Source organism: Calonectris borealis, chromosome 15, assembly GCF_964195595.1.
Source record: "Calonectris borealis chromosome 15, bCalBor7.hap1.2, whole genome shotgun sequence".
In the NCBI taxonomy this organism is placed as follows: domain Eukaryota; kingdom Metazoa; phylum Chordata; class Aves; order Procellariiformes; family Procellariidae; genus Calonectris; species Calonectris borealis.
In genome coordinates, this window is record NC_134326.1 from 16,494,429 (window position 1) to 16,555,376 (window position 60,948).

General features: G+C 50.3%; 1 protein-coding gene across 1 annotated transcript; it reads left to right on the plus strand.

The window, feature by feature from the left end:
* The first annotated feature begins 28,269 nt into the window (after positions 1 to 28,269).
* On the plus strand, positions 28,270 to 60,696 carry ADRB2 (adrenoceptor beta 2). The gene is made up of 2 exons (XM_075164410.1): positions 28,270 to 29,443; positions 59,646 to 60,696. Exons 1-2 carry the CDS (start codon positions 28,270 to 28,272, stop codon positions 59,678 to 59,680), a joined length of 1,209 nt encoding a protein of 402 aa, XP_075020511.1. The 3' UTR covers positions 59,681 to 60,696.
* The last annotated feature ends 252 nt before the right edge of the window (positions 60,697 to 60,948 follow it).

A 60,948-nucleotide genomic window follows, 5' to 3' on the forward strand; every position in this document is an offset into this window, starting at 1 on the left:
AAAAGAGGGCTACAGCTCTCAGGAAAACAGTTTGAGGAGAGTGGTCATCCCTGCCTGGCTCCGTGCGGTGCCACTGTTAGGTGAAGGGATGGTGTGGAGAAGCACTGGGAGCTGGTTGTTAAAGGAGAACGTTCATCACACAGTTTCCTCCACGTATGCGTCAAAAGGGCCGAAATCAGGAAAAAAAACAGAGGAAACGTAATGATGCTTGTGGTACCTGAATGCTTGATATCAAGAGGTAAAAAACACCTGTTAGATCTTCCCTTCCATCCCCTAACAAACACAGGACTACTCTGCAAGTCTTAGCTGGTTTCTAAAGATTGCCAGTAGTTTCCACTGGTATCCTTTTGGGAGACTGCTCCTCAGTCTAGCAGACCACACTGGCAAGAAACTTCTCCAAAAATTCAGCCCATCCTGGTCCTTGCTCTCCTTGCTGTACAGCCAATGTGTCACACATCACAGTTTCTGAAAGATTTCTTGTATTATTTTGGACTCTTGGTGCGGGAAGGAGAAGATGGACTGTTTCCCTGAATGGAAATTCCCTCCCAGCCCGCTGAATACAGCTGTCTATGGGATGTTTAAATTCCTATGGTGGCTTCGGAGCAGTGGTAAAGGTTGACTGATAAATGTCTGAGAGGCACATACAGAGGTGTCACTGTTTGTAGGACTGGTTTACAAACCACCGTGAATTTCCCAATGCTGCCAAAGTGGAGATACAAATCAGCGGTGACAAGAGAGCCTCTCTTGGGGAGGTGTATGTGAGCACAGGCACACACAGGGTGCTTTGACAATTAGCCGGGGATAATTCCCACCACGCTCTGGTGAACTTTGCTCTGTTCACCACATATCATAGAAAGAGGCAATTAATGTTACTTAACATTTGGCTGTTTTTCCCAGATTAGATGTTGTTGACTCATTTGGTAGCTGCATAACGTCTTTGGAAAGGTTAAAGGTTTCCAATCAGCTGGGGCAGAAACAAAAAAAGATCACTAATCCAATGGTGGACGTGGACCCTCTTCTGACCTTCAACTGTAGTTCCTGCCAGGTCCTTCAAACTGCTTTTCTGTTATTATTCACATTTTTAATGCAGAGTAACTTCCTTATAACCTCAGAGTTTAAATTTGTTGTTTCTGATGTCACTGATTTATGGCATAACATTGTAAAATTTAAATCGAGTTTTCAATAGAAAAGGCATAACTTGGGGATATAAATGAGTCACAAATCTCCTAAGTTACAAATGAGAAATGTTACACTGATGAAGCAAGAGACCTTGACTGAGACTGGGGGGATGTGACAATGACATCTCTTTTTGCACGCTACTAACTCAGTACCACAGGTAAGACAGCTACAAAGACTTCAGGTGAAAGTAATTTACATTGGTAGACAACAGAGCATTTAGAAAAAAAGGGAAAACGGCCTTTCTACAGACCCTTTGTACTTCTAAATCCCAAGTTATTTCAGAATGCGCTGTGTTGAGACCAGCCATGCGGAGACCGCGCGGGGCTATATTAGATACCTCTCACTCAGCAACAGCAACCGCACAACGCTGCACACCACTGCCACCCGCTTCGCTGAGAAAGGTTTCTGTGTTTCTTGGATCACCCATTCAAAAATGAGCCTCTGCCTGTGGCAAATTGCTAGTGAATGGCACGAGACAGATGTCTGTTCAACATCTTGTGCCCTGGATGCTAAAAATATTCTTGACACTCAACGCCAGCGCTCAGCACTTGACCCACCTCTGCCCGTGTCTCTGTGCCACGTCACCCCCCGGTCTGGGCAAGGTTTTTCACTCCAGTGGATGAGGGCTACGCTGAGCTCACCAAAGAGGTGATTCCTTAGTAAATGACAGGTTGTTATGCTTAGGTGGCCTTGAACTTTCTGTCCTTTTGAAATCTGTAGTGTGTCCCGTCTTGATAGCCAAGAATAAACGTAAAGCCCTTCACAAACACACTTAGAGCAGAGCAAACAGCCCTTCAGCAGGAAGTAGGTTATCTGCCCAACTGATCTCTCAACAGGCTCTTCTGCCTAAACCAGTCAATTCTTCGGGCTTCCCTTTGGGCGCAGCGGCAGTGATTTGGCCAAGGATAGTCCACCTCTACTATCACAGAAACGGTGCTTCCAACCAGGGCTCCCAGGTGATGAATCGTGGCCTGCTCCTTCCTCTTGTCCTAAATTCAGCTATATGGAGGTATAATTGCATCCGTTGGTTCATTAGCGTAAGGGAATCTGGAGACAAGAGCGGCATTCCCTGCAGCAGTCCTCTGGAGGATGAAGACCTCCCTGACCATGGCCAAGGCTGCGGGACAGTGCCGGCTTGCCCCTCTCTGTCCTTCGTACACCATTGACATGGGACTCGTGTGAAGCTGTTGCTTCAGTTACCACCTTGACTGGAGCTTGGTGTGGACACTTCATTTGCGGCGAGAGAAGCTGTTCAGCAGAGGGACAGCCCAAGATTGCTGCAGGTGCTGGCACTCGTGTCTCCCTGCACAGAGCTGGTCTCTGCAAGGACCCGTCTTTGGCGTTGCCTCCGAAATCCTCCTATCTCTGAAACACCACAGTTATTTCAGTTCCTTCTCCCCTCCTTTCTCCCCCAGCCGCAACCTTCCTGGTATTGTATCTGTGACTGGAAGCACTGTTCCTGGAAAGGTCTCGCTGGAGTCATTGAGGGACTGATTTTCAGGTCTCATGTGGGCACCAGTACCAGAGAAACTGCTGGCTGGACTATCTGTCCAGCTGCTCTCTTACCATAATTGTATGTATCTGTTCAAAAATCACATGACCCTATCTGCTGGCACTCAGTCATGAAAAGAAAAATAAATGCTAAATCTGCGGTCTACTATTTTTGCCTTCAAATGCTTTTACGTTTTATTCAATCTCTGTGTCCCGCGTCCCCAGCAAGATGACAGTTCTTCACTTTCACAGCTGAGACTCAGTGCCATGTGTGCATGATCCTCAGGAAAGCACGGAGAGGGATCCCTAGGAGCCTTGCCCAGGGCAGCCCATGGTTGTGCGGTCGTTAGCCACCAGCTCGGCGCGATGCCGAGCTTGGAGCAGGACCAGGCTGCGTCCGAGCATGCTGCTGCTGAGCTACCCAGAGCGCAAGACACGGTGTTCGTGCCAGCTGAGGGAGGACGGATGATTACTGATAGAGCAGAGAGTTTACCAGGATAAACGTGCCCCCATTTCTCAGTGTTGAGAACAAACTCAGCTTGGCAGCATGAATCTGTGCCGGTTCAGGGATCTACAGCGTGAGGCTGTAGGGTCTCAAACCTGATCGAGCACCCTACAACTGCATTTAGCTCTTGAATCTGTGGTCTCATGTTAGCACAGCTTAGCCATATCTAAAAGTTACCTTTGGGCTCTCACTGATCTCTCTGACAGTGTCTTGCGAAGCAGTCAGTCACGATGTCTCAGCTAAGCCGTGATTGCATGAACAGCGGCAGCAAGAACAGCTTAGGGTATCCCTGTTCCTGCCTCTACGGCTCGCAGAGACAAGGGTCAAAGTACCGGATGGGCTGGAGGTGGCCTCTGAACTCCTGAGTGTTTCAGCCTCCCCAACCTTGCAGTGAAGTTTAGCTTAAGATTGCAGCCTATGTTGAGCTACGGTCTATTCCTCAGTTTTCATCTGGTTTCTCTCAGGAAAAGATAAAAGTGGTGGTAGCAGCACCCCCGCTATAGTTTTCTGAGCTCCAGCAGTCCAGCCTGGGAACTACATGAATCTTTAGCTGCTTTGCCTCTGTTCGTTCCTCGAAAAATGAATTAAAGTCACAGTGATGAACCTACTTTACCAGTGCTGGACTCTGGCCGGAGCTTGAATATGTGGCTGCTCAGTTATTTTTGGCTTGGAATCCCCTATCATCTTCTATCATGGTTCCCCGGCCAAAACACTGCATTTCAACAGCAAGATAAACACAAACATGAACTGGAAAAGGTCTACCTAATCTTGTCATCATCTGTTAACTGTGCGATGTGAATGGCTTGACATATGATACTTCTGCGCAATATTTTATCCAAAGTGTGGATTCCTGTGCTTCCAGATGCTGTTTATCAACTTCCTCGAGGAGTCCCTTGTGAGTACAGGGACACACTCTGCTTGAGCCACACCAGGATATGTCTGAAATACTTCAGTTGTCTGTAGTAGCATAACCGGATTTTTATCAATGTAACTGAGACGAGATTCTGTCCAAGATGTTCTAATAAAAACAAGAGTCTGCCCTGGGAACAAAGTGCATGTGATAGGTTTTTTCCAGCTCACTCAGCACTGAAGAGCTGAAAACAAGATGGTGCTGCTTACAGACTCATGGAGGTGCTGACATTCCTCATGCCTTTCACATTACAGCTACAGGGCTGCATGAGGCTCCCGATGTCTTCAGGGATGGAGGTTTTGCATGGAGTTGAACTTTGGTACTGATGGACTCTGTAACCGCCTGATGAAATACGCAGCAGGGCAGGAGGTCAGTGAATAGAAGGGAAACGTGGGTTTGTTGTATGTACTGACACTCGCGGCGCTGCAATAACTAAGTGCCTGCACAGTCACATGCTGCAACTTCTAGCCTGTTCTAGTCTTGGCAATGCCAGTTATATTTCCTTTTATGCCCCTGGGTCAAGAGTGGGCTAGTTATGCAAAGGGGGTATATCAGCTATACTGTGCTTTATGGCTGATGGTGAATACATCACTTGTTAGCTATTCATGTTCTGATAAAGTCCTCTGTCATGGCTTCCCAATTTTTTGTAATCACATGAGCAGCAATAACCAGTTGAGCAAAAATGAATCTTCATTAAATACACATATAGAAAACATGTGGCAGGAGCATGGTCAGTTTTTTTCTACCAGCAGCAGACCTGAACGATGCAAAACCAAAGTCAGTTGAAATGCAGAGCAAAACACACAAAGGCATGGAGCTCATGACACAGGTTATCAAGCAAGCATCTCCCTGATCCCCAGCACATATGGGGAGAGACCAAATGGCAGGGATCTGATTCCCCCTCTGATGGGCTGTCCAGAGAGGTCTGTCTTTGTTTCCTTTGAGAACAGCTAATTCTTCTCTGCAATGATCCTACGTTATAAATGAAGTTTGGGGATCTTATTATTTCTGTTGTGTCCTCTCTGCTCATGTCTGTGATTCGGATGCAACCTCTGGCTCAGGAAGACCTTCAGCTGCTGATTGCCAGAACTGGGAGTGCCTCTCAGGGAAGGGTTCGTGCAAGTTTTGTTCTGCTTTTTATCTCTCCCTGATCATCCCCAGTTGGTCACAGCTGGAGGCAGAATACTGGTCAAGCTGGACTTTTGCTCTGAGCAGTTCAGCTTTTCTTGTGTTTTCCTAAGAGTTGTTTAATTTCCCACAGGAAAAAAAATGTGTTTTAGTAAGAACATGCGGAGACTATTTGACAAGGCAGAGCCTCAGTTTTTTTCTTTTGGGATAGGCAATGTGTTGATGACAAGGGGAGACCGTGCAGCTGGGGGGTGAGGAAGCAGAGGGGATCTCAAGGGTGAAAGGTCCATTCCTGAAAGGTGTAAGGAACTTCTCAAAGGTCTGATGGCTTGCCCAACTATAGCTGTTTTATCAGCTAATGCTGAGCTTCAGCAAAGTTTGTCTCTTGAATTCCTGCTCTCAGAACTGGCAAGTTTCGCCTTAGGGATAGAGGAGGATCAAGAAGAGCATGAAGAGGGTGAAGAAGCAACAGCTTGTTTGCAGAGGGCCTGTGAGCCAGCCACCTCCCACTGCTGGGTGCCCACAGGGCAGGGCGGACAAAAACCTCTGGGATTTGCCATCCAGTGTGTCAACGATCAAGGATTCACTTCTGCTGGTGTCAAACCTGCTCAGTGGGAATTATGTCCCCATATTATGGTGGCTTCCATGACAACCTCTCTCACTTAGCATGTTGTCTTTAGCCTGCCATTTGCCGTGTCGGCAAGTGTCCGGTTAGGAATGAGGTGGGAGGCACACTGAGAGCCCGCCTGTACAAATCCCTTGGGAGGCCTCCAGATAAAGGGAAGCCAACTGAGCTCAGAGGGAAGCAAAAAATAATCCATTGCAATTACTGAGCTCCAGGCATGACCTCTATCCTGCTTTACATATCTGTGGGAAGTTGGTGGTCTGCCCTTGGTATCTTCTGCTGTGGGAAGACTATGGGGTCACAGCTGAATGGGACATCCCAAGGGGCAATTTAGTGAAAGCTTGCTCCACAGCCTGAAATGGCCTACCCGTCCTTGTCCTCTGTGACTGCCCTGCCACTGCCCACTGTTCCTCTTCTTCTTGGAAAGCAAACACCTCGTTGTGGGAGCAGGGCAGGGGAGATGACAGCTTTATTGCTTGAGACTCTTAAGTACTGCATCCTGCTTCACGTAGTAAAAACTGGTTTGCCCTTTTCCAGAGCTGCTTCATACGCTTTTGGGTTCACAGCAGTTCAGCCTCATCAGGTCAAAGGCGGCTGAGTGCTTACGTGCAAAATTGTTTCATAGTGGGAACACAAGCAGAAATTCAAGGGGATGGACTGACAGCCAGTCGAGATCAATATGAACTGTGCTGCCAGAGTGGGGAAAAATGCAAGGAGGGAATTAACATCACATGGGAGGTGATGGATGGAGAGGCTGGAAGGCTCATGAGCTGGGAGAAATGGTGTTACAGTGGGGGGGAAGAGAGTAGCGGGACCACTTGTACTCCAGACCTCCAGTTTACAGGTGTGTTGCAATACTGGTGATGCTGATCTTGTGGATAGTGGCTGACGTGGGAAAACACCCAGCAAATTATCAGAACTTGCAGGCTTGGGCTGAACTGGGGTGAGAATACAGATGTTTCTGGTGTGGATATCCATGTGATATGGTCATGAATAAGGAACCTGAGTGCGTGTGGCATACACATGCTGACATTGCCTTGGTATCATTTAATGCCAACACACAGATGTGTCATATTCGGATTCTAATTAGTGAGTTCTAATTCAGATCTAAACCCAAAAACCCTGCCAAGCCAGATTTTATTTGCATGGTCTTTCTGCTCATTCTCCTTTTAATGCCAAAAACCACTGGATACTGCCCAACCCATTTGAAATAAAAAAATACAAAGATTTTTCTGTTTCATCACTGCATTATTGGGTCTCCAGGATCTACACAAGCTTCCGCTTTTAAGACGTGAAAGAATGTCTTCCTGACATTTCCAGAGTACATTATTCACTGTTGCACCAAACATACAAGTGGTAACGTGGCAATGAAGCGTTCTGGTTCTGTTCCTGACTCAAGCAATCCACTCAAAACTATTCTCCTGATCCAGTTCTCCCACCTGGACAGTGTGTTGATAAGCCAGGGGACTGTGATGATGAATTGACTCTCTTCGGAGGTTCCCCTGTGGAACCGAATCATTGCATGACAGATTCCTGAGGTCAGGAGGCTGTGAAAAAGCTTGTAATCTCATAAATCATGGCCAATGTCTCTGACAAATGGCCAGATCCTGCTGTCCTGCTCTGACAGCAGGAAGTGAAAACAAATGCAAAGGCAAATGCCTGGAAGAGCGTGTTACCCTGGGTATGGTGGAGTGCTCTTCCTCTTTTCCTGCTGGGACTGGAACGGTGCTGAGCTGACAGGACTTCGCTGCCTGGTTCAGCAGCTTCGAAGCCTGCTGGCATTTCCTTTGAGTCATCTTGGTGAAGAAGCTGATAAGGCTGGGCCAAGACTCAGTGCAATGCTGGTGCCTCTCTGCATCTGCCTGGGAGTGCCGACCTCTCCAGGGCACTGCCGCTAGGAGCCCATCTGGGCACGAGTCAGGGCTGGAGCTTCGGCTCTCGTTCCTGCTCTGCACAAACATGCTTCTATGCGTATTGGCTCTTTTTGGGAAAAGCTCTGTAGAAAAGGTCATGCCAACAGGAACCAGTCAAAGAACAGACCTCATACAGTGGATGGGGGTGAGGATGTTCCAAGCCCCATATCCCAAAGCTTTCCAAACTTCCTCAAATCCCTCCATGATGTTTCATGCTTCAAGACCAGATCTGATGCACATTTCTGATCCTCTGAAACTGTGGGAGCCCAAGCATGCTCTGAGCATGCCCCCGGGGGTCCTGTCAGAGGAACCCTGAGTGCCACACATGCAGCTTTTCCAGGAGCACAGGCACCAGGAGCACAGGCACCCTGCAGCAATCCAGCAGCAGTGGATCATGGCGCCAGGACCTCTACCAACCAAAGAGCAAGCTGCAGTCATATAGGTGTACGTGAATGGAAGCTTTCTTTCAGGGATGGGCAAAATTTGGAAGTACATCCTAGTCTTGGAGTCAGTCTTGGATTTTTAACCCAAACTCCAGGGAAACACTCAGAGCCAGGACAACCTTCTGCGATTGTTTTGGTGCCTGGTTTGGGAGATGAATTTCTCATTCCCAGTCCTGGGCCTGCCTGTGGCATGGTGTCCTCACCGACAGACACATTTGAGCTGAACTTATCGAGCGTTCAGGAGCAGCTAAAATGGGATTTATTGGGTTTTTCTCAGAGAACAGACCAGACCAAGAAGCAGCCTGACCCATCACTGCCTCCTCTCAGCTGCTTACAAAAGTGCTGTTTCCAAAGGCCAAGGTGCCCACGGGCTCTGACTGACCACCTGCGCAATAAAAAGTCAGAATAACCTTGGCTGGGCTCTGCAGTGCACTGCAATTCCTTGCCAATGCAAAGAAACTCTTTGAAAATTAAGAGATTGTAATTTGCTCTCTTTTTCCTTTTTTTTAACTCTCAAAATTAATCATCCTTGCCAAGCTTTAGCTATAAACCAGTTTTATTTCAAACCTGCCCAGCAGCTCTCAAATCCTGAGTATTGCAGCCGACTCTCTTGCTGAGCTGTTGGTGCGTGGCACTGCTGGAGTTTGCAAAGCTGCCATCCCCTGGGGGGGTGCTGGGACCATCGCAGGGTGGGGAAGACTGCTAAACACTGATTCCTCAGTAGTCTTGGCTTTGCCACTGGCTTCAGCGCCAGCAGTGTAAGACCAAAGCTGCTTGGAAAATCCCACTCCCAAAGTGAAAAGTGGTAAGCAGCATGTGAAGGTCTGCTACCCGGCTGATTCACCTTTAAGGACTTTTTAAGACAATTTAGGGGTCCCTGTCTGAACAAGCCAATGTACGTGTGCAAAACACCCTGGTAAAGCTTTTGAGTTGTATGCCTGTGCCTAAATCGTGCCCTGATTTTCGTGGAATTTCATCGTTTTTACAGCAAGAAACATGATTTGTGCTGTGATAAATGTAGCAGGGCTGGAGCTATGACTTTGCTTTTTAGCAAAGGGTTGGTTAAAAGAGATACAGGGAAGCTGGAAGAGCGACAGCTTCCAGGGGGCTCATGTAAAAAGCTGGATGGGGTCATTTCCACCAGTCACTTCCAACTTTTCCTGTGATTCCCTGAAGTTCTTCCAAGACAAACAAAACCCTGTTTGCCGAGGCTTTCCCAATCCTCCCTCTGACACGATAACTCTCTTTAGTGGAGACAAATTCCCCAAAGCTGTTTGCAGCAACTGCTGCCTAATAACTATCATGCTGCCGGTTCCTTACAGATTACTTCAAGATGCTGAGAGATCCTGCCTGTCTAATCCAATTGGCTTCACTTTGGATGCCTACAAGAGATGAAGCTGAACAAAATAAATGTAAACCAAAGCAAATGTCTGATGCACGCTGCTTGTCATGTAAAGGTCAACTGCTGTCAGACCGCTGCTGAATTATAGCGTTTTCTTTCTTCTCCAGTCTGGGAAACAAATTGAAACAACAGGGCAGACCTGCAGTTTGAAGAGATGCAGATTCGATGGGTGCCCTGGGCCATGTGGCTGGGGCAGCCCACCACCGCCTCGGCAGTGGGAGAAAACCTTCTTTAAGGGCACACACAAAGCATCTGGGAAACGGGAGTTGGAGGCTCTGCTCTGCTCCTCATTTCCTGCGTGTCCCTGAGCCACTCACTTAACCTTTCCATATTTCATCTTCTCTTGGATTAAAAAAAGAATATTGATACTGTTTCTCTGCTTCTGCGGGGAGCAGTGAGGACAAGGACCTTAAGAGGTGGCTCGTATGCCCGCAGAGCCTTTTAAGTCCTGTAGATAGACATCAATTCAAATTCACATGTCAAACATTTTACACGGTGCCAAGCAAAGAGATAGAGCTTTGCGTTTGCTATGGAGAGGTCACCACAAAACTATGTATCGTTCTGAATTGTGCCAGAAATTCTCTTTAGCTTTAGTTCCACAGTGAGGGGCTCTGTTTACGTCAGCATGTACAAACTTTAAAGAATCTTCAGACTTTCTGCACCAGGCTGGGAAGCTTGCAACAAAATCCTGGGATGAGGCTAATATTGTCCAGTGTCCTGGCCAAATGTACTGTACAAACCCCAGAGTTTTCTGCACGTTCAAACCATATCCAGCCTAGTTTAAAATGTTCAAAATGTAGGAGACATGGAAACAGACACTATACTAGGGATGATCTCCTACAACATCAGTGGAACATCCATTCTGCACGAGGAGGAGTTCATCACGTATTCCCAGATGTCACCACCAAATAACAGAGGAGAAAACCTGCAGAAGCTCCTTGTTTGTCTCTGGGGTTTCAGTCTTAATAACCGTCTTGCAGCTGCTGTCACAACCACTGATCACTGTTCTCGCTTTTCCTTAGTCTGGAAGAGGAAAAGCAGAACTATGATATATAAAGGTCCTTGACACTGAACTGACACTTTAATTTATTTCCTTAAAATCTGAATAGTTACAAAGTCTTATCTTGTGATTCTTCTAATTTGTCTTCAGTTGAAAAAAAAAAAAAAAAAGAAAAATCCAGAAGGCACCTCTCAGCAGAAAGAATATTCTCTGGAGGCACTTGAAGAAGGATGTCAAGGAGGCATTCATAGAGCTGAACAAACCTTTACCTCCACAGACAGTATGAAAACTTATTTCATGTGCACTGCGTACCTGAAACAGGAGGAAACAATCTTGTTTCTGTGCTTTGTTCACAAAGTTGTTTTCATCTCCTTTAATATGGGCTTTGGATAGAGGACATCAGCACTAATAATCTTCATTTACATGTCAGTCAGATAGAGTCTTATCATAACCAGGCATCAGTAATGCCTTCTTAATCTTGCCTTTACATGGAAAACAAACCTATTCTTGCCATATAGAATAGACCTTATCTTAGTGCTCCAGTTTTAACCTTTCTCTGGTTTGTGCCTAAAGTAAGAAGTAGCTAATTTTTATGGATTTACCTTTCAGATTATGAGATATTTCTCCTGGCACTTAGAAACCGATTCAGTTTTGCTTTTCTTGCCGCAAATGAGAAGTGATATCATTCCCACCGTAACGGAGTTTTTTCTTTTATGTTAAGTGCTTTGTCTTCTTCAGGAATAGTAGGGATGTGTCTGAAAGGTCCTTTCCTCACATTTTGCAATACACAGCTGTCCTAATTACCTGAAACCACAGAGCCCAGTTAGCATTTCCACGTGTTACTCCAAGTTCTAAGAAATGTTCTAAGATTTAAAATGCAAGGAGCAATTTCTCAGTGCACTACACAGCCACAAGCTCATTTCAATGCTTGCAAATACAAAGTTTCACTGGATGCAGAATATAGATTTCACGTTGTTTTCTTATTAAAACAGTTTTGGACTGTGGACCTTAATACCGTATATGGTCAGATATGAAGACAATTCACTACTAGGAGCACTGCCAGCTAGTGTCTTAATAGTTTCTCTGCTGCAGTGTATTCTGTCCCTTGAAGATGGAGCACAGGATGGAAATCCAAAAGGATGAGTTGAATTTCAGTCCCTCTACCCTGAGGATCTCAGGAGTTTCAAATCCAGCTCTGAATTATACTGAGTGTAGAGCCAAGTTGAGCTCTGTTGTGATGTGGGATTTTATGAATATCCCTAGAAGACTAACTAGAAAGACATCTTTTCATACTGTATGACAAGAAGCTGTAACAGGATCCAACATGGATAAGCTTTACTGAGGCGGAGAGAACACAAGGTTCATCCGTATGAAATACCAAGAACATGAACTGTGGAACAGGCAAACAGAAGCTTGAATGGCTTATAAATTTAGCCCAGTGTTGGCTGGGCGCTAACAAATTAATTTAATTATTAGACAACCCTGGCTTGTCAACATTGCAAAAATTCCCTCTAATTGCACATTGCTTCTTTCTTCTCATTCCACCTTTTCCTCTGCCTGCATTTGCTTTGGCTTCAAGCACTGAAGAAGAATCAGATAAGCTGAGGTGAGGGCACCAGCAAAGGGACCTGATTGTTCCCAGCACGGAGGTCCTGCTGCCGCTACAACTGCCCACTGCAACTTGGACATGCCCAAATACGTGGGACTGCAGTTTGCATCATTTATGTGGTAGCTCTGCACCAAGCAGCCTCTTCCAGAGAAGTTTATGTCAGTCACAGAGCATTAGGGAGAGAAGCCGTAGGCAAACAAACATCGTTTTTAAAACAAGTCATCAAGCACAACTATATTTTTCACACTGTGGCATCCAGATTATGCACAGGCACGTGCACACCCCTCCAGCATGTCCAGAGCCTGCCTGGTAAACACCAGTGTGTGATTTGTGAGCTCCCAAAGTTTTGGCTTGCATCCATGCTGTGCTATATGTATCCTCCATGGCGACATGTGTCTTCCGTACACTGGGTCCCTGCTCTGGCTCGTGTACATTTAGAGATGGAGACAAATGATGGAGCCTGTGACAGTGTGGAGGAAAATAAATGAACCTTCAATCTGAGAGGAAGAAACTCCCCCCCAAAAAATAAAGAAAGAGGTGCTCCTATCTTGGAATTAGGTGAAAACATTTCTTCAGCAGCTATTTAGTTTCTTTCCTTTCTTTGTCTACTCCACTAGCATGTTTTAAAGTTAATTACAATATTCAATAGCCTGTTGACAGCATGTCAGCAAGACTCTAAAAGGGACTCAGTAGAGGGTCTCTAGTCCATACTAAGGCCAATTTTACAAGCACTTCCCTTCTCTCCAGAGATAAAAAAGATCTTTCCGCCCTATGCTGCTCCTAGAGACAGTGCATTACAATTTTGCTTCACATCAGCAGTTCTGAGTCATCTCCATGCACAGAGGCTTTCCTTGTTGAATAGAGGAGGTTCATTAGCGTACACAGCAGCTACTCCAGAGCAGCCACCCAGGCTGTGGTGCTTAACACCCTCAATCATTTGATTTGCCCATTCAGATCAAATTACTGGAACTCTACATTAATAAAACTAGTACTCACCCTTGGGTGGATTCCTCATTTTCCTAAATCTTGTCTCTTTACATTCCAGATCCTGGCTGCTCTGGAAGCCATTACTTCCAATAAAGGCCCTTTAGGGCAACTGACTGCTTTATTTAGTTTCTCCTCTGCCATCCTGAACAATATGAGCAAAAGGGGGTTTAATCAATATCTCCCAGCTATGCTAAACATGGTGTAAAAACAGGTGCAGGGAGCAGCAACCAGACACTAAGGTGCTGCATGTTAATTTGGGTGCAGGCAGATAAGTATTTGCTTACATTAAGGCATTGAGACATGAAGAAGTGGTGGATGAGTGAACTGGGCGAGAGCCCCAGTTGTTGGCCTGGGGCTTTCTCCCTTCCTGCCGCCCTTTCTTTTTTATCAGGGTTTTTCCTTCGTGATCTGACAGTGAAACCTGTCTGTGTGAGTGAGTGAACAGCACCCCCACCACACGTCCCTTGCGGGGTGGTAGACAAGCAGCAGATGGAGGGAGCACAAAAGAAAACATTTCTTCCTGGGGAAAAATGCTGGGGAACAAGAATTCAGGAAATCCCTCCAGCAGTTTCATAGTAACCTTCACCAAAAACATCTGTGTTCATCTCTTCCTGGTCCAGGCAAACCCCATGCTGAAGAGACTTCTGCACAAGAACAAAACACCCATCACATTGGCATGCCTTTGCCCTTTGTCTCTGTCCTTTCCCTGCTGTACCAGACCTTAGTCCCAGCTCATGACAGCCTATTTATGAAGGACACTGACCTACTCAATTGAACCCTTGAAAAACCTACGATGCTGTTGTGCCAAACCGCAACTAAAAGCAATCTTTGAAAAACAGATTAAAAAAAACCCTCCCTAATCCTTCTGTCTTGGCAGAACTTAAAAACATGCTGTAATGCATGAGGAAGTCCTTAGACATCTCCACGCATCCTATTTTTCTCCTAGCCACCAGCATGACGTTTAGAAACGGTGCAGCGTGAGGAGCCAGCTCTGAGACCTGGGACTGTGCTTTGCCATGGCCTGCCAGGAGCCTGGGGACGGTCCCTGGGTGTCACTCCCTGCAGAGACGGTACCTTGCACAGTTGTCATCTCCGCTCTTTGGGCCATGAGCCAACAAGCACTGATCACCGTGACACTAAAAGGGCTTTAACTCCTCCCCTGGCTTTACAAACTGCTGTGCCAGGTGAAAGTGAGCTTGAGAGAGGTATCCAAAGCCGAGGTTTCCTTGGGTGTTATCAGATCTTCTGCTGTGCAGAGATAAAGGACGCTGCCAGTGTGCCCTTCTCCCTGTGACTGGTCTTAGTGTCTTAGTGTCTCCTCTCTGTGTGTCAGATGAGTCTCGCTGAAACTAAAGACCACCCCGTCATGTGAAAGCAGTCTTTGAGAGAAACAAATCAGGCTTGTTACCTTCCACTGTCAGCCGGCAGCAATGGGCTGAGCTATTGATGATTCAGCTCTGCAGCTGCCGCTAGATCCTTTTCTTCGCTTGTTTTCCCAGGAGAGCCCCCCAGACGGAGCAGAACAAGCAATCACCCTTTGTTGAACAACTGCACAAATGGGAGCTGTCAGCAACATCTCAGACCATTGAGGAACCCTGCCTGCCAATAGCCCTTTAAGAAACCCATGATTTATAATTTGCAACAGGAGCTATGCACTCATTTTTTCCCCCTTGGGTGAAGGATCCAAAGCTAACAATGCTGTGTCCTTATCAGCAGCAACATTTGGTGGGGAGTGGTCCAAAAGTGACTGACGCAAGGCTCCATTCTCTGAAGTGCTTTGTCCTATTCCCAGATGAGGTGCGTTTGCATCCAGTTAAATCCTTTGAGCTTTATCAATGGGTGTATATATAGATGTGAGTAAGAAAACAGTGATGGACACAGTAATAAAAAAAAAAACCCTAAGGCTCCTGCATTCCTTATTCCAAATCAGTATGTTACATGGCAGATAGCTAGCCATATTTGAGCTGTGCTATTAACTATAATAACCATATAAAGCATCCACTTCCCTAGCCACCATCCTAGAAGCAGGAGTGGATACCTACTATCAATTATCCAGTAACAGCAGAGATAGGAGGCTCCAGAGATGAACAGACCCTGTATAGATGAAGAACAGATCATTTGGCTCGACTGACAACCCAGATGAGAAATCCAGTAGTGCTTCCACCAGTAGGATGGAGGGAACTATAGCAGATGCATTAAATATGTGCCATTTCTTTCCAGTATTGGGTGTGTGGGTTTCTAAGCAAGATCACAGATCCCAGTGCACCGTTGATCATGGCAGATGGCTACCAGGTATTACAGCTGCTCAGAGCAATAAGGAGTTTGGATTATTGAGCTTCTGCCTCAATCACCTGCAATGGCACCATCATCACTGAAGTCAGAGGCGTTTTTATTTTAAATGGTTGCGTGTGGCTTGTTGAGCCCGTTGCTCCTCAGACTTGCTCAGCTGCATTGCTGGCAGGCAGACACAGCCATTCGCATCCTCGCACCCTGCAGCTTGAGTCCCAGGGAGTTTTGTGACATGGCCAAATGGGACGTAGGTGGGAAGGTGCAAGATCACGGCTGCTGCTGTGGTGCGGGGCTGATAATGTGTCCCCAGGGCTGAGGGGCTGGTGCTCCCTTGCTTGATACCACTGCCAGGCATAGGCATCCTGGTCTCCAAGGCTATCCTGGGAGAAGGTGAAGATGCTCTTTCCTTCTCCAGCTTTGCTGAAAATCAGTTCAGCAGGAGTTCAGAGAAAGTCCAGAACATGCAGGGAACCCCCCGCCTAGACGGCAACTTTCGAGACTACCAGGATTTTCCCTATTCTTCTGCTGCATAACCGATGGCAGTGGTGCCTTTCAGTCCTTTTTTCTGCCCCTGCGCTCTCTCGGCACCCTGGCTGTGTGTTAGGCTGTGCACTGATACCGGCTTTGAAGTCACAGTCGGTGGCAGAGGAGCAGGAAGCTGGGGATTAACAGGAACATTTCTTGTGAAGAGGATAATCACGCTCACATCGCACAGATCGGATAGCCCTCCTGCAAGCCAGAGCTACTAATGAGGTGTTTCCCCTGTGGTTATTGAAGGGCTCATAACAAAGTTCCTGTCCTATTCCATTTCCCAGCACTGGTTAAGACGGCTGTCTGACAGAGGTCTTCTGTCAGAAATATTTTGTTTCTTGCCCTCCCCTGTGGCTGCCCTTCTTCGTCCTGGGCACAGGCGGTGTGTTGAGTCCCCTACCTCCAAGCCCTGCGTGGTTTCTGGGTTTAGCACGCAGGATCTGCTCTGCGGCACAGCCCCTCCTGACCCTGCTCCAGTGCTGGGTCCCAGCACATCCACACAGACCCATCCCAGCCCTCCTGCTCCCCTGGCCAGGGCTCACCCGGACACACTGCGTGGCCACCCTTGCTGCTCGGTTACCTTTTTTTCTTAAAGGGTTGGACTATTTAATTTTAATTAGCATTTACATGATGAATAGCTAAGCAACGAGCTTGTTTTTCATTTAGGAACAAGGCCAGTGCTAAACAGCTATCATGTCCTTTTTATTTTGCTGAGTAATTATGTCAGTGGAAACTAGGTGAGTAAAATGAAGATTTTGCCATTACAGGATACAAAAGAAACTGTGCATGGAGTGAAAATTGTTTGAAGGTGTTTTGGAGGTCATGTGGTAGCATTATATTCTTGGGTCTAATATAAGGGCATCAGTGGAAAATGCTATTTGAAACAATACTCCAGGAAAAGGTCTGCATTTGAAGAAACCCAGACCTCCGTAGGACTCCACTGTAGTCCTGATAATGGACTTGAACGTGCAGGGGAGAGGCCTGAGAAGTGGCTATGAATGAGATGATGCAGCCATGGAAAGGACACGGCGGAGGGGTTTCATACTCTGTGCTCAGCTGCACTTTTGCCTCCTGTTTTGCCTTTTGGGGCATCCGCTTCCTAACGTGGGCTTCCCTTTGAAGGATTTTAGCCTCAGAGAAGCAGCAGCCAGGCATGAAAGAGCCAAGAGCTGGGTCTCACGGGGCTGGGCCAGACGCCTTCGTTCCTCCCCTCCCAGCGAAGCTCCTGTGAACCGGGGTCTCCCACCTCTCCCACAAAAGCTGCTGACTTCACTCATAATGATAATAATAACACAGACTGTGAGGTCTGTTTAGTTAGTGAGCTTCAAATTCTTGGGGGAAAATAAAGGTTCAGTGACTTGGCTGGCGAAGTGAGTGATGGAGCCAGACCCCACGACATCCTGGTCCCACACTCGGTCTGAAGGAGAAGGTTGTTACTCTTGGCACCAGAGACCAGCGAAAAGCAGCCGCGCTGTATGCTCTGGACTGCTTTACCTGCTTCAATAAACCATCCACATCCACCCTGGCTGGGAAATACAACTGCTGAAGTCAAGTTGCTAGCAGGTGAAGGATAGGGGTGCTGTTTATTTTAGTTTAGTTTATTTAAAGCCTTATAATTACTTTTCACATGGCTATATTCATTATTATTTATTTTGGACTTCAAGCAGGATTTTCCCTTTCAAAACTGCACCCACTTGGACTCGGCAGCTGCCTTAACTCATGCAATAGGAATGAACTGAGATTTAGAAGGAAAGGGAATGCATACCTTCCTATAAAATGTTTCTGTCTTATCAGGGTCTATCAACCACAGTCACCCTAGAACTCTAAATCTGGAAAGGAACAAGGCTTTTTTCCAGATGAAAAGTCTGGGATACGCTGCACGGGACAGTTATAGCTGGTGCAGCGGACATCAGACTCGGGGAACCACCAGGTCTCCTCCACACCTCTGCTTTGCCTCCAAAATCACCTGTGGTCTTTTAACTTTAGACAGTCTCTTTGGAAGCTATTTAAGTTGTTATGGAAACTGTTTAAAGGAGTGAGTTACTCTCAAAAGGAAGGTTTCACATCAATCATCTATTGTGTTTTTAGGGGAGAGAGCCCCGTGCTACAGGTGGTGACGACAGCTCCTGGCCCACCTTAGTCTGCAGCTGAGTGTCAAAGCCATCCCCAAAAACTGTGCCCCCAGTCCTAATGGGGACATTGTGCTTGGGTTGCTGTGATCTCCTCAGTCTGTTTCTTTCAGCTGTGCAAGAGTAGTTTAGGAGATGAAACTAAGGATCTGTTGCAAATATCTGGTGAGAAACAAGGGTTTTGTAAACAGGTGATGGGCAAAAGTTCCTGTTTCTGGACCAACGTACCTGCACCCCGATGTGCACAGCCCTGTGTTGTCAGCTCTGGGATGTGAACGCTGCTCCTCTACCACAGTTCAGTCTTGAGAAGCAAAAGCAGCTGCTGTGCCGGTAAAGGGACAGCCACCTTCCCCGTGTGCCCTAAGCAGGCAGAGCCCACGCACCGACAGGGAGCCGGGAAGTCCACGCAAGTCCTGCCCCACCACCCTTCTGGCTAATCCTGCGCAGAGGGAGCCGCTGGTGCCGGCACGGATGCACGCAGGTCTCTCCCTGTGTTTTACCCCCAGTGCACCCACATTCAGCTGGTTGCCTGTGCTTACATTACAAATGAAACAGTGATGACTAATGAATTCATCAATGACAGGGACAACAGGGAGAGTGGGGAGCTGTGGTGACTCAGAGAGATTAAAAACTGGAATAAAAGCCCCTTGTGCTCCTGCTGGGAAACACACGGGCTTATCCCAAACACAGGAGGTGGGACAATAACACCACAGCACACCGGCTCTCTGCTGGCATTGGGGTACGCTGGAGGAAGGCGCACAGGCCCTTCTAGCTGCCGGATCCCCAAGACTGTTTTATTTTAAGGATGAAGTCAATTCACTTGACTGCATCTGCATTTATAGCATCCCCAAAAAAATGTACAACTCCACAAGCTTCATGCATGCTGCTCCTGTTTGGCTGTGCAGCAGAGCTGCCAGGGACAGGCATGACCTTTTGGCAAGAGCCTTCAAACCCTGACTCAGAGGGACCTGGCAGCAGCGGGGAGAAGAGCTCTGTATGATTTTCAGGGTAATGAGCATCTCAGCAGAGGAGCCAGGTGGGCTGCTAGAAACCCCACGGATGAAACCGCAGTGGCCTGGAAGGAGGACGTCTGCCCAACGAGAGGGCAATGGCATTTCTGCCTTCTCCCCTCCCTAATCCTCCACCTGGATCTACGTTTGCATCTAGCTCTGCATTTTGGAAATGCAGGATCTCCCTCGTTGCGCCACCTGCTCCTCCAGGTCTTTGGGACACCTCTCCCTGCTTTCCACTTCCATCAGAGGGTTACACAAGTGATTATGAAACCAAATGGCTTTGACCTTTGAAGTGGGAAATCAATGGCTGGGCAGGGCTCAATTCACTGCAGAAATCTTTACAGGCACATCAGGAACATTGTATTAATTTCTTTCATTCTGGGAAGAAGCCAGCTCATGTTATGCTCAATTCATACATTAGATGTTCATTATGATTCTTGGTTTACCTTCCCTGGCCTTCTGCCGTGCCCTGGGGAGCAGCTCAGCTGCGGTGCCGAAGTCAGAGACATTTTTGGGGAAAAACGTTTCCAGAACTGGAAACATAAGTGCAGAAGACTCCTCCCGGGGGCGTTTAGTGGCATGGAGGTCCCCATGGACGCAAAGAGCTGGACACAGGTGACTGCGTGATAGGAGTGCGGGCACAGAGGTTGGCTTCCTGGAGAGCTACCCTGCTTTCTGTGCTGACTGCCAGGGCTGGACCATTGCTGCAGCAGCATCTCCAGGGATGCAGTCAAAAAAGTCCTCAGGCATCATGCACAACCTTTTTTTGATGCAAAAAGCTGAGCCTTTGATACTTTCCTGGTGAAGTGAGGGAGAGCATGCCTGTTCTCTGGGGAATGGGGAGGAATTCTGGAGGATATAGGGTTCTCAAAAAGTTGAGTCTGTGCCTCCATCGAAGAGGTTAATAACCTGAATAGGAGAGAAAACCTAGGCTTGCAGGTTCTCTATCTATTTAGCTGGGCGGTCTTGCAACCATTTTTTATCCCAAGTGTTCTGCCGTGAGCTGGCGGAAGGGGTGAATTTGAGTTTGCCAAGGCTAATTTTAGTAAGAGACAGCCTTACACCATTCCCCTCAGGGCTAGTTACGTTCAAAAAAAAATCAACCACAGATTAAAATCACCCAATTACCATACTCCAGCAAATAAAAACACTAGCCAGAGATGTAATCTCACGTGCTATTAAAATGCACTAACACACAAAACACCATTCACAGATACCATCTCCTAGATGAATGCCACACACAATAGCCCATCTAAAAGCGATTACTTACATTGTTTAAGGAGTTACACACGGTGTTTGTTCTGACATTCCAGACTGGGCTGGGACGGGTAAAGAGTCTGGGTGGTCATGAGACATGGTGCCTTGTACTTTCATGTGCTGCTCTGAATTTAGCCCGATTTCATTAATGAGCAGAAAAAATGAGGAGTCCTTGATGTATAGTAGGTGGGATATGTGATATGAGCTGCAAATGTGCTGCAAACTTCTCCCAGAGCTAGGGGATACGTTAAACAGGGTTCACATCACATGCCAGGACCAGGCTGAGAAGGGGCAAGTGATGTGCGAGGTATGGAGACTGAATTCTGCCTACCTTGTTCTGTTGTACCCATCACCTTGGTACCTTAGCGCTTACCACCCGACTTGCTGCTAGACACGGTCCCCAATTAGCCAGATTTGTTGATGATAACTAGCAAAATAAGTATCTTTGCATGTTCTGGAGATGTTTGTGTCCACGACTCTCAGTGTGATCGTTTTCCTCAAATGCATTCACTTCTAAAGGGCCCCCCAAATCTTGCATAACACAACTACTGCTTTCTTTCATGGATTCACTTCCACGTCAGGAGTAAGATCTCCATGACAATTCCCACTGCAAATGTCCAGCCGCTGTATAAAACAGGAAGAATGATGACTGCAGTCAGACTGAGGCATTACAAAGAAATGGGACAAGCCTGGGCTTATCCTAAGCCACTTCTGAATTGTGATTTCCTTTTTCCAGCAAGGTATTTTAGGAAAAGGATGGGACCGTATATGTTGTAATCACAGAGAAAAACAACCTCTTTAGCACTGCCTTGTGAAGTCTGCTCCAAAACACCTGAAAGACATTAGTGGATGTCTTCTTCAGATGCCAAGAGGAATAAGGATTAATTAATTCTGCCTCACTGAGGGAAAACAGAAAATTAAGGGCACAATGGCTGAAAAGGTGTATGTGATCTAGGAACCAAATGCCAAGGACTGTAGTCTTTTCTCCTTGTGTGTATTGACACTCCAGGTCTGGAGCCACCTGTGCAAATGCAAAGCACTTGCCCAAGGGCTCAGAAGACATTGTAGCTCCGCAGGGATTGCATAGCTTTTAAAAGATGCCCACAGGTTGGCCAGATATCTGCTGGCAGTGTGGGCATGGCAGACTTGACCTACCCATACTCTAGCTAGCCAGGGCACCATAATCTCCAGCATGGACTGTTCAAATCTGTCCCAAGATCTTGGCATTGCTGAAGCCCTTCCTCCTGCACCCTTACTGCTGCTGTCAGTCCTCCTGGCCACACAGGGAGGACCATACACGGCAGAGCTATGGTTAGAGCTCAGCCCCATCTCCACCTGACCATCTTCTCCTTATGCACATCTCAGCTCCCCAGCTGGCTCTGTCCTGCCAGGCGCAGGGCATCCAGGCACCAGCTGTTGGCTTGGCCCCAGCACATCTCGGTGTACCTGCTTTCAGACAATGCCAAGGGCCTTGCCCACAGTGGAAAAAAAACTAAATTAAAATCCCTCGGGTTTGCACCAGATGAAGAGCGTGCACACAGCAGCCACCGTGGTCATGCCACCCTGCAGCAGTGTGTTAGCACGTTTGAGTCACAAATCCTCTAGCTCTTGAACCATTCTTCAGAGCTGAGGGAAAGCTTGGTTTGACCAGCAGCTACACAAGCTATTTTGGGTTTGATATGCAGCAGATTTGATAAGAAAGCTTTCAGGAAAAAACAAATTTCCTCTTGGACTCAGTAGAACTGGGCACATATTCCGGCACACAGAGTTCCCTTTCCTATAAGCTCGTGAAGTAGCCTTCTAAAATTAGGAATGAGAGGTGAAGCCCTGGCTCCACTGCAAGTAGGGACCTCTATCCCCAGGACCAGGATTCACCTTAGGGGTTCAGCAGATGCCCATCAATGGTGGAGAGGGGAAGAGGGCCCTGTTCTTTCTGTGTTGCTTCCCTTGTGTGCCTCCTGAATACATGCCCATTATTTATGTGAGTCAGGGGTTTACACTGGGTCAGGTGCCATGCAATTTGCCTCCTGCCTAATCACCCTGAGGATTATCTGAGGAGCTCAGACCGCCTTGCAAGGGCAAGGGTACGAAAGAGGCTGAAAGTGGGAAGCAAGGCACCTCAGTACGGCCACAACTCGGTGCATTTGTGTTTGAATCAGACTGGTCTGCCTCACGCTCTGAGTGTGCAATTCAGCATGGCTCCAGCCCACACTCCCATGAAATTGTGGCTACACTTATGTAGCTTCATCTGCTCTGTGGCCTCACTGCACCTGACTGGTGTCTCCTCTGGTCTGCTGGGTGGGGGTAATGGAGCAGAAGCCACCTTGGTGCTGATGGTGCCTGGAAGATGGGGTGCATTTTGCTTTCAAAAAACCTCCACTCTGTGGCAGACTCCCCTGCCGCAGCCTCACACCACAGCTTTGCACCATGTGGGGAAACAAGATACTGGGGAGTGGACAAGAAAAGACTGCTGGCAGCATGGCCTCAGAGGTCATTGCCAGGGACAAGTCGAGGGGGAGGTGTGGGTTAGAGGCAGTGATCTCCTCTGCTTATGAAGATGATGTTCAATTATGGGAAAAACAGTAATGAGAAGGAAAAAAGTCTTGGTAACAATCTTTTATCTCTAACTATTATTCTGATGCTCTCTTCCGTTTCCTCTGCTGCCCTTGTGTTGTGTCATTTTGTAACCTGTAGTCACCATCAGTATTGATTTACAGGCGAGCAGTTCAGTATTTGGCCCAGAGACAATGAATCTCTGGTGTTCAGCTGTTCCAGCCGGTGTCATGTTCCATATAAAGCGCTTCAGTTTTCACTGGGGTCATTGCTCATGTTCAGCAGTTTCCTTTTTCCTTGGTCTAGTCTAAAAAAAAAAAAAAAAAATAAAGGACAATAACTGCTTCCCTACAAATGCCAGCACTTCAGAGGTTAATAGCCGTGATCTCCCACACCCAGCAGATGCCCTGGAGATACACAGAGAGGACCAGAGGATCTTCCCCGCCTTGGTGCAAGACGAATGATACCTTCAGACTTTCGGTTTCCCTTCACACCTCCACGGAACCCTCACAGCAAAGGATGTGGGGACGGGCACTCGTTAACAGTGGTGGCACCTGTGAAGGCGTTAGGGATGCTCCCACGTCAGACCGGTGCTGTCTCAGGCACTTCATGCCATCCTGCAGCCCCCGGAGTGGAGGAGAGCCCCTCGGCCGCCCTGTCCCCCTGTGCAGCACGGGGTGGGCATGGTCCTCCGGGGTGCTGGGGACAGCTGCCCGAGGGTGGAAGTGGCAGCATCTCTCCCGTGGAAAAGAAGCAGGGGTGTTTCTGTCCCTTCTGGTGTCCTCCCTGCTGCAGGCTGGTGCCAAAGGGAGCCCTGGGCTTCTCCTTACTGCTGCGGGCTCGTGGAGCCAGGAGACACCTCAGAGCTCCCACCAGCCCATGCAGGGAGCTCCAAGAGAGAAACAAGCAAACAAAAAAACTCTCTTTATCACTCAAACCCTAATTTCTAATTGCACTGTGATTCCAAACAAGCACAAACGAGAGATTAACGGGGAGCTGTGAGTCATGGGTGGCTCCCCCTCATGGTTTATAAAGCAAGAGAGGAAGAGGAATCGAGGCTGCACTGCTGCTACCACAGCTAACCTGCCGAAAGCTCCCTGAGCCCTACCAAGCTGCTTTGAAGCAGGAGAATGAGGAAGCCAAAAGCCCCCAGAGGAAAGCAGAGGTGGCCCACAGAAACTGTCCCTGTCCTCTTCCCGCGGTGAAGGCTGGTGAGCTGCCCCAGCACAGCACTCCGCGGCAGCACTGCCGGCAAAGCCAGGCACACGCAAACGAATGCAGCAGAAAAAAGGGGGAAAAGTAGAATGAAGCCACTCCGAGCAGGTGCTGCCAGGTTGTCCGAAGGGTGCCTGGCGTGGCTCAGGCCAGGGTGGGCTGCTCACCTGCAGCAGGGGCTGGTGCTACTCAGCAGCCACAGGAAGAAGAATGCTTCGTGCTATCTGCATGCTGCTTCTGCAGCTCTGCAGCCCTCCCTGCAGTGCCATACCAGACAAACACTGTTACTTACCAGTTCTCTGCAAGAAGAGAATTTTACAAATGCCTCTCCCGCCAAACACTGTGTTGAAGACTGTCACTTCCCAGCGCTTGCCAAGGGCCTGATCTGGCCAGCTGCTTAGTATCAGAGTGCTTTGTGCTTTCCAGCTTGTGATAAGCATCTGGGCGGGCAGAGTTAAGGCCAGCATCCCAGCTAGTCACAGTCCTGAGGAAGGTCTCGCATGCCCGAAAGCCTGGCTGTTTTTTCCAATTATGTCAGTTGGGCTAATAAAAGTGATTACCTCTTTCTACCAACCCTGCCTTTCTCATTGATCCCACAGGCTGTTCTCCAAATGTCACCCAGCAAGGAGGGAGCACACATCCAATTATAAAAAGAGAAAAGATTAGTGTGATGACAAAGCAGCGGGGTCAGTCGTGCAGATGTGCTGCACGAAACAAATGAGATGTGCCTGGTTTTGACAACCTCCAAGCCCAAAAAACCCAGGAGGAGGCATTTTGGGGTGGGTGAGGGCTCTCCCCAGCACTTTAGGCAGCATAAGAAGTGCAAACTTAACTGTCTTCCTAACCTCTCCTCTGAGGTTTGGTATTGCATTTGTTTAAATAAGAAGCCTTGAACATACTGGAAAGCTAATAACCACTCGAAAGCACAGATAAAGGCATGCAAACCTCAAAAGCAACTCAGACTTTGGGTGACGAAATTTATTTTTATGTGGGGCAAATTCCTGCCTTTATTTTGAACCTGTGGTCACTAGTTCCACTTGGTGTGGGTCATGGCTGCATAGCGAAGGGCAGAAATCAGCTCAAGCCATGGGCCCACCCTGACACGCCTCACATAGATGAACAAAGATTGCCAACACAAGCAAGAGCTGCAGAATCAAGGAAGAAAAATCAGCCTTTCTCTGCTTCCTCCACCACACCCTGTTAACCAAAGCAAAGATTCAGGCTTCTTTGAATATACTACATGTCAGCTGGGCTGGCCGATTTCTGCACCCTGGGCCACAGAGACTTCCAGAGTCCTGAAGCAGGCTCTGGAGAGGGATGTAGGACTGTTACCAGGGACATACAGATGCCTTTGATAAAGCATTTGTTATGAAGCAGAGAACTTTGAGTCTGCCAGAGCTCGTGTTTCCCACCAAGTCCCCAAACCTGCTCTCCGCCTTTCAAGACGCGGTGCTTCATGCAAGGATGAACATTTGTATGTCTATTAGGATAGAGGACCTAATGCTTTTTGAACGCTTTGATTTGGTGTCAGAGTATTCCCAGATGTTAGCCTAACCCACAGGAAACAGCACAGCAAACTCGCCAGGTTATTACCAGAAACTTACTTTGATCACTTTCTAGACCTTTCTGATCTAAAAAAGAAGGGGGAACAGGGAGTTGGGACAATGTGTTGTTTCCACACCTCCTGCTTTCCCTTCCCTGTTCTGCTCTGCTCTCCCACTATTCCATCTCATCTGTACCTCTGCTTTTCCAGCAGTTTCTTGGCATGCTTCCCCTGCAAGGTGCATGCTGCTGGCCCCCCGGGCAGAGAGGGTGTGTGGGGGCCTGTGTGCATGGGAGCTGGGGGACGGCTATTGCATGCAGCAAGTGCTAACTGAGCCTGCGTCTGCGTATGGACCAGATCTGCAGCTGGTGTGAAGTCTGTGAAAGCCAACGGAGTGCTACAGACTCACACCGGCTGGTTACAGTTGTACCTGTTGGTACCCGTGTGAAACGTACGGCCCCATTTATCTCAACGGTGGGCAGTGGAAACTCCGGGTAATTAGCTAAGGTCATTAGCATTGCACACGTGGCTCCTCCAAATGCCCCTGCTTTCCAAAGGCTGTGCATGTCTGCAGTGGGAAGGGGTGCCCTGCGGATCTTCTGTCCACGTCTCTTCATTTTTAAAACCTCTGAACTGTGCAGATGCAAAAGTGGAGTGTGGAAACAGTGCGGGGAAGCCACTAGTTAAGGAAGATCCCTTCCTAGACAGAAACCTCATACCTCTGAAACTACCTTTCATCTTATTTCCTGATTCCAGCACCTCATTTGCCCCTCTGTTTTAAACCACAAAGCTTCCTCTCCGTACACCCGGCTCGACTCTATAAATAGCTCGGGCGCAGCCGGGGTGCGACATGGACACCTAGCGGGCTGCGGCACGGGGCCAGGGGGCGAAGGCTGCTCCCCACCGCAGCCCAGCCGCGACAGCCGGTGCCCGGCCCTCGGCACTGTGGCACAGCTTTGCCACCCGAAAAAAAAGAGGCAGAATCGTGAAGCCCCGTCAGACTCCGGTGGCTGATGTGTTTCAAACAAGATTTAACATTAGTAACTGTTTAATTGCTAACGAAGGCAGGAGTTCTCCACTGCCTCTGCTGCAGGAGGGCCATGGTGTAGCATCCAACAAGACACTGGGCAAAAGCAACCCTTTCTGTTCTCCCTTTCTGTGGCATAAGACAATTTTAGAACCACAGCCTTCAGGCTTCACTGTCACCTCCGCAAGCCCCCCGGCAGGCAGCGTGACGTATGTCTGCGGGAGAGCAGCACGAGGCTGGACAATGTCAGTACAGAGCAACGGGCAGAAATGAAACTCCAGCAGCAACGTTATCTCCCATTGGGTTAAAAGGAAGTTGCAGGATTCCTTAGTCTTTAGTTAGCAAATTTGTTTGCTTTGGAGGGAAATACTTGTGATAGTGTCCGGGGCTGACCACATGCCTGGCTGCAGCATGGCCGCGCGCAGCAGTCGCGCAGCCTCCCCGCCTGGCCAGTGCTCCTGGGACGGTTGGGGGGTGTCTGTGCCCCTGACCAGCTCCAGGGTTTCTGGGGCTGGGCTGCGGGGCCAGCACTCGGATGCACCCCACCACCCTGGCTGCCTGGGCGCTCACCAGGGTGAGGGGGTGAAGCCACAGCAACGGTGCTGGGCTGAGAGGGACAGAGACCTGGGGTGACATCCTGGCACAAAGTGTCACCGATGAGGATGGGGGCTCTCAGGAAAGCCAAACCCCAGTTTCCAGCCAGGGACAAAGTCTTTCTGAGCACCAGCGTCCTCAGGATTTTCCTGGTGCCGTGGGTCCTGGGGACACCCTGGGGCAGGAATCACATAGGGTGCGTGGGTGGAGTGGGAGGTGTGGGGACCCCCCGGGGCTGGGAGCGCCCGTGGGGTGTGGGGATACATGTGGGGCAGGGGGTGCAGGGACACCCTTGGGGCAGGGAGTGCATGTGTGGCACTCGTAGGTGGAAGGCATGGGGACATTGCAGGGCAGGCAGCGCGTGGGGGCGCGTGTAGGGTGGAAAGCACAGGGACACCCAGGCGCACGGTGTGGGCGGCGGGGGGCGTGGGCACACCGCGGGGGGGAGCACGCGTGGAGTGGGGGGAGACCACGGGGTGGGGAGCACGCGTGGGGCGGGGGGGACACCGCGGGGTTGTAGCACGCGTGGCCGGGGGGAGCGCTCGGGGCGAGGACACGCGTGGGGCAGGCGGGCGGGGCGGGGGGGGGCGGGGGGGGGCGAGGTGCGCGCGGGGCGCGGCGCGGGCTGCCATTGGCTGTGGCGGGCTGATGTCACGGCGGGTGTTGGTATAAGTTCCGCGGCGCCTAACGGGCTAGGGTAGTCGGGCGGGCGCGCGGCCGCCGCGCGCGGGTGCGGTGCGGTGCGGTGCGGTGCGGTGCGGTGCGGTGCGGTGCGGTGCGGTACACGCACAGCGGGAGCGCCCCCGCGCCCAGCCCGCCCCGCACCTGCCGTCCCGTATGCGCGGCGCCCGGTGCAGCAGTGCCGCGGAGGAGCCCTAGGCAAAGCCAAGCCCCCGCCGCCTGCCCGGGGGGCTGCTGGGGGGGCCATGGGGGTGGCAGGCACCGAGCTGCCCGGCGGAAACGTCAGCGCCAACCAGAGCGCCGCCGACCCGACGCTGTCGCGGGACGTGTGGATGGTGGGCATGGGAATCCTCATGTCGGTGATCGTGCTGGCCATCGTCTTCGGTAACGTGCTGGTGATCACTGCCATCGCCCGGTTCCAGCGCCTGCAGACTGTCACCAACTACTTCATCACCTCGCTGGCCTGCGCTGACCTGGTGATGGGGCTGGCCGTGGTGCCCTTCGGCGCCAGCCACATCATCATGGAGATGTGGAAGTTTGGGAACTTCTGGTGTGAGTTCTGGACCTCCCTGGACGTGCTCTGCGTCACGGCCAGCATCGAGACCCTCTGCGTCATTGCCGTGGACCGGTACTTCGCCATCACCTCCCCTTTCAAGTACCAGAGCCTGCTGACCAAGAGCAAGGCACGCGTGGTCATCCTCGTGGTGTGGGTGGTCTCAGCCCTCACCTCCTTTTTGCCCATCCAAATGCACTGGTACCGGGCAGACCGTGACGAGGCCATCCTGTGCTATGAGAAGGACACGTGTTGCGACTTCTTCACCAACCAAGCCTATGCCATTGCCTCCTCCATCATCTCCTTCTACCTGCCGCTGGTGGTCATGGTATTCGTGTACGCCAGGGTCTTCCAGGTGGCCAAGAAGCAGTTGCAGAAGATAGACAGGAGCGAGGGGAGGTTTCATACCCAGATCAAGGAGCAGGAGCAGAAAGGGGGAGCTGGGCACCGCCGTTCCTCCAAGTTCTTCCTGAAGGAGCACAAGGCCCTCAAGACCCTGGGCATCATCATGGGCACCTTCACGCTGTGCTGGCTGCCCTTCTTCATCGTCAACATCGTGCACGTCATCCAGGACGACATCATACCCAAGTACGTGTACATCCTCTTGAACTGGCTGGGCTATGTCAATTCTGCCTTCAACCCTTTGATCTACTGCCGGAGCCCGGACTTCAGGTATGCCTTCCAGGAGCTCCTGTGCCTCCGCAGGTCCGCCCTGAAGATGTATGCCAACGGCTACTCAAACAGCAACGGCAAGAGCGACTACAACGAGGAGGACAACGGCTACCCCCTGGCATCGGATAAAACCTGCGAGTTGCTCTGCGAAGAGGGCTCCTTCCCTCACCCCGAGGACTTTTTGCACTGCAAAGGTACTGTGCCTAGCGGGTAGCTTCGAGACGCGATGGGCTCGGGCGTGACACACATCGGTTATAAAGACGAGCCTTTCTCTCTAAGGAAAAATAACCCCCCTCACTAATAATAATAACGATCCTCTTCTAGAGCGCACCTAAAATCTTACGGCTGCAAGAAACCCAAACCTCAGCAAACCTTCTGCAAACAGGTGGGGGGTTCCCCCGGGCAGGGTCGGGCGGGCTGCTTGCCGTCTGCCTGTTTAGGGGCACGACCGTGGGTGCCTTGAGCAGGGGTGGGGGGCGGAATTTAAGGCTGTGCAGAAAGCTCTTCCCCGGAGGAACTTCCTGGCCGCGGCCGGTGTTGAACTACCTCATGACCTCACTGTTAGCAGCCGGCGGCTGCGGCGGGAGCGGGGCTGCAGCCGCCCGCCCCGGCGGCAGCACCGCCTGCGGAGCCGGGCGCCCCGCGGGAGTCTTCCCGGTTCCCTTCTCGTAAGCGAGCCGGTGGCCGTGAGACCCCTCCCCGGCCGGGAGGGCAGCCTCGGGCGGCGGTGCCAGTGTTGTCCAGCACAGGGGACTGTGCGGAGATGGCACCCTGCGACAAAATCCCCGGGGAGGGGATGCTAGGAGCGGGGCTGAGCGCGGCTCGGCAGGGCTGTGTCGGATCCGCGGCTATTGCCGTCAGTGGGACAGTTTAAACAACGCCCAGAAACAACGAATGCTTTTTTTGCCAAGTGCTATAGGACTTTCTGCTGAAATAATAATAATAGAAATAAATGGACTGTTTGCCCAGAATGTGAGACTGTGACTTTGGGACTCGGGAATGTGGTATTGGGAAGTTGGGTGAAAGGCTGCTACAACCACAGACCATCCTTTTGTTGAGGCTCCAACAAAAGCATTTAAACTGCCCGGCTTGTTTAACTTCAAGTCTCAAATGACAGTGAGCCCGAGGAGGTGGGAAGGGAGGAGGTGTTTTATTTTCTGTGGCAGACTGGAACCACAGCTCTGGCCGCGGGACGGCTGTAGGTTGGTTTGTTTGTTTGAGGGTTTGGTTTTTTTTCCCCTTGCGGCAGGCTTTGCATTTTGTTCCCGGGTTGCAAGAGTTGGCGGCGGGCGCGCAGGGCTGTCAGGGGGCGGAAGACACGGGAGGGCAGGTGTGGGCTGCGGGACGCCCCGGGACGGGGACGGGGACGAGGGTGGCACTGCTGCCGAGGGCTTGCTCTCTGGAAGTCCCTGGCTGGAGGGAAGAGGCGATCGGGGTGGGAAATGGAGCTCCCTCCCATTGCCTTCACCTGCGGCTGCTGTGGGAAAGGGTGGACCCGAGAGCCGGGAGGATGTGCAAGTGCGGGGTCTTTTCAGAAACACTCGGGAGAGGTGGGGGGAAAGGGTGCTCACGGGACCTATCGGCGCTCCGTGGGGCCGTAGTGTCCTGCGGGGGGATGCTCGGGCACCGCGTGTGTGCGGGCTCTTCTCCCCACCACGCAGTTCCACGCACCTGCCCTGCACCTCGGGGGTTTTGCTTGCGCTGCTGCTGGGGACATGTCGTGGTCAGTTTGGGGATCGGGGGGGTCCCCGGTAGAGCTGGCTTTACAGGTCAGTGGGGTGACCAGCTACCCAGGGTGACCCGGAGCCGAGTCCCCTAGGGCTGGTACCACCCGCTGCAGGCGGCAAAGGGGGTTTGGGGTAGCGCTGCAAGGAAGTTGGGGAGGTCGGAGGCTGGGAGGGGGAATGGAGCAGCGTTTCTGGCTGCCAACACCTCTTTGCAGTCCCAGTGTGGCCCTGGCTCTCTTGGCTGCTCTGAGAAGGACTTGACCCAAGCGCTGGTACCGAAAGGGGCAGCCCCAGGGAGCGCTGGAGGGGAATCCCCCCTGCAACGGCAGTGCGGGCGGGGATTGCTGCTGGTCTCTGCTGCGGCTCCTGCAAGGTGCAGGGCAGCGACCAACTCTTCCTCGAGCTCTCGCACCCCTCATGGTAAAGCCCCACCTGGCTTTTGTGGGGCTGGGGTATGGAAACTCCTAGTGCTCCCTTCTTTCTTTTCCAAAGCGGTCCTGATCCTGCTTGGAAAAGGTGCTGGGAAGGAGGAACAGCTGTAAGAGCCCTCTCCTCCTCTAGCCCTCTGATGGGTGCTGGCTCAGCTCCACTTGCCACCTTTCCAGCTCAGCACTACAGCAGGAGCAGGGAATGTGCCTGAGAGCCCTTCCCTCCTGCCTCTCACTGTCTGCTTTGATGCCTGTGCCTGTCAGTGCCTTGGTGGGGTTGTCAGCAGTGCCCGAAGTCCTTTGAGCATGAGCCACTTGAGCAAAGGAGGGGTGTGATGGCATGGTGTGGTGTGTGAGGCCCCAGGTCAGCAAAAACATTTGCTCCTCAGATAAACATTAACAGGTTGTCCGAGCAGGGCGAGACCCAGCGTGGGACCGGGACCGGCAGTCAGGTGCTGTTTGCTTCATACTGTACAAGAATTGAAATGCGAGAGGCCGGTGTGCTGTGGAATGGGTGCAGGTACACACGCTCAGGCACTTTAGCTCGGTGAGGGCCATGATTATTATGTAGCATTCAGGGGGAAGTGAAAACCTCTTGATTGTAGCAATCGATACCTCCTGTGTTGTTATATCTCCTGTGTTTTTAATCTTGCCAGTCACTTGCCGTATTTTGCAACGCCCAGGGGCGGCGTAGGTTAGCAGGTAGCAAGGGCACAGAGGGAGGAGATGTCCCACAGTGACAGCCAGCTCCTGACTGGGGGTCAGGCCAGCCTCCAGCAGGCTCAGCAGCCAAACTCCCACCGGCTTTGGGGCAGGAGCCTCCAGCCCAAAGAAATCCAGTGTCTGTATTTCAGTTGCTGTCTGTATTTTTACTATTATTAATTATTTGCATTTCAGTAGCACATGTTGTGGACCAGGATTTTGTTGTCCAAATAATTGCTCTATTTGTTTGGCTGGCTATGTTCATACTTCAGATGTTGCGGCTGTATGTAGCCAAAGCTGAGAGATGAGCAAGTGGCTAATTGCAGAACGACTACAGCATCCAGAGTACATGGATGTGGGAGGGACAGGGGACGTTGGGCTGTTTGCACTGGGCAGTTGACCTCTGTACTCCAGTGCTCAGCTACGATGTTAGGAAACCTCAGGCTTGCAATGAAGTCTGGGTGTTGAAGAACTGATTTCTTTCCTCTAAGACAACATTAGTAAAACTGGTGAAATACAAACTGCACGGTCCTGAGGCCAGCTGGAATCGAAAGAGAGAAATATTGGAGGAAAAAATATAATGGCACTATCAAAGCCAAACCTGACAAACCTTTCCTGTTCCATGGTTGAAAAAGAAAAGCTGTGTAAAAGAATCCTTTGACCTGTTAAAATATTTTATAATAAAAAGGTAGTTTTATAGATACATGCTAAGCATTAAAAAATGGAGCATTGAAGTCGGAACAGTAGCTGCTTAAATTTATTTTAGGGTACTTAGGATTTTACACTAGCAGAGAGTTGGCTCAGGTTAAATACATCTGATAAAACACGCAGCGGTGAATTCATTTGAGGAAAATCACTGTGACAAAATACCAAATTCTTACTGCAAACAGAGCAGGCTGCCTTCTGTGCTGCTGGTTTGTACCTTATGCCACTGCCACAAAGGTGGATAGAGCACAGGTAGGATACTGTCCACCCCCGGGTGTCAGTGCTTACAGCTAACTGGAACTTTGCGGTACACTCACGGCTTTTAGCCACTTTGGCCAGATTGTTACCGTTTTTAAAGTCTTGGTCAAGATAAGCATAACAAAGGCAGCTTTTGTGTTCTTACAAAATACTGTCCTCCCTGTAGGCTTGTGATTTGGGCAGCTGTGTTTTCCACATCAGGGGCTGTCTTTGCTTTGTCCTCCAAAACAGGCAGAGTATCGAGAGCTGCTGAGTTATGTCAGTCCTTTGCCTCTTGGGAGCGTTCCTGGAGAGCTTTTGCTTTCTGGGAAGCCCAGGCCTTGAAATATAACCTGCTGCTTGCTCCGGCACGGGAGAGATGTGGAAGTGCAAGGGGAGCTGGCGGTGGGGACAGGGTCTCGGTGCAGATCCCCACTGGGAGCTCGACTTGAACATCTCTTGAGGACTGGCCGTTCCCAAAGCGCCTCATATCCCGGACTGTTCAGCAATTCCTAATGCGCGGCATTGCCCATCAGTGCGTATCGCGTCGCCATGGGGTGTCGGGGTGGGCACGCGGAGCTTGGCCTCACCTGTGGAGCGGATCCACACCTGGTGGCCTCCTCTGTGGTTCAGGTGAAGGTGGGACCCCAGCCAAGGACACTGCCAAGGCAGGGGGTACGGCAGAGAGGGAGGGAAGAGACTTAAGTTACCAAATGCACCCAAATGTTTGAAAACAGGCCAGGGCTTAGTAGTGTAGAAAGGAGAGCCCAGCTTCCCCGCAGAGGGAGCGGATGTGTGAGCGGGCACACAACGTGCTCTTCAGCTCTCCCACGTCACAGCCGCTGGGCTTTTCAAAGGGCTTATTTATGTATTTATTTACGATAAGGGACATGTTTTTACCGTAGAGAGGAAGGTATTGACAGGGCTGCCTAGGAGTAAACAGCAGGCTGTGATCTATCTCCTAGCATCTCTTGCCCTTCTGGTATTACAGTGCTCCTGCTGCCAGGAGTCTCAAACACCTGCACTGGCTAAGGGAAGGGCTTTTGTCCCCCTCCCTTTGCCAGTCCTCCGTCTCTGTTTGTTTTCACTGGTATGATGAATCCATTTCCCAAGGAGATGGATTTATGAGCATGTTCGTTCCTCTGGCAGGATGGGGAGGATGTCCTGTCTTGCATGTTGCCTTCTCTGCTCTCTGTCAGCAGGTAGAAAGTGCCATCCTTCTAAAAGCAGCAGGGAGGCAAAGGTTTCCTGACCGACCGTGGCAGTGCCCGGCTGTGTCCCTGGACAGTGAGGATGGAAAGGGGGAGCAGGGGAAAGTGCCTGCTGGTCTGCTCACCAGCATCACCCCAGTCTTCCCCCTCCCCAGCTGCCTCTGCAGAAGCATCCAGCCCTGGTGAAGCACCTCGTCCCTCGGCTGACCCACATCTTTTGCTAACTTATAAGACAGTATCTGTGCCTGCACTTCAGGTTTGCAGTGTGCGCGGTACCCAGGGTGGTTCTTCACGTTCAGATGAGCAAGGGCTGTTTTGAAAAGCCACCCAGGCCTTGGATGTTGTTCTCAGCAGACAGCGGTGTGACCCCAGGCTCCCTGAGACTAGTGTTTTGCAAGGATTAAGGTTCCTTTCATCGCTGTTTTTACACTTGTTCTTAGTTTCTCAGGTCCACGAGTAGGACTGCAGCCATTCTTTGGCATCTCCTCCCTGTGCAACAAAGTCTCTTTCAGTGTGAAAGCTTAGCTCTTTCTGAGACTTGAACCCAGCAGCCCGAGCATTTCTTCCCCTTGTTATTCTGTTATTTGAGCTGTTTTGAAAGTGAGCATTGGTCCTAACCTTTCTTCCTAGGGGCAAAGAGAACATTTTGCAATGAAGACACATCCCAGGCTGTGCGGACACCATCATCTGGCAGCTGGGGTAACTACACCCTCTTATCAGAGACATTCCTGTGGGGTGACCAGCTGCACGGGGCAGCCATGGGGAGCTGTAGGTGCTTTTTGTCATATTACAGAGAAGGGCAGCAACATTTCACCCAGCGCTGCCTCTTGGGAGATGCACTACAGCTGTTCCTCAAGGGCCCAAGCTGCAGCTGGTGGCACGGGCAGGCCCTGTGGCACAGCCGCTCCCTCTTGCACCCTTGGCAGAAGGACTGAGGCTCGCGTTTGCCTGCCGTAGAACAAAGTACGGCCAGCTCGGTCGGGAGCACAGATGCTCCCCCGGGTTTTAGTGATACAGCCTGGGTCTAGACAGAGCAGTGCACGCTCAAAACTGGAGTTTACACAGAACTTGGAAGGAGGTTATCTCTCCTGGTAAGTGTTGTAAGAGCAGGACGCAATCCTGGTTCACCTGGATTCGGCAGTGGGTATCTGCTGGAATTGCTGTGTGTAAAGGTGATGAATCAAGCAGAGTATTTCGGGGAGCATCGAGCCTCTACAAATGTTCTTCATTATGAAAAAAGTGGATTTGCTGCTTCTCCATTGCATGCAATTTCAGTTTTTCTCCTGTTTTCTCACCCTCCCAATGGCAGGAGCGTACAACTGAATTTCGGTCAAATATTGCCGGTGCCAGCGAGAGTGGATTGGAAAATATTTACTTGTTTACTGTCCTTGGTAAGGTCATTTTTGCACAAGTGCATATATATTTAGATATATGTGTATGTATATGTGTGTATATATCATTTCCATTATCTATATACAGTGATATATAGATCTGTATATAAACAAGAAATGTAAAGATGTTTTGTTGTGTTAGGTAGATACATAGATGAAGATCTGTATGTTCAAAAGTTGGAGTATTTATTGCAGGTCCTATTGATTGACATTGTGTTTAAATAAAGAGAATTTATGGTACGCTTGTAGTCAAGTGTCCTTGCTTAAAGCTGTTTTGCTGGCTGTATTTTCCCCATACTCTCCAAGACTCTTCGAGTGAATCCTTCAGGGCTCATTAAAAAAACCCAACACCTGAATAGCCTGGTGCTGGCGGGGAGGCACACACAGCCTCCTCGAGTGGACGAGAATTTCATTAGTTTATGCAGCGCTTTGAGCCCTTTGAGTGAGGAAGTTGCATCTTGCTGTAAAAGGGCTTCTCTGGTTTTCACCTCTTCTGTCAGGGTTTGCAGGCAAAGTGGTTTTTAAAAATCCACCTGCTCTTCTGCTTGTTTGGACTTGAAACAGTGGCAGTCTTGAATGGCTACTGTGCTCCTGTGGCAGAGCAGGGCTGCCACAAAAGCACGGACCAGTACAGCTGGGGGCTTTAATCCTCTGTTGCTGGTTACCAGTGCCAGCGTTCCCTGGGACTGGGAGGAAACGCAGACATCCAGTGCAGATGTTGGGACAGGAAAGGTGAAACGCTGCAAAATGTATGCAGGGCTTGTTCGTAAAGCCGGGTGCTGTCTCTGCTCTGCCCAGAAGCGAGCCCCCAGGCTGGCATTGCCGCAGGACTGGATAACGACTCTGCTCCCTCTCAGCTGTCTGAGTGAGGTCTTACCTCACCGGGGATGAGCACCACACACCTCAGCAGGGCTCCTTAGTCCTGGCTCAGCACAGTGCAAACACCGTGCTGCAGCTTCTCCAGCCGCGCTGGTTTGGAGCTTGGGCTGGGAGCAGGAGTAAGGGGTTGAATTGCCCTGCAGGAACGGGGGTGAAGGAGCACAGTGTGGTAGGTCACTTCTGTCTTTATCTTCTAATTAGGATTGGAAAAGCTTCGGGGGGGATCTTTGGAAAAGTATCCTAGTCTCCTGGCCTGTTCTGTTACCTGTTGCCCAGCCCTGTTGTCCTGGTGCTCTTACTGCTTCAGGTGGGGGTGAAGAAAGAGCATAGCTCATGTCAAGCAGGATCCCAGCCCAGCATGTTGCAATGACAAGTATTTTGCATTCTTTATGCCACTTAAGGCCATGATGAAAGTCTTGGCAGCAGAGGCCAGTGTGTGCCCTGCACGTTTTGAGGCTTCTCCTTTCCAGAAACAACAGCGGGGAGTCGTTGTGCAGCTTGGACAGGGAGGGATTACCCCAGGCACTTCCAAAACACGGCAGATGCCCAAATTATAGTAATTTATGGGTTTGTAACTTTGTGCTTGCAAGGGATAGAGAGCCCCAGCTAGAAATGCAAGCTATTGCTGACTGCCGACTCCCCTCCCTGAAGAGAGGATCAGAGTCAGACCTTGAGCATCTGGCGGGGGGGAGCCTCAGCTGCCATAAAGCTCCCCCCACCCCAGTTAAAACAGGACGTTCAGACCAGAGAATGTTTCATATCCCATCTTGTGGAAAGGTGCTTGATCCTAGGAGGTGCTTAGAGCCCAGTCCCTACTTCACAGCACCTTTGGTGATTGCCCTGAGGCTCCCAGCAGCCCCTCCTGGCTCTGGTCCTCCAGCCATGCCAAAGGAAAGGCATTAGGAAACCACAGCGGCCGCTGCCAGAGCTACCTGCAGTCTCGCAGACATGACTTCATTGCAGGCGTAGGCAACAGAGGCAATGGCGAGAGGATCTCTCACCAGCCCTAGAGACGGTCTGGATGCAGCTCCCCACTCACACCACCTCCTCGGTGGTTCGGGGGGGGTTCAGGCTGCTCCACCGCTGAGCTCTGCAGCCTCAGCCCAGTCCTGAGAAATGCATAAACAGCAAACAGCCTCTGGGAAGCCCCTGCCAAGTCCTTTCTCCCTCATGTAAATATTTTTTCCTCTTAAGTGTATGTGAGTGTGAAAAATCCTCCCTTAATCTTTTTTTCTCTCTGGCTGAAGGAAATGCTTATTTATCCCTGGGTGGGGACTGCCCTCTTCTTGATATTTTGAGCCATCAGCCTAAGCAAGAACCACATTGCCAAAAACATTTCTTACCCCCCCAAAGCTGTACTGCTCTTCCTGCCTCCCAAGCCCGCTGGAATCAGATCAAATGGTGCCTACCCCCATGGGTGCCTGTCAGGCTGTTACACTCCTTAGTGGCTGTTGGATGGAGGTCCCATAGGCTGCAGCATGTGGACAGCAAATTGGTTAGTCAGCCTTGAAGAAGCCTTCAAAAACAGTGCAAAATATCCATGGGGTTGCAGGGTCCCTGCTCCAAAGCCTGAAATTCCCATCCTGTTGTATTGGTCTCATGTCTGGAAATGAGTGGCAGTTTTTCCTGAGAAAAGCTGGAGCAGAAGCCTTAGACAAGTTTCTGTAGGCTTGGCCCTGGAAGCAGATGGCGCGGTGAGAGAGATGCTGATTTTCCAATACGCAGAAGAGAAAGGAAGCGTGTCTGCAGGGGGCAGAGGTAGTGGAAGCCCTGATGTATCTGTGCAGGGGAGCAGGCTGGAGGAGCTGCGTAGGTACCTGCTCACTGGAGAATCTCTTCTCACTCTTCAGGTGTTTTCTTACTCTCCACTCACCTCATCTGGCTGTCCTGCTGGGGAATGGGTGGGACCAGGCGTAGGCTGTCACCCCCCTCTTCCAGCCCTCTGCTTGGGACCTCGGCCAAGGTCTGTGTCTCACCAAAATAAGAAGACGTTGCTGTTGATGGTTTCAGGGAGGAAGCGTGTCAGCACGGTGGCCAGCCTTGCACAAGGGAACGATGCTGAGATAAATCTGTATCGGCCTTGACTGTAGATCTTTTGTGATACCTCATTGTAACCCAGACACTACTGTGATACTCTGCCTCGACACAAGTCTGGCTGAGCATGGGACCTTCTTTATCGAGACAAGTTAAGCTTAAAACCTGGAGTGCAGAGCTGCTGTGTGTGAAGGGCTGTACAAACAGCTTTGTAGCGAAAGCAGAGGAGAAAGAAACAGTTCCCTCGTGCTCAGATGAGAAACACCCTCGTAGCAGCCCAGCAATTCGATATGGAGAGATGTTGACATTCTAGGCTGGGTTTTAGGATGGTCTCCCAGGGGGATTTGCTGTGCTGGGCCCTGCGATGCCTTTCCTGCCCCTGCGCCTTCCCAGGAGCCTTGCTAGGCTCTGTGTAAGTTAGCCCAGTTCAAGCAGGACCTCTTTCCACCCAGCTTGACGTATATGAAAGACGTCTGTGCTGTAAACCATCAGGTCACAGATTTTCTGTTGCGATGTGTGTGACTCTGTTCCTGTGCTCTTGTTGAGCTGGACTGCAGTGCCAGATGCACTGGTGTAAGCTGGAAGATAACTCATGAAATTGGTTGTGACAGGGACTCAGTCAACGCTCTACACGATCTTGAAAGCCTGCTTGTAGCAGGGTCAGTGTCTGATTACAGAGGTCTTTGGTGTGGAAGGTGGGAGGGGAAGAGAGATGCTTTTGTGGTTGGGCTGGAGGAGTAGGTGTTACTCAGCATGACAATTTTTTCTAGCACAGACATCAGAGCAGTGTCTTACCCTGGGTGGCATTTTGCTTTGGGTTGCGATGGGTGCTGGGACCTGCCTTTCACCAGGACCAGCCCTTTGAAGTGCTGTGGCTCAGAGACATCCCTCCCCTTGTCTTCTCCTGGTAAGCACAGGTTGTCCTCTTCTTCTTTTCAGCTTCATGAGAGTGGAGTCATTTGTGAACTTGCCAGGGTTTTGCACAACTGAGATGTTAGCCCACTCCCTGCCGTGGGAGATGGGGCCCTGAGCAACGTCAGTAGTGGTGGTGGTGGTGGAGAGGCAAGGCAAGTCCCACCTAAACCTGGAAGTCCTGCTGCCTCCAGCTGAGATACAAATACAGAGGTACAGGGAACAAGTATATACAGTTATAGATACGGAAGCGGGGAAGGCACTAAGCTGGGGGTACAATCCACAGCTATAGCAATTAATTCATATCACTTCAGCACAGCAGCGGAGACAAAGGGGAGCTGTAGGGGGGAGACACATGGGAGTAAAAAAGGGGGAGCAGAACCACAGAAAGACATTTTGTGACTCGGAACAAGGCGGCGATTCCTCAGTAACTGCATAGCATGATTTGTTCAGCTCATTTAAAAGCTGGCTGTGTGGTTCCCCGTCCCTCCAGGGCTCCCTGCTGCAGAGAAAGACCCTTCTTTAAAGGGGATCCTCAGGGCACCTATTTATAGCGTGGAAACCCCTCCAGGAGAGGTTTCCAGCCCCGAATGAACATCTCCCCATCCCCGGCAGCACAGCGACGTACAGGCTGTTCCTCCTGCCATCCCAGCCCCTCCTTCGCAGGCCCCCAGCTGACATGTGCTAGCAGACCGTACGGGGCAGTTGCGGGCATCTCTCCCCAGCGCAGGAGGTGATGACACACCGGCTGCCGCCACGCCGGGCTGGCAGCGGCAGGAGGAGGCAGGGAGAGGGGCAGGGTGCCGGGCTGCTCCGGCTGGGCTGCCTCTCGCTTGGCAGTGGGTGAGAGTCAAGTGAAGGGAGGCGAGGGGTGTGTGCTGTTCCCAGAAAGGAAAGGTCAGGGCGCAGAGCCGTGGCGTGATCAGCTTCCGAGCCAGAGCCGGTGGCAGCAGGGCTGGGGGCCGGGGGGGCTGTGATTTCTAGGCGTGACTTGTGGATGTTGGCCAGGAGAGAAATAAATTAATTCGAGAGGGGAGAAAGGATTTTTGGTCTGGAGTGAAGCGTGGGGCTCTGCAGAAGTGCTGGCTAGGGGCACAACCAGGTCTCCCTACCAGTGTCCCCCCGGACCTTAGAGGGACCCCAAGAGAGGGTGCTGGCATTGCATCTGCGCAGGTTTGGTCTCAGGCTGGGCTGGCTCCAACCCTCCGTGCCAGGGGCAAGCTGTGTGAGTTGGTGTGGGTGTGTGTGATAGAGAGGGAGGAAGATGACTATATAAGCCAAATAAATAGCTGCAGATGCATTCAGGACTTCACTGTCATTTTAACTGCAGTGGATTTCGTGGGAATCACTGCAGTGAGTACGCTGTCACAGCTCACAAACAGCACAAAATTCTGTGGTTTGGTTTTAAACAAACAAGCAAACGAAGAAAGTTGACATGAAATCATCCCGTGCAGGCTTTGCCTTGCCTTCTGTCTCCTTGGGAGTGGTGGCTGTGTCTCTGCACTCCAGCTCTGCCCTGCAGCCCGCAGGATTTCCCAGCTCCAGACCTAAGCCACGATGCTGGTGCCCAGCACTGTCCCTGAGCCCCCGGCTGCTCCCAGCTGCTTTCTTCTGTTTGTGCTTTGGTGCCTGTATCTGTATCTTACCCTCCTATTGCACAGGACTTGCACCTCTGGCATCCCTGTCTGTGACCCCTCCAATGTGCCCACGAGCCCTTCCCTTCCTGCCACCGCAGCTCGGAAAGGGGAAACCTTTCATCCCCTCCTCTCCTCCATCCTGAGCTGCCTCTGGCCTCTGCCAAGACTTTCCTCCATCTCCTTGGGGCAGTGGGAGACCCTCAAGGACCCGTGCTGGCAGAACTGCCCCGACTGGGAGCAGAGGGCTGCACATCACACTCACTCCACTGGGATCGGCACTGGAGCTCATGCGGAGCTGGAGGTGGGGAGCCAGGAGCTGGCAGCTGCTGGTCCAAACAGTGGCTGCAGAGGGAAGTCTTGGCATAGGTGCTGTGTTTTGCCAACACGATGCCTATGTGGGAGCCTGTGTGGCTGGCGGACCAGAAAACGTTACCTTTACTTGGGCTGGCGATGAGCTTTGCCCACTGCATCCAAGTGTAAAACCCCTGAGACAGAAGCAGTCTTTGCTGTGGGTGAAATGCCACTCCAAACTCTCCTGACATGTCAGGAGGGTGTTTCTTCGATCCAAGCAGGTGCTCTGATGGTGGAAAGGGGACAGACCCAGTTTCAGCCATGTAGCCAAAGCAAAAAGCCATCTCCTGCAGCCTGCTGCAGCTCTTTAGCTCTGCTCAGGGCTTCAGGGACAAAAAAGCTCTGGAGGTTTCAGAGTCAGGCACCCCCGTCAGGCACCACGGCACCCACACAACCCTGTATGCTGTGTAGGAATGAAGCGAAGCTCACAGGGCTTAATTCGGCACCCAGGAGCCCAGGGCTGAGTTATTTCATGGTGAAATAGGAGTTTCCCAGCAGACTTCTGCTGGAGTCAAGTGAAAAATGTGGCAATCTCTCCTTGCATTTTTTTTAAGAGTGAGCTCCTATGGGTGGGATGAAATGCTTGGGATGAAATCCCTCAAAGGGCCACAAATCAAATGGCCAAGAAGAGTCCCTGCCAAATGCATTGCATTTTAAATAAAAGCCATAGCTGTGGAGAGCAGCATCTTGATTTGGAAACTGGGGCAGACATGCTTAGGTAGCACCTGCTAGTTCTCTGGCTGGCATCAGCTGGGGTTTTTAACTTCTGATGTCCATGAGTGCCGAAAGATTAGGAGATGGCTTTAAAAAAGCATTTTAAAATGTGTTTTCTATTAGGAGCCTCCACCTGTAGATAGAGGTGCCCAGAGAAATCCAGTGCTGGACAACGGATGAAGACAGCCTGATGTCCATACCTTGATACACCATCTTTATTTCCCTTATTTTCCATCCCTCCCTTTCTGGAGCTGGGGCACTTGAGTCCTGCAACCAGGTTCTCTCCTGAAGCATCTTTTTCCTCCTTTTCCTTGTAGAAGATACCAAGACAAGCCTGTGCATTTGGAAAGTTCCCTCCCAATCCTTGGCACAAGGCAGGATTATACAAAGCAATAATTCACAATTTCCTCTCGGCCCCTAGGTTCCTTCCCGAGTTGTTGAAGCTTTGTGTAGAGCGATGATTTCCTCTAAAATGAACAGCAAGCTTGCTTCCTTCTCGGAGGCCGCTCTGCTGCCTGCCAAGGTGCGATTAGGGAGGGTGGGGAACAGGCGTTTCTGTCATTCTGCAAGCACGCGTGCCTTTGCAGTGAGCGTGTCTGACAGGTACGGAGACAAATCAGGACAGCCGTCTCCCTGCCCCGGCGTGGCAGCAGCCTTGGCGATAAGCGGGAGATGCAGCTGCGAGGTGCGAGTGGGGAGATGAGGTCTTCCCGGGAGGAGAGCTGCGGGAAGGGGTTGGGTACCTGGGTGGCACCAGGGATGCTGCTTGGGCTTTGGCATCAGCGTTGCTCCCAGAAGTTTTCCTGCTCTTAGTTTGCTTTTTATTTATTATCTTGGGGTGTCTCCACAATTCAAGACGTGCCAGCCAGCAGCTGTGGTTTGGAAGGGACAGGTCAGCGTAGCTCGCCTCTCCTGGTATGTCCGTCGTGCACGCTTGTCAGCACGGCGAACGGGTCTGCGTTGCTGTGGCCGTGCTATTTCCAGAGCCTGCGGTAACACGAGCACGTGCCGCATGGCTAGCGTCAACGCCGCTTTGCTGAGATGATTTTGCCATGAGCAGCTCCGGGGGACGTGCGGAGGGGCCCGCAGCTGCACCGTGCCCCAGGGACAGTCAGACCTCCTGCGGGGAGGTGGGAGCCCAGCGGGACCGGGACCTGGGCAGGACCCTGCCCGTGTTAGGGGTGTAAACCTGTCCATGGTCCAGATCCGGGCTGGCGCCTTGGAGTGACATGGAGATGCCCCCAGCCTCCAGTGTCCGTAGCTGTCCCTGAAAAGCAGTCTGGGTTATATTGCCACTGGGTAGAGATTGTGCTGTTACTGAAGCACATGCGACTCGGTAGTGCCGAAACGTTTGTTCAGACTTTGTACGTAATTCCTCAAGACCTCAATCCTCTCTGAAGCACAAAGGCTTTTATGTAAGGTGCTTGTTGAGTCGCAGGAAGAAATACAGCATGAAAATATCACCCTGTTCCTCAGTGACAAACATCTACGATGCAGGACCCAGATTAGAAACGGAGAGCGCCGAGGTCTGCGCTCCGCTGCGGTGACTCATCTCACATCTCGGTGCCGCGCCGCGCTTGCCTGCAAAATGGAGCCTGCCAGGCGCGCGGTGCCTGGAAGGGCAGTGTCTCTGCAGCGGTGTCCGGGAGTTTGGAGAGAAGATGTTTCACAACTGCCAGATATTGTCATTTCTTGGCTTCCACAGCAGGAATCTGAACCTCAGCATGATCCAGTTTCACTTAACGATTAAACCCTTTTGTTACTTTGCCAGAGCTTACCTAGAGTGCTGTGAGGGTGTCTGTAAGACAACTGCTACTAGGTCATTACGTCTCACCACCGAGAGGGTGAGAGAACGGGGCTAGATTCCCGAAGGATAAGATGCAACCCTTTGCACCAAGAGGGCAACCCTTGCCTAGTAGCAGTAGAAAGCCATTTTGTGTTATATTTGTCAGTCAGTCTTGAGTCATCCTGCCTGATCTAAAAGTGACCACATCCCCCACAAAAGCTTCCCATTTTCATTAACCCTAAGTACGCGTTAAATTTCCTTCTTTCAGCTGATGACAAAAAAGGTTGTGTTTGCAGAGAACTTTCTTCCTTCCCCCCTGCTTCTTGCATGATTCATCCAGGGGTGCCACATTCTTCTGTCTGTGATACAAGAAGCAAGAAGCCAGTGCTAAGGAGGCAATTGCATCACGAACATCAATGCAAATTGGGCCAGAGAAGTCCGCAGATGCTAATGGGTACTTTTCTGTACACATGCTAATTTTAGCATCAGCAAAGCCAGGTCCAAGCTATGGCTTTGCCTGAGGAAATCCCCAGTGATTTTAGCCAGGAGTTCCAATTACTGTTTGTTACAAGTAAATGACTAATAGAAACTAGCCCTGTTAGGTCATCTTGTGCATTTCTGGATGATTCCTCCGCTATAGTGTAAACACAGGGATGGGTATATTGTGCTCAGAAGTCACCCGAAACTTTTTCATGCTGTGTTTACCCTGTATGGGATGATGGAGTGCCCAGCTCTTCCCTGGACAGAAGAGTCTGGGACACCCCAGACGTAGATGGTTTCCTGTGCCTGTGTCCCCTCTGTTTTACCCCTTTGCTCACAGTTATTCTGTTTCGATCCTTCCTCCTGAGCATCTCTGTTCAAGGAGGGCGGCAGAGGCATGCCAGGGCCCTGCCCACACTGCTCATCCCGTGCCTGTGCCGTGCCGTGCCTCTCGCCGCAGGCATCCTCATCCCCATCCACAGCTCCTACAAAGGACGGCGATGCAAATAACAAGCACTTTAATAGAGACAATTTAGAGATGAGCTGCTGAGTGATTAAAGGGCTGGCTGGACTGGTTTTTGAGGTGAGAATAATAGAGCTGAATATATGTGTGCATCTCACCCGCTCCACCTTTTATCTTCCTTACATGGAAGGTGTTAATGTTTGACTTCCAGTAATATATGAAAATCTCAGTTACAATTTCCACACAGATTCCCTCTGGATGGACCTCCGTGCCATGGAAACCACTCTTCCATTGCACATCACGGGTTCTTTATTGGCCATTTTGGCACACAGTTGGAAACTCCTGCGATCCTGAGCCCTGTTCTGTCCTCTCACCATCGCAGTGAGCCCTTGGATCGCAGGGTCAAATGTGGAGGAATCGGACAACGTTACACAACTGCTGGTCACTCATTATATAAGAAGTTGGAAGCCTTCAGATTTCAATGCTGTCATAACTATGCAACTGATTTAAAATATAATAAACCTGAGAGCCCTTCCATATCAGACCATCAGAGGGCTGTAGAAGAGCTGCTTGAACCCCTCGTAAATACCAGGGCTGCATTCCTGCAGACGGACCATCCATTTTTAAATGGGGTTTCAAGTTACAGCGGGGCTTCACAGCACAGCCTGCGATTGCTGCAGGGTCATGATGCTGTGAGTTAAGATTTGGCCCTTCCTAAAGAGCAGGGAAATTACAGTAAATAAATCACTGAAATGAGAACCCGGTGTCCCTTTAACATTCTGTCCCTGCCATTTCTGCATGTTCCTGGAGAGGTTTTGCTGGGCTTTTCCTTTCCTTTGGTTAACTTCTGCAAGGGTTGTCTCACTTGCAGCCCCCTTTCTGGGGCCAGGAGGACAGGTCTTGCTGTTGTGTTGTGTGCAACTGAGATTTGCAGGGTTGCAGGTTGAAAGGACGGGTTACGCGATCCCAGCCTCCCTGGCTGAAAACTGAGCTGAAGACAGAAGTAGCTGCTGATGAAGGAGGGCAAGGGCAGGGGCTCTGGAGGAAGGGGTGCATCCATCAAGTGCAGCAGGTCACCGTGACTGAAACCATGAGATCATCAACAAGCCGAGCTCCACCTCGCAGAGAAGTCTTTTTATATCTCCATGGCAGATGCCAACCATTTGCTCACTCACTGGAGAAGGTGCTTGCCAGAGAGCAAAGCAGAAAAGCCCCTGAGGGCTGCTGTGGTGCAATTACCAGCTCGAAGCCGGGCCCTGGGAAAACAGACCTTCTTGCTGCAGTTGTATTTACCCAGGTGCGATGCTCGCTCCACCCATGGATTCCTGGCCATTGCCTTCATGCTGTTTGTGCTGCAGAACTGGGTCGCTGCCCGCTGCAGGGCTGTGTTGTGTCTGCCTGCGATACCATCAGCCGTGTGCAGCATCTCGGCGTGCCAGCCGCTGCTCGGGCGGCTGTCGCTTTGCTTTGATGAAGGAAACCAAAGCGTAGTGTGAACTCAGCTGTGGTGAGGCTGAGCGTTTTCCGCACAGGTTTAGCCCTGTAAACCCTGGGAGTATTTGTCAGCCCTGGCGCAAACCTCAGTGCTCCACCCTTTGATGTGGGTGAGCAGGATAAGAGAGAAAGAATCGGACTTGCTCTCATCAAGTAACATCCACTCATCTACGAGGGAACGATTACCCGAGGCAATTTTGAAAATGGGACTTAAACTCCAGAGCTGCTTTTGAGAAAGTTACTGGAGAATTGTTGCACGAGGTAGAAATAAAGGGTAGCCAGGGCTCCATCTCTCTCCCTGCCCACACAGTTATGTATTTCTAATATGGTTGTCACCGATTTGATGGGATGATAGGGTCGCGGGACTTCCCCAGGAGCAGTGTCCTCCAAACACCAATGATGTAACCATGATTGCAGATAATTGCCACTTAGACTCTCCTTCAAGTTGTTTGTATGACTCCAGCATACACTGGGTGAAATGAATGTGTTTGCTTTTAGGTTACTCTTGTGTGAGGTGAAAAATAGGTTCGTTCTTATTAGATTAAGTACCGTGAGGAGGGGACGGGAAGGAGTGCTGATAGATGCTGTACACTGAAACCATGCATGTGGGCAGGTCAGAAATGGTCTACGGGGAGAATGTCCGAGGGGCATAACGCTGCTTAGTCTTCAAAATAAGACTTTCCTGCTTGTTCTTAGGTGGGAGACAGCGTCACGCGGAAACCCATTAGCCTCAGGTCTGGTTTCAGTGCTGTGCTCTGCAGTTCTGCATGGCTCTGCCACATTCACATCCTTTTCTGATGCCTCATTGCTCTCTGGCTGGACGAGAGCAGCCACTTAGATTGCTGTTCAGGAGTCTCCAGCTTTTCTTTAATCTTAGGAGACAGAGATGAGAAACTGCTACTGTGGAGAAAACAGGCTGAGAGCCCCCAGCATGGGGGAGAGCTGCCTTACGCTGTGCCCTGTGTGGGTTAGGGATGTGCACGGGGAGGATGCCAGTTAAGAGGGGGTTAATGCCACCTCCACCTTCCCCAGAGCCGCCTGTGTCCTGCGGGACCGTCACTGTGCGGCATGGCTATGGAGAAGGGGCTGTGATGGGGATGGCCGTGCTGTTTATACTGCTGTTGCGTTACTTAGGCACTCTGTCAGTCAGCGTCGCCGCTGCCACTGGAGGGGAAGGACTCACAGAGTCCTGAATCACTGACACTTGTGTAACTGCCTTTCCCCAAGTGCTAGCAAACTGTACGGGCCCGCAAAGTCTGCCTTAAGAAAACCTCAAAAACCTGTGGCTTTTCTTTCTTCTCCCTCTTTTGTTTGCTTTCCCTTGTTCTCTTTGCCTGCTCCCTTCTGAGCCATTAACGTTCGTGCCAGCATCAAGTTTTCAAGCTGCCATCGACTATCCCAAGGGGCACCAGCATATCTCTTACTTCCCAGTGGCAGCGGCAATACCTTGCCAGGTCAAATGTCAAAATTTAAGGCTCTAAAAAAGAAACCCTGATCTTTACGAGCCCTGTAACCACTCCCGAGAAGAGAGGGCGCTTCCTGCCCCGCTGCAGCGTTAACATTTCACCAGTTTATCTTTCTACTTTGATTCCCATTCATCAGAGAAGCTTCCCTTTCGCCCTGTGCACCTGCCTCAGTCTGGCTAAAAGGCAGCTTGAGCCCCTGAACAAACCCGATCTGTCCTGGGCAGCCCCTGAAATACTTCCACATCCCTGGGTGCAGTCCCTCTCCAGCAGGAGGACGGGAGCAGAACAGAAACTGGTGACTGCTTCCTCCTTCCTTCCCAAGCCGTGATGCTTAAAAATAACTCACCAAAGTCAGATTTAGGAACAGCTGCTTTTGAGCTGTTCCATGGCCTGGATCCTCTCGCCAAATACTGAATTTGTGTGAACACGACGGAGTGATTTGAAATTGCAAGAACCGACTTTCTCCCGTAATCACCTCTCGCGGGCAGCTGCTGCCCTGTCCCTTGTCCTCTTTGCCACGTCCCAATCCCAAGAAGTCATGCAGGTGGATAATACACAGTTTTGGAGAATAAGTTCTTCTAAGGGAAAGGGAGGGATTTATTTGAATAAAGAATTTTATTTTTGGGTGAAATGGCATCCGCTATGTCTCTGAGTCTAAACTAGTATCTACATTACCTCGTTAGTCATGTTTTACGCTGGGTAAAAATCTGGCTGGACGGCCGGGCCCAGAAAGTTGTGGTCAACGGAGTTAAATCCAGCTGGCGGCCGGTCACGAGCGCTGTTCCCCAGGGCTCAGTACTGGGGCTGGTCCTGTTCAATGTCTTTATCAACGATCTGGACGAGGGGATCGAGTGCTCCCTCAGTAAGTTTGCAGACGACACCAAGTTGGGCGGGAGTGTTGATCTGCTGGAGGGTAGGAAGGCTCTGCAGAGGGACCTGGACAGGCTGGATCGATGGGCCGAGGCCAATTGTATGAGGTTCAACAAGGCCAAGTGCCGGGTCCTGCACTTCGGCCACAACAACCCCAGGCAACGCTACAGGCTTGGGGAAGAGTGGCTGGAAAGCTGCCCGGAGGAAAAGGACCTGGGGGTGCTGGTCGACAGCCGGCTGAACATGAGCCGCCAGTGTGCTCAGGTGGCCAAGAAGGCCAACGGCATCCTGGCCTGTATCAGAACTGGTGTGGCCAGCAGGAGCAGGGAGGTGATCGTGCCCCTGTACTCGGCACTGATGAGGCCACGCCTCGAATCCTGTGTTCAGTTTTGGGCCCCTCACTACAAGAAGGACATGGAGGTGCTGGAGCGTGTCCAGAGGAGGGCAACGAAGCTGGTGAAGGGCCTGGAGCACAAGTCTGATGGGGAGTGGCTGAGGGAACTGGGGGTGTTTAGCCTGGAGAAGAGGAGGCTGAGGGGAGACCTCATCGCGCTCTACAACTCCCTGAAAGGAGGTTGTAGCGAGGTGGGGGTTGGTCTCTTCTGCCAAGTAACAGCGATAGGACGAGAGGAAATGGCCTCAAGTTGCACCAAGGGAGGTTTAGATTGGACGTTAGGAGAAATTTCTTTACTGAAAGAGTGGTCAGGCCTTGGAACAGGCTGCCCAGGGAAGTGGTGGAGTCACCATCCCTGGAAGTATTGAAAAGACATGTAGATGAGGCCCTTAGGGACATGGTTTAGTGGACATGGTGTGTTGGGTTGACGGTTGGACACGATGATCTTAGAGGTCTTTTCCAACCTTAATGATTCTATGATTCTATGATTCTAGTCATAGACGAGCCTTAGTGTTAGCTCACACATTCGTCAGGGGATGTCAGAGCTGCACAGAGAGTTGGCTGAAGATTGGAGATTTGGAAACCAGACTTATGTCACTAGTGCCTCGGGCTTGCGAAGTGACCTTGGTCAGATCCTAACCCCTTATCTGCTGGGTGGGAGAGATAACACTTTTTTCCCAGCTGCTTCGAGATCAGCAGATGAAATGCACCATTTTGAAAATGAGGGAAATACTTTTGTGTCGACATAAACAGGCAAATGCCTTCCCTTCCTCCTTCCTCCTGGCTGCCGATGGGACCACGCTCCAACACCAGCCACCGGCCGCACACTGCAGTGCGGGGGGCTGCAGGCAGGAGCACCTAGCACCTCCTTCCTTCTCAGGGAGGGTCACAGGAGCCATTTCCTCTGTCTGGCCTCTCTTCAGACCCTTTCTGGCATCACGTGGGGTCAGCGCCCAACACACGTCACGCTCTGGCTTTAATCGAGGAAGGAGAAGAGCGGCGCGGAGGCGGGCTGGGCGGCAGGAGCATTGGAGGTGGACGGACACAAACCACCCGTGTCCTTCCCCGGCGAGGCTGTGCCAGGCTCCGCTCCTCCCCGGCAGGAAAGGAAACCCCAGCTCCCGGCGTATGGAGCGGGCTGCGGCGGCTCAGCCGGGCACAGCAATTCATAAGTGTGGTGGAAGGTCTCGTTCAGCCTCCCAGCACTCTGCCTAGCCCCTGGGGCTAGCATGGGGTTCGTAGGCTGCCTGAGGATAAGGGACTTGGTTGTAAACCATTTCCCACATCCGAGGCCGTTCCACTCGTGCCCTTGGGATCAGAGATCATCCGCACTGGAGCCTTGCATGGGAACAGCGCCTGCGAGAGAGACAGCCGCAGAGTTGCACGTGAGAGACGGAGGGAGGACGTCCTCTGTGTCTCGCACTCTCTTGCTGCCTCTTCCCCCCAGGAAGAGTCTCGAGAGAACAACTGCAGCATCACAAAAGCTCACAGCAAAGCACAAATGGGGATGTTAAGTCTCCCTGTTTCCCAAGGGGAAGCTGGTAATGCCCAATTTCACCTGGCCTGAATTCCACCTGTATCCCTGTCCCTTGTTCAAGGCTGAAAACCATCCTGGAAATGCTCGGTTCAAGGAGGCAGAATTTAGGTTAGAACAATCTGGGTAGCTGTGACTGTCTGTTATGGGGGTATGTATGTAGGAAATGCACCAAATTCCTCTAAAAAGAGAGATTCTGTGCTCTGACCAACCACGGGACAGCTGGTTTGAATGTTTGCCAGTGAATCAGAAGTAGAGATCTGGACCTTCTTCCCCATTCCCTTATCTCCAGCTGGCTCGCTGGTTGTGGATTGGGTCTCTGAATCTGGCTCAGTCCCTCTTTACTAGCAATGATATGCTAGGCATAAGAAAAGCTCACTCTTCCCACTTTATTCAGTAAAAAGGAAGCCTTTTACAGGGAAAAGGAGCAGATTTGCTTCTGCTTGTTGCTTGCACAAATAGAGCATGGAGGTAGCCTTGAGGGACACCGTGATGGCTTCATGATGGCTTCTGTTAAGCCACCTGGCCTTGACAGCTTTACTCCTAATTCCCTGTATTTGCTCTTTCAAATCAGACCTTTAAGAACAATTTAGCACTGGAGTGTTGTGGTGGCTGCTGCCAACTCATGGAGTCCCTCAACAGAGCTGAGAGGGATCCTCTCATGTAAGTGTCTCCCCATGTCACAAGGCAGTATGGAGAGGATATTCCTGCTTTTTGTGGTAGAAAACAAAGCCTGGCTGAGCGCTCGGTGCGTTACCAGAGAGCTGCCCCGTGACACTACTGGACTTTCTAAAATAAAAATTCTTTTGCATTTTCCCCTGACACCAGGTTATTTTGCGTAAAACAATTAAACAGACCATCCAAAATCCGTTTACAAGGTTTCCCAGAAATCCTTGGAGCGTTTGAAGCAGTTGGAGGAAATCAGAGTTCAGACCTGAATTCCACAAGCGGTGACGCTAAGTCTGGAGAAGGATTTCCATTGCTTGAAGCCAAAAGGAAACCGGCGGAGCCTTGAGGAACAACTTGACCCTAAGTGGGGTCCCATCTCATCAAACCTGAGAAACAACCCTGCTGTGCTCTCTCAGAGTGTCACCTGCCTTCAGTTTAGTAGCTTCCATCAAATGCTGGTTCTTCTGATTATTAATTTGCAAGTAGCCTACACAGCAACAAATCCCAGTGTAGCAGGAAAACGGAGAACTTCTAAATTAATGGGGGAAAACCCAGTTGTAAAGAAGTCAGTGGTGAGTCTCTACTTGAGCTGGTAGTGCCCACATCGCCAACACCTTGCCACTCAAATGGCAGTGACACTAACTGAAGGGTCCTCGCTGTTGCAATTCACTGGGAGCCTCAAGAGCCCTTAGGGAAACTGCCACTGGGATGCCCCTTTGCGCCAGCCTGCCAGCTAATGTGTTTTGACAGCCCCGCAAGCCCAGCGTGCTGCCAAGAGAGCAGAAACCAGACATTTCACAGGAAAATTAGGAGGTAGTCTTTGCTACTTCACAGCTGGCTGGCAGTGAAGAAGAGATGGTGGTGTCTTCATGTATATCTTTTTTCATGTTGCATGACCTTCTGAGCCTGGCACGCAGCAGTGCTCCTACCTGCTGTATTTCACAGCATTGCAAAATAGTTGGGGCTGGCAGGGACCTCTGGAGATCACCCCATCCAAACCCCCTGCTCAAAGCAAGGTCATGAGAGCAGGTTTGCAGAGCTGTGTCCTTTGTGGCAGGAGGGGAGCTGAAATCCCATCCCAGCACCTTCCTTCGATAGGGTGGGGAGTACAGAGGCAGGTGGAGGAGTGAGGGTGCTGTTTGGGTGTTCTGTTGTTCCTACGGGGAGAAGGATGTTCTGCTCATTGTTAACTTGTTTGGTTTGGTTTAAGTCTGTAATAGTTGAAATAACTGCATAGGAAACTGGGTGTAAGCCCAGCTTAAGGACAGGTCTACTCTACATTGGCATCATACCGAGGAAAGGAAATTACAGTGTGCCACAAACCAAGACAAAAGCATTGCCTGCATTATCTGGCCTGCAGGGCTCCGGTTATAACACCACACTTATCTCTGTCATAATTTCAGGTTTGCAGAGCATTGAAAGGATGTAGTTTTTTGTGTAGTCATGAAATGATGTTTCTGTACCTCGAGAGCATAGTGAGATCCCACATAAAAGGTATTTTACACTTACATCATGTGTACATGCAGTAGCTCATGTTTCAGAGTAAACCTCTTCCATTAAGGCTTCAGAAAGTATCTTCCCTTTCTACAGTCCTCCCACTTGCCCTGATAGTCACAGTTGCAACACTTGAGTGAAGTCTATCATAAAGAGTTGCATGCACTATAGCAGCACATGCCCTAGCGCATTGCACTATTGTCAGGAAAACACAGAGAGGAAAATCATTATTTGCCAAAAAACATAAAACCCCAGAAAAGCATTACACAAGGCTCCCAACTCTCCAACAGTCAAGAGCTCCTGCTGGGGGATTTCAGGATTTTACAGTTTGATTTAATAGTTTCAAAGAGAATTGTTGCTCTGTTGGGAACCACCTTCAAGCTGTTCAATGATTAAAAAAAAGCAAAGCAAACAATGTCCTTCCCACTTCCCCAAAATTCAAAAAAAGAAACAAACAACCCCCTCAGAAAAGCTGGGGCAAGCAAACGAGAGAGAATAAGATAACACAGCTTTTAAAAGCCTGTTGCTTTGCAGCTGTTCACATTCTGGCTACTTTCCAGAGTTAACTTTGATGATCCTCTGCCAGGAAAAAAAGAAGTCCTTCAAACCTAGAATTTGATGAGGACATTATTTCTCAGCAAAGTAAATGAAGATCCAGGTTTGGGATTTCATGATGGGCCTGCCATCTGCATCAATTTAAGAGCCAGTGATCTTCACCAAGACCCTGGCAGAATTGAGTGATATCCTAGTGGTGGGAGACCTGCGTTCTTCAACTGGTGATAAAGGACAAAGAGGACCTAGGTCTTCAGAGAAGTTTGATACCACAACCAACAAGTGGAGTTGTGAAGTTAAATTGGTGCCTGGCTAGCGGGGAGCAAGCTGGACATGTGCTAAGAACTGACACTAACTGGGAAGTTGTGTCAAAGTTTGGCTTTGTTGCATTGGCTGCTGGATCCCTGTCCCATAGGAGAGCTCATGGGGAAGGAGTATAAAATAAGCACAAACTGGTGCAGGAGAGAATGACAGAGAAGAAATACTACCCCTGAGCTGATGGATGCATTATAAAGTGTTCAGAGGCACTGCCAGGCATTCCCGAGGCTGTGACTTGTACCTAGGACTCATGGATGAACTCTGTGCAGGAAAGATGCTGTGTCAGAGCCCTGCAACAAAACAAGTAGCATCACTATGTGTCACCCAGAACATCACCTCGTACAGCCAAGTACAGAGATGCCCTAAAGCACAAGTTTGGGTTACAGCAAACTAAAAGGGCTGAGATGTAATTTTTCCCTTTCTTAAATAAGTATGGTCATAACGTAGCCTACCTCTGGGATTGGAACACTCTGGGGTTCCTTGTGCCCTTATGTTACACCTCTGCTTTTTATCACGCATTAACTGGTGGTTCTTTTACCTTGATCTGTGAAGAAGCAAATGATGGTTCATTTCATGTTGTTGTACCCTAGGGTTCTTTTTACACCCTGCACTTTTAACATATGCTATTTAAAGGTTATAGGAAGAATTGTTGGCAAATGGTAGATGACAGGTTGCTGAAACATGATAAAATAGCAAGAGTTTCCAATGAGAGATTGAAGAGACAGGAAAGGAAAGAGGGGAGTATCTGTAGACAATCTGTGCCAATCTTTACTAGGTTGAAAGACCCCCGTTTAGATGCAGAGACTGTGCAATGCAAGGCTGACAGACTGTCTTGTTTGCCTGGAGTGCAGGAAGGCTATCGAGTGAAACCCTGTTTTGCTCTGCCCTCACTCCACCCTGAATCCGGTTGATGCTTAGGGGAAGAGCTGCTCAGCTGCCTTGCGGATAGCTACATTAGTCTCAGGACTGGGGCCCCGGAGCAGCCCATTTCTCTGGACGACTAGCTCAGATGAAGATTTCCACAGTGTAGACGATTTCCACATGTCTCAAATTAAGTGAAGTAAATCTTCTAAGATTTGAAAAACCACTTAGCAAACCACTAAGACAATCTACTGCCAATCTACAGCCTAGGGCCAGGGAGGGAATTTTTGCCCTCTTCATCCTTTCCTTAACCCCTTGGAAAATGTCTCTTAGGGGGCATTTCAAAGTCCCACTGTGACTATGTGGGCAATAGTCGATTCCCACTGATTGAGAAGGTCATTTTCACTTTCCCATCAGATCTTCACCCTGCAGAACGGCTGCCCTTGAGTCAGGGATGTATTATGACTAATGACCAAAAGTGATTTCATCATTAGTCTTCCACCTCTTCTAGGGCTGTCCTGAAACAAAACAAAGGAATGTAAATTAGTGATATCCAGCTGGCTACATAGTTAGCAAGGTGAATGCACGCAGCTTGTCTCCGCACATGCCTTGCTTTGTGGGATGCGGGTGGTCCATCCCTCTCGTTGTGTTTGTCTGGTGAGCAAATCCAAGCTTCCCACAGGTGAACAGACACCGGTCAAGAACAGAGGCTGCAAGGTTTCTTCAGCTGACTTCTGTTTTGAATATTATGTTCTGACTTGTGAACCCTGAGGAATTCAGATCTCAGGGCAGAGGAAATGTTGGAAGAGGTCAGGCGAGCTGTGCTCCCTCTGTGTTACTCGGAGCAGCAAACAGCATGCATTCCAGGGTAACATCTGATTTTCTGCTTTTACGAGGCAGATGTTTAGGATAAGTGATCTGCTGTTTATTTTAATTGCCATCTTCCAAACCTCCTTCCTACGTGCGTGCACATATTCGGAGACCATAAATAAGGATTCTTCAGATTATGCCGTTACTTGGGTAGCTAGCCCTGTCTTCCATCAGTGTCTGGACAGGGCTGTGTGCTGCAAACCCAGTTCCCCTTGCACATCGGTTTTACAGTGGTGTGAATCATTTAGGTCTAATTCCTTTCTCAATGACACTAGCATAAATTTGAAATCACTCCACTGACGTCAGCGCTGTAATGGCAGTGTAAAGGAAAGTTAGACTCCCTTGACTTCAGAATGTCGCTGCTGATTTACACCAGAACAAGAGCAAAAGTAGTTGGGCTCAGCATGTCCTAGCGCTGTGTTACTGAACAGCAGGCCAGGGTTTGCTCTGGGATACGGTGGTGACGATGGGGAGCAACTCCATGGATTTTGCTGGCATTAAGTTGATGGAAATGAGTTGTACCTTCACCACAGTTTGGGTGCCAAAGAGCTCTGTGTAATAGGTAATTAATGAAAAGAAAGGATAAACCAATGCTCCTGTGTAAAGTGATTAGTCCCGTTGCCTGTCACTATTGCAGGAGAGTCATAGAGGGATGAATTTGACCATTTGTCTTGTGTTGTGATGATGATGATGATGGAGAGCAAGGCAGCGGTACCCTCATATCTTGATGGACACCAGGGAGGTGTCCATGGAGGAACTGGTGGTCCTAGCTGAAGACAGAGGGGCACGTGGAGGAGCTGCCGTTGCAACTGGTGCTAAGAGCTAGTCTGGAGGGGTGGGAATGCTGGCTGCACTTTTCTCCTCCGAGAGGACACGAGCAGTTGTTGTAGGCATTCTGTGCTGGCAGCATTCAGGGTGCTAATCCTTGCTCACTTGTTTCTCTAGATTTTCCCACCTTGTCTCTAAAGGACTAGAAGTGAAAGCCTGGCTGTAAAAGGGGTGCTGGCCCCTCTCTCTGCTGCTGTGGCTTCAGCCTGCAGATTTAAGCAGAAGGAGACGAGAAGTGGATATTTCCTCTTGAAGCTGTAGGGCTTCCCAAACAGCCTTGCTGTTTAAAGAGACTTTGGTAAGGAGGGCCTGGATTTCTGGTGACTGTTCTTCGGGAAGTTAGAGAGCCCAGTGGTCACCACAGAGTTCTTGAGCCTTGCCCCATTAGAGCCAGTGGAGACAAGCTGATTTACACCCCTCTTCTGTTGGCATCTGGCCAACCTCTTAATTGTTCATAAGTGACTTTCTTTTTTAATAGTACACGTTTGCTCTGAGTGGCTTGGTTTGCACATAGTGAAATGCAGCCATGTGTGGCATAACTGCTTCAAAGCCAGCGAGTCAAAACGGGGTTCATGTGAACCACCATGGTGGTGCCACAGAGCAGGACGGGGCCATGGGTGTCCCAGGGAACTAAGCCCTCACCTTCTTTCTTTTTTTAAAAAAGCTGAGGCCATGCTTTGCCCATCTCTCAGCCTCCCCCATGCTGGCAGAGGTGGGAGGCAGCAGGAGAACCTCACAAACCAGAGAAGAACTGCAGTCCTTCCCTTTTCACTTCTTATCCAAGGGTCCAGCCACAGCTATCATTGACAAACAGGAGAAATAAAACCGTTCTCCACGCTCCCAGCCCCAAGGAACCCCAGTTGGCTGCACAAAATGGTTCCCACATCCATGCTGTACAGCCGTGGGGACGGATGGCTGCTCCGAGCTCCAGACGTGGCTTTCGGCAGCTGCTGAACCTGTGACCTGCGGCGGCTGGGAGGTTCCTCGCTCACACTCACCTCCTTGTCCGCACGCTCGGCTGGAAGGTGGCCCAGCAGAGGTGAAATGAGAGCTAAGGGAGCACAGCCCCAGTTTTCCCACCCGTTTTGTTCTCGCTAGCGGTGAGTAACTCAGCCGATGGGTTCGCTGGCGGGGAGCGCAGAGTTTACCAGTCGTGAAACAAAACTGTGATTATTGCCATAGAAACCGGAGCTTGAATGTGAAGCTCATCCAATGGGGCAGCAGGAAGAGGACGTTGGACTTCTGTCTCCTATCAAAACTCATGTGCGTGGCTTGGATTTGGAATACCAGAAAGTCACATTATTATAATAATCATGTCATAAAATATCCAGATATCAAGAAACATTGACTTCTTCTGGGTTCCTCGGAAGAACAAAGTCAAGACCTCGGGGACTGGCCTGTGTAGCCAGTTAGTAGCACCACTGCGAAGAGCAAAGCTCTTTCCAATTAGGAAAGGAGGCAATTAAATCACAGTGGCTGAGGGATGCAGAGTCAGAAACATAACCTTGCTCTGCTTCATGGCTGTCTTTCCAGAATGCAGATGTGCAATTTGTTTAGAGAATTCCCTCCTCCTCTACTGTATTTGAACTCTCTGCAACAGTGGCTTTGCCCTGGGAGCTTACAGCATGGTTCAAGTTTCCTTGTAAGCTTACAGGCTCCATCTATAGGATAGTCGAAGAAGAGCCCTTTGGCTTCAAGCTGATGAAAAAGGGCAGAGAAGCTTCACTCAGAGATTCCAGTTTTGTTCTGGAAAAACTCCAGCATGCTTAGCATACCGCACTGCAGAAAGTCACTGATTTCATCGTTGTTACTTCATATCTGGGTATAGCTTTCCTCCCTGGTTAAACTGTCAGTCCTCGGTCCCAGGCTGCATGACTGTGGGGATGTTGCCTGTGGAAGTTGCTGGAGTTGTGGAGCTGCTATTATTCCATATAGGAAATCTCAGGGATTTTTTAAAGAGCTCCTGATCTGCAAGATTTCTGGGCTACAGTTGTGATGTCTTTAGGTTCTGATAGCCCACAGTGCCCCATGTACAAAACTAAACAGTAGCAATTAACATGTCCAAATCATCTAAATCCAAATAATTTAGCAAATCGGTTTCTCCTTAGCTTGGTGTTTAATGATTACCAGCCCCAGCCCACACTTCACTGCACAGGCTGCACCAGCAGAAGTAATTGCCATCCACAGGGGTTTTTTAGGAGGAGGAAACACAAAAGGTGAAAGACTTTTCTTCCTTCTTTTGTGCAAAGTAGAATCCTTCTTGGCAATAATGTGAGGTACAGACTGGGGCCGTGTGTGTTTCCGAAGGAAGGAAGGAAGGAAGGAAAGAAGGAAGGAAGGAGAAGTGGAGGGACAGACACACTTTGCAGGGCAGATGGAGTCTGAGTAGTCTTTTTAAAGAGATGCTGGCAACTGACACTGTTGCAAATCATCTCCCTCATGTTGGAACTTCATCTTTGATTTGCACAAGAAATACAACTTCATTTTGTATACCCAGAATTCTTCTGAGAGAGGCATTGTGTTCCCAAAGAACAGATACAGCTTTTTTCCTTTCTGCAGATCCATTCTGGTTTTAAATGCTGCTTTCTCCCCACACACGCACAGACCATGATCTTTGACATGTACTTATTAAAATATCACTTTCAAATAGATAAAAGCACAGGCATATCCAGTACTTGTTCCTTTCTCTATCTCAAGATTAATTTCCCATTTTTCCATCTAACGTGTCTGTCATTCAGGTATCTCCACAATCAAGAAAAAGCTCTGTTTCTTCCCTTTTGTAGATTCACAGATATTAAAACCAGAAGGAAATGTGTTTTCATCTCCTGGGCAGCTGACCTGAGTGTATATGTAGAGATGCGTCTGTTTATTCCAATTATTTCATGCAAAGAAGCTTTGCTTTTTGGTAACTACTGCGCGAAGATCATCACTCGGGTACTAAAGCAGGGGGTGCAAACAGGGGGTGTCCAGGGGGTGCAACCCCTGCCGAATGCCTCGGTCGATCATCCCGCTCACACAGCTCCGGAATGCAATGGCGCTGTAGGAACATCACTGCAAAACGTGGGGGCAGAAGCTCACCCACCTCGAGGAGGTGCGGCACCGGCACGCGGTGGCATGTCTGGGCAGGGCACCACTGGGCATGGAGAGAGTGGGCTGCTCCTGGTGCTCGTTCAGCCACTGGCTCCTTCGGGGGGTGTTCAACAGCAGCTGGGGAGGGTGCCTGAAGGCTAAGATAGAGCCAGTGGACATGGCGTGCACCAGGCAGGGCCAGCGAGTCCTGGGCAAGTGTAATCTCTCTCCTGGCTTCAGCATCTGAATCCCTCCTCTACCCCAACCTCTACCACGCTAAACTGATACTTTTTTCCTTTCCTTCTTTCTCTGTCCCACAGAGATCCCTGGGTGTCCAGGAATGGTTGAGAGCTGAATGGGCTGACCTCTCTTCCTCACCATCCTGAGCTCATGAGGGCTCTGAAGAGATTGAGTGGGAGCATGGCCTTGCTTCTCTGAGCCTGGGGATGCTGTGGGAAGTGATTGGCAATGTGGCAAATGTCTTCATCCCAAACCATAGCCCATCGTGCATCACCTGAAGGAGAAGCTGAAGGATAACCAGAGGACCAGGAAAGGCTCTACTAGCCTCGGAGGACACAGATGGGGGACCGGCACTAAGAGAGGCACTTTGCAGGAGTCACTGCATATGAAACCGGCTCTGGAAAGAAGCTACAGGAGCCCTGTGAACCGAAGGAGGTGAATGTCCAAATCACCACAAAAGATGCAGAGGGCTTTCCCTGGCACAGCATCCTTGGAAAGCACTTTCAAAAGGGAAGGGGGTATCAGGACCACGTGGCCATCTCCGGTGGCTGGTTTGGAAGAGGCACAGCAAGGTCACTGCCTTACGGTCAGGCCAGGAGACCGGCGGGACGTGCTGACAGCTCCCTGTCCACGTGCTGGCTGGGGCTCCAGACGAAACAGGAATCTGACCAAGACTGAGCGTGGAAGATTGCTTTGACTTACTCTGTGCTCGTTTCTCCTTCTGGTGTCTTCTCTGTCTACCTCTTTTTCTCTCTAGGCCTACATGTACTGCATGTGGGGCCCAGACCCTCACAAACAAGCAGAAGTATTAGCACAGGGCAAATCCTGCCCAGTGCAGTGCTGTTGCTGGATGGGGCTGACATTGCACAGTGCAGACATAACGTGGCCTTCGTTTGCTCCTTATGCCGACGAATCTGCAACTGTAATGCCTGGACTTCAGACAGGAGAAAGGCTTGAACCTGGCAATCCTTTTACTTGCAAGCAGTCACATGCTAGCATGACCAGCCACGCTTGGGAGCCAAGTTTTAACACCCGAGCCCCAAAACATTATAGAGCATCTGTCCCTCTCCTGTAGCGGTGGCAATGAGCATGCCGGCAGGCTGCACACTCAGCTCCTGCATCTCAGATTGTAAAAAAAATTTAAAAAAATTAAGCAGAGAAAGAGACGGAGGGAGTGACAGGCTCAGGCAGAAAATAGTAGGAAAAACTGATTCAAAACCATAGGAAAATGTGCACTTCTTAATTGCAGGTGGTGTCCCAGCTGCAGACTGTCATGCCCAGCTGGGCGGCTGTTCACCGAGCTGCTCCCAGAGTCCTGGGCAAAATGTGCTGGTACCGAACTGTGCCGGGAGCCCCATCTCAGACCTTCTCTCTCGGGCTTCC

Excerpts from the sequence above, each read along its gene's own strand:
- ADRB2 (XM_075164410.1), top strand. The coding sequence starts at position 28,270 with ATGGGGGTGGCAGGCACCGAGCTGCCCGGCGGAAACGTCAGCGCCAAC. Across the intron at positions 29,444-59,645 it reads GGACTTTTTGCACTGCAAAG|AGATCCCTGGGTGTCCAGGA; the intron begins GTACTGTGCCTA and ends TCTGTCCCACAG.